Source organism: Solea solea, chromosome 2, assembly GCF_958295425.1.
Source record: "Solea solea chromosome 2, fSolSol10.1, whole genome shotgun sequence".
Lineage (NCBI taxonomy): Eukaryota > Metazoa > Chordata > Actinopteri > Pleuronectiformes > Soleidae > Solea > Solea solea.
The window spans coordinates 24,285,820-24,346,767 of NC_081135.1; the positions used below are offsets into that span (position 1 = coordinate 24,285,820).

General features: G+C 40.6%; 2 protein-coding genes and 1 long non-coding RNA gene across 3 annotated transcripts; all 3 read right to left on the reverse strand.

Moving 5' to 3' along the window:
• Positions 1 to 8,856: 8,856 nt before the first annotated feature.
• On the reverse strand, positions 8,857 to 22,869 carry LOC131455243 (protocadherin-17-like). Its single transcript, XM_058622777.1, has 4 exons — positions 18,860 to 22,869; positions 17,367 to 17,425; positions 17,021 to 17,190; positions 8,857 to 10,145 (listed from the first exon to the last, which is right to left on the reverse strand). The coding sequence occupies exons 1-4, from the start codon at positions 21,326 to 21,328 to the stop codon at positions 9,568 to 9,570; spliced, it is 3,276 nt and encodes a 1,091-aa protein (XP_058478760.1). The 5' UTR covers positions 21,329 to 22,869; the 3' UTR covers positions 8,857 to 9,567.
• Positions 22,870 to 35,768: 12,899 nt separating this feature from the next.
• On the reverse strand, positions 35,769 to 37,728 carry LOC131455244 (uncharacterized). Its single transcript, XR_009239782.1, has 3 exons — positions 37,626 to 37,728; positions 36,474 to 36,530; positions 35,769 to 36,229 (listed from the first exon to the last, which is right to left on the reverse strand). It is a non-coding gene; the product is annotated as an uncharacterized LOC131455244 (long non-coding RNA).
• A 2,785-nt stretch (positions 37,729 to 40,513) lies between these two features.
• pcdh8 (protocadherin 8) lies at positions 40,514 to 44,151 on the reverse strand. Its single transcript, XM_058623135.1, has 4 exons — positions 41,785 to 44,151; positions 41,577 to 41,647; positions 41,209 to 41,342; positions 40,514 to 41,046 (listed from the first exon to the last, which is right to left on the reverse strand). The coding sequence occupies exons 1-4, from the start codon at positions 44,149 to 44,151 to the stop codon at positions 40,697 to 40,699; spliced, it is 2,922 nt and encodes a 973-aa protein (XP_058479118.1). The 3' UTR covers positions 40,514 to 40,696.
• Between the last annotated feature and the right edge of the window lie 16,797 nt (positions 44,152 to 60,948).

Below are 60,948 nucleotides of genomic sequence, written 5' to 3' on the forward strand. Positions count from 1 at the left end.
TGGTGCAAGAACCAAATCCCCAAAGGAAACTCATAAACATTCAATTTGTTCAAGGCTGCTTCAAAATGTTTTTGGTTCCTCATTTATTGTACCTTTGGTGCAGATCCACTGAAGCGCTGTGGTAGCATGACGACCAATCAAATAAGCAGGAAACCGGTTTGCTGCCTCTGCCATTGCTGCAATCATTTCCACCACACTGACAGGCCATCCATTTTAATTCAGTCGAAGTAGATTATACATTAAATTAATTGAATTCTAATTTCAGTTAATTTGGGATTAATCAGTCATGTAATTTGTTTTTCTTTTTTAATTTTTTAGATGAGCAAGGATATTCATGGAGCTGTTGAACTGAACGGTTAAGTTTCATATTCTGTATTAAAGGGAGGGGGGAAAAAAACAGAGGGATCAAGGGAATGTGAATTCTACCTCATCTCATCTGAGCTGAGCGAAACTTCACTTTGGCTGCCGTTCTCCACATATGGAGTTTTCAAGGGAAGGGAAAAGCATTTGGCGTCTCAAAGTGCATGAAATCCTGCCCATGGTTTGATGATAATGGATCAGGGCTTGAGGACACGTACATTTTTGTCAGTGAGGCTTTCGGTAGATGCCACAAAAGCGTGTGTTTTTGTCAGCAGTAAAATGAGCAAGGTTGGACAGGTAATAACCTGATTACCAAGCTTATTTATATATTTATAATAAGGTTAGAAGCAGCATCCTTGTTGCATAGAGAGGTGACATTGTAAATTGAAATGAGAGTGGATTGGAAGGGAGGCATTGCATCAGAGTCCGTTGCCGGTTTGAAATGGGCATGCAGCTCATTTGAGTTGAGCTGCCTATGTTTTTGGCTTTGTCCAGGCTATAGTAAACAGTAAACAGACCTTGAATCATCTGACTTTGGATGTTTGACAAGTTAATTACTTTGCAAAAGGACAATTTGTGAAACGTAATTGATGAACTTCCTGCCTCACTGTGACAAATTCAGGGAGTGGAGTGGCCAGATTGGCAAGAAGCACAACTGTCAAAGCTGGAGCTCACTGTAGTCACGGCTCTGGGGTCAATATTGTAAACAGAGTTTCTCCTCCAACACAAACAATTTTGATCCGAGGGCTCCCACTGATCCAAACATTTACTTATTCAAATGTACTCCCAGTTAGTTCCTAAAAAGACAAAGACGGCCTTTATCTGGCAGAGCGTGGTCGAAATCTGCTCTCACTGATGGATGATTTAGCGTCAGAAATGTTTTGTTTTCTTTGCTTACAGTGCTCCTCGCTACTAATGCGGATTAAGATTCAGGCCAATGTTGGGACCTTTCTAACCTCTAATCAGCATAGCGGTAGCACGATGCAGTTTCCCGACTTTAATTATGGAATATTATTATAATTTCATGACAACACAGAGGTCATTGAATCTTTGCGAACCTGACCTTTACAGTGAATGCTCAGCTCTAACTAATGCACTTAATGTTGACATAGAAGAAGAACCAAGAAGAAAACATTTCAGTATGGTATGATTTAAAACTGTAGGACAGGTAAGCAGATGCTCAATGACATGCGGGAATCCGTTGTATATGAATGAACACTTTCAGGAGTAAGCAGACTTTCACAAGCCTTAACATTTTTGCTCTTGTTTCCAGAAGTTATAGCCAGGATATAAAGAGAGTAGATAAAGATGGACTGAGAAAAGAGATATAATAGTGTCACATGCAATTAGATCCAAACCCAAGCAAGAGCTGAAAATGGATGATTTCCCAGAGGGTTGTACTAATCCACTAAAGTGCTACGGCACCTTGTCATGCGTGTCTTTAAACAAATCATATTTTTATCCTGACGTAAGGTCACGCTGTTTACATGCATTTCTGTTTGAGCCAGAATAATTACATTTAGCAGTGCTCTCTAAAACATTATGAACTAAATGTTCCACGTGTGTGTGTGTGTGTGTGTGTGTGTGTGTAACAACAGCACCATATGTGTCAAGTCTCTGGGTCTCACGATTCAATTGTAACTGATGAATGTGTTTTCCCAAGACCCCTTCATCAAGCAGCTGCGGGTAAAACTGAAAGGACGGGCAACACTCATCAATACTCGTACATAAATTCAAGTATGTGGCGTGTGTCACGACTAAATATGTTACACATAATCACGAGCAGCACAATAATGTATTAGAATGGATGCGTATCTGTGTCGGTGAACTGATGTATGAGGTGTGTCGGTGGCTGTGCATATTTTGCAAGGACAATTTCATTCATAGCCTGAGTTATGCAAGTTATGCCATGAATTTTGTCAATATACGGAGCTACTATAACCTGCCTCGAATAGTTTATATGGACAAATGCTGTCATTATGAGGTTAAGAAGCTTGGATCTCTGTGATATTTATCCAACTCTCACACTGGTGTGTTATGGTTAACCTACTTTTGCTCATTCAAAAGTGTGTGTGGGGGTGGAGATGGTTATGGATATTCTCTTCAATGCTTTATTCATGATGACAGTGCCTCCTATTTAAGAAGGGTCTCAAAGTTACATGAAAATAGCGTAACCTATGCATGTACCCTAACCAGAATAAGGTCAAAGGCCAGATTATCTGTGTGTGAGGTAATCTCGAGACAGTCTACCTTTAACCAGTGAACATTAAAAGCCTGTTGTTGTTGGATTACTTTCCTGATTTCCTACCACACAATGACATGAAAACATCATTCTAGTCACACTGTGACATGTTAAAGGTGTTATTGATTGAGTTGCGTAACGTACTAGGGCTGCCACTTACTCTTCCCCGGCAATTGATGCTGTATAAACATTGTCTTTAGAGCATTATTGTGCACCAACTGTAAAAATCCAGATTTAGCATGTTTAAATAGATTAACAGTAAATCAAACTGCCAATTACCCCCCAAAAAACAAAAGAGTGCACAATAGCAGATGAGTTTTCAAGGAGAGGTGAAAGAAAGTGGAAGAAAAGGCAAGTCAGGGATAATTTAAGTTTCAGTGCAAACTCAGGGGGTTGAAACCAAACTTCATCACATACAGTATGTACAGTATATCACTGAGTTACCCTTTTCTTCCATTTTGCCATACGTTACAGTAGAGACATCAGATGGAACACACCTGAGACAGCTAACCCATGCAAGTAAGAGGTAAATGGTCTGTATTTATATCACGTTTTTATAGTTGATGGCCACTAAAAATGCTTTACAGTTTTGCCATTCACCCTTTCACACCCATCCGCACTCATAAATTCATACGGAGAATCTCCATATGCATTTTCTATCATTCATACACCGCTGGTACCAATGTCAGGGTTATTTTGGTTTCAAAGTCTTGCCCAAGGACTGGTCTTTTGATCGGTGGATAAACCACCCTTAATAATATGCACAAGTGTTTCCTCCTGAGCTGATATATATTAGTGCATATTATGGACATGTGTGCATATCGTCATGTTCTGAAATTGGGTAAACAGTGTTTTCAAATGAGAAACTATAATCATAAAAGTATAAATTGACTCACCCTAACAGGTTTAGTAATGGGGCAGTGAGACGGTTGTCACTTGAACGCACTGTACACACCCACACAGTCCTCAGTCGAATTTTAATCAGTCAAAATACATGGAAACATCTGTGTGGGTGGATCACCAGTGAATAAAGGCTTTAGTGTCAGTTGCTGTTCTGCAAAACATCCACATTTGTGCATGAATAAATAAACAAATACACAAATAACAAAAAACCAAAAACCTCCATGTTTGCTGTTGTGTCCTGAGTGTGATTTTCCACCATTCTGTGCAGAGTTTTTTTTTTTGAGAGAGACTTTCAAGTTGAGGAGAGCTTTGGAGTGCACAAAGGATAGGTTTTGTACTTTGACAAGAGCAACAACACAGTGATGAATAACAAACACAAAACAAACGTAAGCTCAACATTTTCCCTGCGTGTGGATGTATAAAAAAAAAACAACAACAGCACATTAAAATGGATTGAAATCATTAGCTTCTTGTGGAATTAAACAAAAAAAAGAATGTAATTAATCCATGCAAAAAAACAAACAAGTACACTGACACTGAATCCACCTCCAAGCTACTTTATTGTCTGCAGAGAAAACTCTATATTAGACTAATGAGAGGTCGCCACTTGAAGAGTAACAAAAGCCACTGTATATGTGCTGTACTTAGAGGCGTTGTGTCATACTTTTACTGTTACCTTCACTGTGTTTAACGACTGAACAACGAAGAGGCCTCTCTGACAAGTAGTCACGCCTGCATGACACTCAATCGGGCCATCCTGTTCAATGTCTGCCACTTAAATCAGAGAAGACAGGTTTGCACCACAGGAAACTGCACTGAAACTTTGTATTGATTTTTAAAGGCTAGCCATGCAACATCTAACTCTGTTTAGAGCCTCCCTTCTTCTTTCTCACCTTCACATTCATCTCTATCTAATTTGTGACGGCAGACAAAGCACTTAAAGGGTGAAGGATTTAGACTCCGAACTTTGGCGGATATGACAGAGTGCATTTAGCTTTTCCACTTTATGCAGATACTGGCCCACTTTGTCACTAAAAAGGCATATGGAGGACTATTTTTGCCCAATTCAAAGTAAGGAAAGTGTGTCATGACCCAGTAACACAAAGCAAAACCTGTGTGAAGTCCTGCCGGATGGTTCCCTCATGCTATATCCTTTCTTGGCATTAAACATGAATAATGATTGACAGATTGGCATGCATTTGAACTCCTCCCAGAAGAGAAAGCCACCCGTAACACCTTTTAAATGAGCCCTCAAAATGAAAAATGCAAAAGAAAAATCGCTTTGTAGTCAAGATTTTTTGTCAGATGGGGTCAGTAAAAAGTGTTGAATCCTGTGGGTGTGAATGAAAACCAAATGCAGCCAAATGTGCCATTTAAAAATGGGGACAAAACAATAGATGAAGGGCAGTGTCTTGTAACGGCTTCAGAGGCTGCCCTGTCAAGTCTGTCTACACTCACAAAGGGAGAATCAATTGTGAGAGATGACTTGCATTAACACAGGCATAATATTACAACGCCAGTCTGAATCCAAATGAAGGAAATCAGACTGAATAGGGACAATTTGCATTTGCATTTATCTCCACTTCACCGTGCTTCATAGAAACTTAACAACACATTACTCAATTTTCTATTCAATTTTGCCAGAAACCAGCCACCGTGCTGCAACACAACAACAGTGAGTATGTTATATTCCATCCTTACCAAGTTACACGGTGCTCAGCCTTTCTCATCATTGTCTTTGAGAGCAGACTATAGGTTAGATGCTGTGAATAGTATTCTGTTCATTTACTGTCTATAATCTGTTGGTGAACGCATTCATGACAAGACAAGAGTGCAGAGAAAGAGATAACCACTGTCACTGTTATTTGACAAATAAGCCACACACGTTCAAGACGCCTCAAAGTTCCATATTTACTTTCTCCATTCACTGGTGTACAAAGGCTTTTTTTTTTTTCTAATATAACCTTATTGATTTGAGGAACCCTGAACCTCCGGGCCAGATGATACTAGTTTGTATCCATGGTTCAGGTCATGGTTAGGGTCAGAGGCAATGTTCTTAGGCAGTCTCAACATGTCGTTGGAGTAGGATGATTCATAATGTGTTTAAATTGGTTGACCTACAATCTTTGAGCAGATTTTCCTTTCATGATGTAGTTTGGATTTCACAGCAGTGGGCAGACGTGTGTGCCATGTGATATTACAGCACTGCAGAACGCTCCACACCACAGAGGTATAAAACAGGTATGATACAACAACACCACCTAAGGCGTCGGAGGAAATAGATCCTTTGTTTTGTCTTTTTGCAGACAAGCTCAATATGGTCTTCTCATGACGAGCGCTGGCCCATCATGACACCCAAGTATTTATAACATAGATTTCTAAATGACGGACGGTAACGGGAACTTTATGGCAGTCCGATGACGATCCAAACACCATCTCTTCAGCTTTAGCAGTGTTTATTTTGACAGCATTATTCTCGCTCCACTCGCTTCACTCCCATGTTGGTGCAGCACAGGTCTGTCTGAGTCATTAAACAAGGTGAGGAAAAGTGCATCATCAGAGTACTTTAAAATATATTGATTTGGAGTATTCGTACGGCAGTCGTCGGCGTGAAGCGTAAACAGAACAGCTGAGCTCACACATCCCCGGGGGGCCCCAACTTTGGTCGTGACAGCAGAAGACAGAGTGCTGTCGACTTTAACTAACTGGACCCTGTTCGTCAGGAAGGAGGCGTCCCGGTGAATCAGGAAGGGATTTAGTCCCCTTTGAATCATTTTTGTCACCAGACTGTCAGCTTGTATCATGTTAAGTGCTGATGAGCAGTCCAGAAATATCGTTTGGTAATAATAACTGCATCTCCTGTTCCTCGTCCCTGCTTGTATGCAAACTGATACGGAGCGAGTTTATCTTGCGTTGCACTGCTGAGATAGTGAAGCAAAAATCCTCTCATCTGTTGAATGTGTCATAAACGGTGTTTCTTTTAATGAAAGACCCATTAGTGTCGTACCGTAAAGGTTATTTTTTTATTTTAAGGTGTTCTGTCATTTGGTTTGAAAATATGAATTTGTGAAACTGCCTTTCACACTTTTGATTATTGCAATGTGTTAAATAAACACGTGAGAGGGAAAGTGTTTAACTATAATACTTAGAATAATTAAGATAATTCATACCGTGTATTATTAAAGTCATTCGCAAATTACAGCTCCCTTTATGGTAAATTCAGAAGCATCACATTTTAATGACTTTACTGGGTACGGTGTTTTTGATGAGCGAGTTTGTCTTCTTCGTGTAAAACAAACATGCAAAAGCATGCAGCAAACATTTTTGCCCCAAAGGCATTTGTGCTCTTTCCTTCAATGACGTCTCATGGTTAAAAGAGAAAAATACAATCTCACTATTGTTTACGTGTGGTGTTGACTGTTGTTTCCCCACCAACAGGTCTCAGCCAAGTGGAACCGCATCCCATAGCATTTGGTGGAGGTGGAAGACAAGCTCTTAATCGGCTGTGTTATTGAATTATTGAATTAAAAGCTTAAGTACTCAGGGTGAGCATGTCAGTTTTTCCACAACTGAATGGTACACTGCTCGTTCCATTTTCATCTGAATAGACCATTTGTGTATGTAAAATGCCAAAGAAAGGAAGTATTACACAGATCACTTTCATTGTCTGTAATTCCCTTTCAATGTGACGGCAATCATTCTGAGAGACAAGTCATATGCACTGTTACATTCACACAACACTGCATGCTAGTCCTTAATCTGCATTCACCTCCCCTCACCAACATTGCACTTTTTTTTGTCAAGCACCAGTTCTGTAGCTTAGTGTTCATTAAGGAAGGGTTTGTTCCCAAGCAAATTGTGTACAATTATGACAGAAGAGGAAGTTTAACCTGCTTTGCATCACTATAGCGACACAGTGGGAAAGATTGGAGGAGCGAGTGTTGCGGCAAATGGTTCGGCCCCTTTGTACTTGACATTCTGCTCACCTGTCTTCATCCCCCCCCATGTTCCAAAAACCCCGAGAATGATACAGATAAAAATGATGTGATATTTCTGTCTGTATTTCAATGGGATGAGTCGCTGTGACCCACGCAATCTTCCTCTCAAAGAGTATTTCAACTTATGCAGATGAGCTCATCAGAGCTGCCTGCTGAGATGAGACATCTAGGTCTGGAATTGTGTCAATACCAGCACCAAAACAAATGCAAATCAAAATCCAAATGAATGTGTTTTCCCCGAGGAGAAACAGAGTCATACTTATAGTCAGCTCTCAGTGGATGACAGGATTTTGTTATCCACAGCTCATGAAAAACAAGGCCTTCTCAAACTGCTCACTGAGCCCGGGTACAAAAGTCACTATCTCCAGATGGAGCAGGTAAAATGAAACAGAAGTCTTTTGCGTGATTGTCTTACAGATGAAAAACACAAAACACTTTCCAGATTCCTAAGTAGAAATTTGCAAACATGCGTCACTGTTTACTCTATGTTTCCTGATATCTCGAGCAGATGCAGTGAATGCTATGTATCTTTGGTCACAGCAGAATTCAAGGCCTCTCTCCCTCCTCTACTGATAGGAATGAAAAAAGCATAAAAAAACGCCCAATAACCTTGACATCCTTTGCTGGAGTGGTAATGTTGTTTTATTTGGTGACTAATTGCTAACTAATGAATGGATAATTCTTTCAGTTTTGTTGTTATTTACTCGTGATAACCTTCAGTGTACTATTTGTTCAACCTCTGCTATTTCAATGACCCACTTTCTCCCACAGGGATCATAAAAATTAAATTGTATGAAGTCAAAGAGAGAAAAAAGAAAAGTATCCATGGCAAAACAGCTCTGCTCGTAACTGCCATTTGCAGCTGAATGTTGTGTGTGTGTTTTTTGTTTTTTTCATTTCTGCGTTTCAGATTCGCGTCTTGTAATTTGTCACACACATTCATATTTAAATAAAGCTATAATCACAAGTAGACGTCTAACTGACAGCAGCTCTGATGACTTTGAATTTCAGAGTGAGGGAGAAAAGGCAAGAGCAAAATTTCCATCGCCAGCGCATGATGGATGATTATCAGACAATATGAGCATCAAGCAGAGGCAGTCAACTCATCTCCTGGTGAGAGAACTAATACAGTTTTTTTTAAGAAATGAATGGCTGTTTAAAGTGTTATTTCCCTTTGAAGTTCATCATACTGGGATCTTATTAAGAACGTGGTAACTTGGCTCGTATACAGTATTTAGCTATTTAGTTTTTGTTATGAACACATTTAAACACCTTGCAGACATCATTCACCTGGCTCACGTAAACAACAACTTAAGCATTTGTTGTCAGTCAGAAATAATTCCCATCCATGCGCACAGTGTATAGAAATTTAATAAAATACACAACAAGTACAAGTAGCCCACATTCACATGTAAGCTCAGCTTATTTTCACAGAAATTGTGGAGAGGACAACAATAAAATTACAAATACATTCTTAAAAAATTGTTTTTTTACAGGAACCTTAAATGGTTTTATGAAAAGGGACATTCCCTGTTGCACCACCATTAACAGTTCATAAGACACTTCACTTTTTGTATGTAACATCACTGATATGTGTTTCAGTTGTCTGTGATATTCAAAGAGATGTTCCTTAAACACTAAACGGAGACAGAAAGCTTCACTGTACAAAAGCAGACAGGACTCAATACCTTAACAGTAGCAATTTGTTCAATAGCCTCACGAAATTTGAGCTTGAAATGTGTAAAATACAGACATCCAAACTGACAGATACAGAACACCATGAAAACACTTGAAGTCAGGTAAGCACTGATTTTCTCCCCAAACCTCCACAGCAGTCAAGGACACATATTTTCACCGAAACACAACAAGTCACGAACTCAAAAAACATACACAGCAGATGGTTTTTGGTTATACAATGTGTGTGTCTGGACACCTCTGTGGGTCAAAAAAAAGAAAAAAGAAGAAAAAAAGAAAAATCACCTCTTGGTCATTAATCTGTGATTTCATCTGTGATTTAATCAGCTCACCCCTGGCAGGTGTGAGTAAGCAAGATGAGCTGACCTGTCAGTTACCAGAGTCCCGTGGGTCGAGCGGATAATCTGACCCCCCACACTCCTGGCTGATGACAGAGCTGTGAATGAGACTGCTTGACAGGGACTTAGGCTTGAGCTCACAGGTCAGGTAGGACGGCTCCTCCAATTCAGTGTGCAGTGGGGAGCACTGGCCATCTGGAGGGCCATAGGCACTGCTGTCTGAACCCCCCTCCCTATCTTCTTTGGACCCTTGGTTGGCCAAGTCCAGGGGCAAACTACTCTTGGTTGGACTACTGGATGCAGATGGACTCTCCTGTAGCGGTGGGCTCAGTGCACGCTGTGATTTCAAGTAAGGTTTGACATTGGCCACAAGGATTGTACTGTCTCGCTGTTCCTTTCCAAACGTGCTGAGGGTTTTTCTGCTGCCGCGGCTGATGGTGCCATAAATCTCTGTCTCTACCATGGCATCCATTCCCACAGGGATGAAAAGGTTGGTGCGATTATCGGCGCTGTCTGCTTGGCTTCCTACCCGTAACTTTGGCATCCAGCATCTGTCAGAATGTCCCAGTGCACGACATTCATCGGTGCAGTGGACTGATTTGTCTTGCTCTGCAAAAACAGTTAAACATTTGTTATTGGACCCTTCTGGGGTAAGAATAAACAACCTGCAAGAAAATGTGTGAAAAGAATGAGCAACAACAATAAAAAAAACAACAAACCAACGAACACAAATTCCTGTACTTTTCTTGAAATCCCACACTACTAACAATAGCATCGGTCTTCATCTAAGTTATGTAGTGTGCACTAGTGTAGTGTATCACCAGGATTTCTTAGAATAAAATGAGAACAAGAAGCCTGCAGTAACAGCTATTATGTTGTGATGTTGTTTTGATTTACTTAAGACACCAACACTCTCCATTCCAGAAATCACACACAAGGACATAATAATATGACAATCAACCAGGAAATGACGGACATGGATTCAGTATGACACACACAAAAGTTCATTTTGTTTGTTTTCCTCTTGCAATTTCAATGCAGCATCTGATTAAGTCTATACATGAACTGCCATCCCTTCACTATTCTCAATGACTTGTGTAGGTGTTTTCCTCGAAAAATATGATCTGCTGCAGAGGAAGTGATGCATTTTTCAGATACATTTACATTTTCGGCAGCAACGGCAGTTTGTGTGGAATTAACAGGAAAAAAACAACAGCTGTGAAATGTGCAGGAGCCGTGGTATTAACCTTTACTGGTTTATGGATGTGTTCAGAAATACTGTTGGGAGGGTGTTACTTTTTTTTTTTCATGTTTGTACAATTTATGTGTTAATTTTGGATATTTCCCAAAAAATATATATATTAGTCAAATGTGGAATGAAACATAAAAGGGAAAGTGAATTTTGGAAACACCATTAGTATTACAAACATCCATTAGCCTGACCTGTATTAACGTTTCTAACAACTGGGAGAGATTCTGTTGCCCAATTAACAGCTCATTTGCATTTTCTGCCCATTTTCCGTTGAACTCCCCGTTAGTGGACGCACACGGTGACCTGTCCTTGCCACAAGTGATCACCTCAGTGATCAACAGTTTGCCCCTGATGCAAAAATATAACCAGTGTGGGTTGTGTGGAAATTCAAATGAGAATCATCTTAATAGCCCCACAGCAGGACACTCGTGTGACAGTACTAGCAGTAGCATTTGACAAACTGCTAGGTCATCATTTATCTCACATAATGGAATAAACACATGCAGCCTTTTTTGACACGATATTAGTGATTAAGGTGGGTCATGCTGATCATCTAATGAGTGAAGCAGCAGCAGAAGCTTACCGGGCCAAACCCCACGGGATTGTGCAATGTGTACGTGCGACTGTGAATCTTTAGTTAAAAGTTGTAACAATATGAGGCTCTTTTACATTTCACACCACAACAAATCCTGGCAGACATAAAATGAGCACCCGGGAGTGTGACATGTGGAATGAGCCAGTTTTCATGATACTGTGATGCAGAAGGTGTCCCTTTGTTTCCTGTTGCCAATACTTAATGCTAAGAAAATGTGTTTTTTTGATAAAGACACACGGAGGTATTTTATATTCATGGGCATGAAAGTTGTCAAACGTGTCTTTGTTAAGTGCTGAAAAATCGTCGCACACCTTTGGATATTTGTGCGTACCAGGCAGATTTGTCTTTATAAGCATTTGTATAGACCAGAGAGACAATCGGATGCTTCTGACGTGTTGGAGATGAGTTTGTATGGAGTAATTAACAAAGCAGCACAGGGAGGGGAAGTCACATATAAATCGTATCAAACACCGTTTGAGACACTGAGGAACTTTACACATCTATCACACATCTCTTCCACTGCCTTAATGTAGCTTATTGGAAGGTGTGAACACAAATGTGTAAATAAGAGAAGGATTCAGCATTTGAAACAAAAGTGTTTCACTGCATTTATTTCAATGGAACCCCTACATACATCAGCAGCATTCAATAGCCATTAACTCACTGACTTTTTGTTCATCCAGACTAGTTATGTCCACACCGCCTTGCGGTTTTGGATCATATTAATGTGCTTAGCATGCAGACCATAAGTGCCTCTGCGGCTGCTTCTGGTGGGCGCACTACCCACAGAAGTCCGCACCGTGGTGCCTCACATGAGCATAAACACGGCTTAACGCTGTTCATTTAAGTATAATATACATTAAAATGATGAAAATCGAGTTTCCTACTATTAATGTAAGACATGGATTGGACAAGCCTGTGACACAAATAAAAACAGACACAGAAAAACAACACACACACACTCATCTCTACATGTTAACGCAGACAGTATTTCATCTGATGAAAACATTACCTCATTCCATTCACTGGTCTATAAATAAGGCTATCTTGTTCACACACCATTCTATTCTATCAAAAACCTTGAACGAGTGACTGAATGAAAACACTTGTGAACACCGGCTCTGATGAGTGTGAGAATATCAGCCTGGAACAAGAGGAAGCCTCCATATGATGAGGAGGAGGAGGAGGAGGAGGAGGGGGGGGGGAGTGCTCTAGTTCAAAGGCAACAGTGTTTTAAACCAGCCTTGGACAGTTTGCTGGAGGACACACAAACCCAAGGACAAGACAACTAAACCAGTGCTGTGCCGTCGTACCCAAGAGACGTGGAAACCAGCACCATGGGCCACGCCACACATACTGTACAAGCTCATTTGCAAACCACGTGCCGCTGCTATCACATTGATCTGATGCACAAACACCCCCACATATACACTTACACACATACAGTATATGACACAATATAACAGAAAATAAATACGAGACTGAGATTGGGCTAATTGAATTGGGCTGTAACTTTAACACTGGAGCGGTTTGAGAGAATTACCAAAGCGAGTGTACATTAAAAATGTTAATGGCAAGGGCTTTTTTTTTTACATTTACTGCAAAACAGTCCAAACAATTATGACATTCTATATTTCCTGTGCTGTGCTGTGATGTGTATCTCATGTGTGCATGGTCATATTCTGTAATAATGAGTGTTGGTTTGTTTCCTAGCTGCCACATTTTTGTTTTGTATGCAGCTTTTTTATTGTTCACAAAGATGTTTGCCTGACAGGGTTATGTATCAGTGTAATATTTTGGGAGCGTGCAAATTTCATCATGTGGGAAACCTTTTCCTTCCCTTTGTGTGCTGTTTTGTTGTTCTCTGCAGCTGTACCCAGCTGGATGAGCACACACACCCTGCACCTTAAGATGCTTTGCATAAACATTGTTCCAACCAAAACAAATGATCTCTGTCTCTCTCATGAAATCTGTCACGATCAATGCTAATTCTGTGTAAAAATGAAATAATACAATCCTATTGAATGTTTAATAATATGTGCATTATCTTTTATTTATTTAGCTAAAATAGGCATTTTAACAACATTAAATGGTATGGGATCTCAAAAACAATATGCCTAATTGATGAGTTTACAATAATAAATTGGAAATTATGTATTTATGCAGCTAAATGCTGTCTGCTGTACAGCACTAGCGTCATTTTTTCATATATTTGAAATGTTGTATTGTTGTAACAACGTTTTTAAAGCCCTCTTTTGGTCAGGTCTCTCTTGAAAAGGAAATTTTAATATACATGAGACGTCTTTTGGTGAATAAAAGCAACTTAAATTAAATTAATAATCAGAATCCCTCACACACAATTCATTAAATGGTTGTTAAATGGTTTAAAAGAAGTGACAGCAAAAAGAAATTATCATAAAATTCTGTCTTAAAGCCTGTAATAAAGTAGCAGAAGTGAAGCCTTCTTTAATATTTGATTGGCTGTGTGCACAGTTGTTCATCAAACTGTAACTACAATTGCCACATTTTTCCTCTTAGATTTCAGGTTACATTCCCGGTTACATTTTTCCCTTTTGCATAAACCATTCTAATGCTATCTTTGTCAGGACCAAGATCAAGAGAAAGTATGCTGAGTTCAAAATGCATTCCACATCAAAAGGGATAATGGCTTTGATTTGGGAAATCGTAACATAGGTTCTGCATATAAGTGCTACACTTTGAAGTATCTACGCTGCCTTACATTGCATCACATCACAGCCTGTGCCCATGCATTTGTTTTTACGCCATCTTTATTCCAGGTGCATGGGAAAAAAGGCACAAATTGCCTACATGGAGGCCAGGACGATATGCATAAGCAATGGGAAAGCAGGGAGATGCTGCATTCATTACATTGGCCACTTTCACCACTTTCAACACTGAGCAACATATGTGCATTTTAAACGGTGCAGAAAAAGCAGAGTTAAGTATTTTAAATGTAAATAGGTGAAACTTTTAAATGTGTATATTGATTTGGTTTGTAACACACTACAATGTGTGTAAGCAGATAGTCTGTAAAAGCCAATTATGAATCATTATTTTGCATTTGTCATTAATTGTAACTATCATCTTTAATTATAATACTTTATTTTATTACACATTTTTACTATGTTGTTAATTAATATCTTTTTTATTTACCAGCGCCCACTTTTTAATACCCTCAAGAGGAGTTATGGCTGTTAACAAATTAACAAATGAATGAATCAAACTGTATATCTGCTTACATTATAGCATGTTGAATGTTATTATATACTTTATATACTGCTTATGAATAAAGTAAAGGGGACTTCAAGTTAAGTGGTACCATAAATGTTGACAAGGGATGATGTTTTATGTTCTAATCACACCTTATTACGCTTCAATCCACTAACCGGAATAGTAACCAGTTAGTAGACGTATGATCTAAATTATATTGTCTATTTAAAAAAAAAAAAAAAAAGAGGGCGAGGAGGTGGGGATGCTTCCATCGTATTGTGTCTGGGATTGGCATTCAGTTTCAGTTTCACCACTGAATACAGATGGATAATTATTAGCTCTAAAAGGGTTGATTTACATCCTGGCTTTGTTTAGTCCACTGCATTTGCAGAGGCACATAACTGAATCATGACGAGTGACAAAGAAGCCACGATCTTATGGGCTAGTGTGAAAGGAACAATAACATGCTCCAAAACAAAGAAACTGCCTGCCCATTATAAATAGAATCAGAGAAAACCTAGCAACATACCCAGAGTGCATCTGGTGTCTGTGAGAGTGAATAAATATTCAGAGTGCATGATAGGGGAAGCTGCACAGGTGCATACATTACCTGTATCAAAGCAGCTGGGAGACTAGAGGGATGGTAAAGGTAAAGACATAAAAGCAATACTACTTAACCCACAAGCTTTTGTGTTGGTGCATTTGGAACCAAAATCTGTGGTGTCTCCATTTTGGATAATGGCTCTATCTTGTCAAAATCTGCAAAACAGAGGCTTTGTTGTTCCACAAATGTACCTGTGTGTGTGCGAGCATGCAAGTGTGCATGCATGTGTTAGCAAGAGACAGCAGGAGTGTGTGGGTTGGAGGGTGATGTCTCTGTGTGATCAGGTCTAAGGCATAATGCATTATGCAGCTCTTCCATCTTACAGTCAGCAGACAGTGACACCATTTAATGTTTAACTAAGTAACCCCACAAGAGAGAACACCATTTCATCTAATCATTACTTTTGCTTTTCTAAATACATTTTTCACATCGAGGAGAGGCGTTCGCCAAAGCTATTAATATTAAAGCAATAGCTCGCATTTTTCTTTATCTTATAAATGCAGGTCTATAAATTGACTGACGTTCCTGTTCGACAGGTGTCAGCGCTGCACACGGAATTTTTTGTCAGTCTCGCATGTACAAAACATCTATTCCAATATCTTTGCATGTGATTAGCCTGAGAACTTGGGCTGAATCTGATTCTGAAATGTGCTACAAGACGAAATGTGATTGAATTTACACCTCCCACAGAGTCAAGTTTGGTCTACCATAATTCCTCATACACACACACACACACACACATCAGCACAAAGACATAAACACAAAAGTGAGATAGATGGAGAGAGAGAGAGAGAGAGAGAGAGAGAGAGAGAGAGAGAGAGAGAGAGAGAGATTGCAATTCACACGTTTTGTTTTCTGGCATGCACGAGGGTGCTTCCATCTTTGCCCTCCTGAACGAGCTACAAACAAACAGTTCATGGCAATGTAAATGGTGTGGAAAGCACTGCATAGGGACCTGATGACCAGAGCCATTCTCTTCCAAGTCTCACACAAGGAAACAATAAACCTCACCACTTTATTCCCCCATCATCTTTTATCTTACCAGTGAGAGTTGCTCTCATATTTTCAGTCTATATCCACACCCGCTAAATATATCAGTCCCTATCAGGTCAACCAGGTTGCAGCAGATTGACAATCATCTATGATTACACTCCTGGCAGTGTGGATTGTTTCAGGTTTAAGAAATAAAATTCACCATTTCTATTTTCAGTTGTAAAGCAAAGCTCCTTTCAAAGCAGTGTAACCATGGCAGAACTGATAATAACTGAGAAAATCCTTGCAAGCAAAAGGTGGAAACACTCTGTCATGTTGCACCAGAAATACCTGTCATTTCCTGCCGCAAGTGTCTATCGTGCTTTCTTGTCTCCGTCATGCTTTTCAAGACATGTGGCAAAGCGGTGTTCAAATAATGCCATGATCAAAAAGATACAGGCGGAGGTTCACTTTGCGATGCATACAAGTTTGTTTGATGGCTAAATCAAACAGCAGGCGTTTGAGCGTTCTACCTTCAGCCAATGGACTCGTTTATCCCTTTAAACTACCATCTACCTTCCACTCTGGTCCCTTCTTCTCATCTTTGCAACTCAGCTCAGGCTGTCTGCAATGTAAAAGCAATAAAAAAAGTACCTGCAACTAAGAACAGCCTGAATTCATCTCTCCCATGCTCAGCGTTTCGCTGCATTAGCTGAGGCCAGTGGGCCTCTCCTCGAACACCAGCGAGCTGCATGCATGTTTTCAGCACATAAAGTACAAGATTCAGTTAGGCATCTTCAAGATGTCAGGAAGAGAGTGTGTCGGCTCACCCTGCTCAAAAGGCTGGCCATTAACTGCTGTTGCTTTCATCTTGAGGGCCTCTCTGGCAGACGTGTCGCAGTGTGAGCCTTTATTAGTATCCTGGTCACTATCAGCCTGGTCACTATCACCATGGCCACTGTCTCGGAGGCTTGCTCGTTCTGCATCCTTAAATGTTGAGCTGCAGCAGAATGGAAGAGAGAAAGAGAGAGAGAGGGAGGGAGCGAGAGAGAGAACATAACTTACCCACTCACCTCTACATGAGTGCTCCTATTTGATAAGCCATAGTCAGCTGACAAGATACAAAGATGAAGAAGCTAAAAACACAGGCAGGAAGAAATCACATAGACCTCTTACCTTTGGACAAATGGTTGCCTGCTGCCAGCATAGTTGGACTCTGAGGGGAAATTTTCCGTCTAGAAATGGAGAAAAAAAAAAAAAAAAAAAAAATAAAAAGGACAACACTGTGAGTGACTGAGTAAAAGATTTGATGCTGTTCATTTCATCAATCAATATTTTTTTTTCAGATTTCAATGGCACACATAAATGTAAGAAGCAATTCACATCTTTGAGCTCTCCTCCTTGCAGCAGTAGTGTGTAGTAGTTATTAGTACTCTATCCCATGTGGCGACGCGTCATCTTGTTTTAAATCTAACACAATAACACAAAACATATCGACTATTAGACGTTAGCTTTACTTAAAATAAAAAAATTAATATATATATATATATTACAAATCAAATTGCAATCGCTATATCTGTCTGAATTTTGAATTATATATTTTACCAAAATCATTCAGCCCTCATACACGTACACCTGCACGCACACACACACACACACGTTAGGTGTCAATAAAAGCCGCTTATCAGGTGCACTACCAAGCGCACCCGCCAATGATGAAAGAGGAAACAGGACACATCTCCATCATGACCATGTGTGTCTCTTTGGCTGAGCAATAGAATAAAGCATTAGCCACTGTCATCAGCATCCTATCCCCCCCCCCATCTTGAGAATAATGTGTTTGTGTTTATCACACCCACATACACTAGTGGCTGGTGACAGTGCCAGGCCTTGTCATCTGTGTTATCATCTCCAAATGAGACTGTCTGTGAGAGCGCCCTAGATATTTTCATCGTTTACAACAGATAACTCGGGTGTGTTAAACAGCGCTACAAGCCCATGCTGTCAAATTAGCATGTTAGCTGGCTTGTGCATTCAATGCTGCCATCTCTACAAGGCAAGACTGGGCCCTATTAATGGCCTTATTGTGCCAACCGTGGATGCGGGTGGGTAGATCTGGCCCATATTTGTGTGGAGCAAAAAATGCAATTGTGAGGTTATGCTGTGTGCATCTCACTGCCTGGCGCACACTGGTTCAGTAATGTGATCGGACAAGCTGCTCAAACACCTGTCCAATCCCACATTTCAGGCAGGGTTTTGTTTTCACTCTATAGCAGTGGATTTGGCAGGGTCACAGCAGCCTTGTTCAAGACTCACACTGTTTGCATGTCTAACTGAGAGGACTTTCTGATTATGCAGACCACCTGTACCACTTTGCAGGGAGGACTTTTAGAACGGCCTCTAAAACGATTCTGATGCACTGAAAAAAATAGACTGTTTTTAGTGAGAAATACTTTGCGCATTCTGACATTGTTTCTGTAGGATTTATACAGAGAGAATACTTCATAATGTCAGGGACAGAAAACTGATAATAATTATGATATCTGCTCAGGGAGAGTTTCTATTTCAGTCAATTACTTTTCTTTTGTCAGATTTGTGTGGTAAAGCAGCAGTTGCAGATAAGCGAGAATAAAGGGCAGATAAAGAACACAGCGCAGCATCCTCCTTACCTGTATCACTGACATTCTACTTGCTGGAGTGTCTGTGCTTAGCCCGGCAAAGCTGGAGTGGCAACCTGCTCTGGGGACTGTCAGGCTGTTCGGGGTTGTTTTCAGGTACATGACCTCTGACCTGGGCAGTGTGAGTGGCAGAGGGCTCTGGTAGTCAAAACATATTGGAGAAGTGATGAGTGAGGGGCTGCTCACCACATTCATCCTGCTCGCAGAATCTCTCTCCTCCATCTCACTCTGCACCAGCATGATGTCACTCTTGTTGATCCTTTTCTTTTTGCCCTTCCCCACTGGAGGATTGGAGTACTCAGCCATGCGGCAGTTATAATTCCCAGTCTCCTTATCTTGATGCTTGGACTTGACAGCGATGGCAGTCATGACTGCTAAAAGCATGACAGAGATAATGCAGAGGGTAACTATGAGGGGCAGGGAAACGTCCCAGTGCTGCTGTTCCCCGCTCGTGCTGGAACCCCCTCCTGGTGCCGCTTCTGTGTTCGCCCTGATGATCAACTTAGCCACAGCAGATAAGGGGGGCTTGCCATGGTCCGTTACCTTCACCACCAGCTCGACCACTGGGGCAACCTCTTCCCAAAGAGCTTGGGCAGTTCTGACCTCTCCTCCCAACGGATCCATTTCAAACAGGTGGTCGTCATTTCCCTCTGTGATCTCATAGGTAAGATGACCACTTTCTCCATGATCGTGGTCCACCGCCTTCACTGTGGTCACGATGTATCCAATACCAACATTCCTAGGCACTGGGATTTCAGCCGTATCATTCTGCAGGAGGGGCAAAATAATAACTGGAAGATTATCATTGACGTCGAGTACATTGACCCTGACTATAGAAGTGCTCTCCATGTGAGGAGATCCTCCATCTTTAGCCTGAACTTTGAACTCAAAGGATTTTGTTTGTTCATAATTGAAAGAGCGTGAGGCATATATGGCTCCGTTTGTGGGATTAACAGACACATAGGTGTACACGGAAACGTCGCCGATGAGTGACGGCAGAATGGAGTATGACACCGTTCCATTTCGACCTACATCTGGGTCGTGGGCCAGAACCGAGCCCAAATACTCCCCTGGGATGTTGTTTTCAGGCACCTGTAGCACATAAATAGTCTTTGTAAAGCGGGGCGCGTTGTCATTCTCGTCCAAGATTTTCACAGTGAATGACTTGGTGTAGTTCAAAGATGGGATCCCATTATCTCTCGCCACTATTGTTACATTGTATTCATCTTTCATCTCCCTGTCCAAAGGTCTGTCTGTGAGCAGCGTGTAAAAATTATCATTGTTTTCCTGCAGTCTGAAGGGTACGTTTCCCAGCACCCGGCACTGAAGTTGACCGTTTCTGCCGGAATCTTTATCTGTCACTCTGACCAACGCTATGACAGATTCCGGAGGTGCTGCCTCGCTGATGGCTCCTTGACGGACAGAAACAAAACTTATAATGGGCGAGTTGTCATTTTTGTCCTGCACTTTAACCGTAATTTTACAGTGGCCGGGTATCGGGTTGGGCCCCAAATCCTTAGCCTGCACGTCAAACTCGATGATTGGATTTTCCTCATAGTCAATTTCTCCCTGGACCTTGATGATGCCTGTATTGGGGTCAATGGAGAACAAATCTTGCATTCTCTCAGATGCATATCCAGTAAAGGAATAAACCACCTGCCCGTTGCTTCCCTCGTCTTGGTCAGTGGCATTCAAATCTATGAGTACTTTTCCTGGCGGTGAATTTTCTGGGATCTCTATCACATAGGAGGATTTCTCAAAAATGGGGCTATTGTCATTGGAGTCAGTCACTCTGACGTTAATCTGCATGGAGCCTGATCTTGGATACTCCCCACCATCAATTGCAGTGAGGAGAAGGGTGTGATGACTCTGATCCTCTCTATCCAGGGGTCTCTGAACCACCAGCTCTGGATATATAGTCCCATCGCCCCTCACTTTTAAATCCAAAGAAAAGGTGTTGTAATCGTCTCTTGTGACTTGATAGGTCTTTATCCCATTTTCCCCTGAATCTGAGTCATGTGCAATTGTCAGAGGGAAGCGCGTGCCAGCAGCTGCGTTCTCTGAAATATCAATGTTAACGTGATCTGAAGGAAAACTGGGCGAGTTGTCATTTATGTCCTGTATATCAATTTTGATCATGCATATTTCCTTGTCGTTGGCAAACACCTCCATGGAGAGCTGGCACTTGGGGTTGCGCCTGCACAATGTTTCCCTGTCAATCCTTTGTTTGGTGAATATAAGTCCACTCTCCGGGTCAACGTCCACCAGATGTGGTGCAGAATTTTCCAGCACTCTGAAGTTCGATTTTTTCCCTCTCTCCATAGTCCCATATCCGGCATCTTTTGCTATATTACCTATAACTGTACCAGGTCCTTGCTCCTCTGGGACAGAATAATTCAGATTTTTCAATGTCAGGGCTTTAACCCACAGTAAAAAGAAGATGGGTACAGAGAGACGCATCCCTTCAACTCGATATGCGGTAGAGGCAGACAGGAAAAAAAAAATAAAAGAATCCTCGTTGACTTTCAACCTGTTGATTACGGCACAACCTGGAGGATCAAACCCAAACCAGACATGTGTTTGACGCCGATCTCACACTAATTGGATATGAAATCGATTTCGGAATCGTTATCTCCTTTCAATCGGCGTATGAACCTCTTTCACATGCCGTTCCCTCTATGATGAACTCTTTCTGTAAACAAAGATGACCGCCCGACGACACATCATGCATGAATTAAACATCACATTCAACATAGTGCGCGAGGAATGCTTTGTTTTTTCCTCACGGGTGGGACATAATGAATAATCGATGACTATAAAGTATTAATATTCCCTCACTGCTTCCAAGGTTAAAGCGTTTGAATCTCTGTGGTGAAGGTTAGACCGTGGCTCACAAAAGCGCATTGCCCTCATGCGACATCTACACCTAGGCTACAGCGAAATACTGACATACCCGCTCAAAATGCAGCATTGCCCAGTGTAACCAGTCACAATGCATTTACTTTTTTTCTTCTCCTGTGCGGCACACTGTTGCATATGGGTTCTGCTCGCGCAGCATATGCAGCCTGCCCATGCCACAAAGTAAAATAAAAGCAGGATACGGCGCTAATACTCCTCTCCAACCTTTTGTGTTCCCGTCATTCAAGAGCATCTATGGCACGGCTGCGACTTTTTGCCCGACGATTGTCCTATAATCAGTCCAATAATCCCATAATCCAGTCCAATTGGAAGCGGTGCTCTCGCATCCTTCATTCGGACAATGATCGCCTGCACTGGCACTGCTGCTGTGATCCTTGCCGTAGGAGAGAGAGGAAGAGAGGGGGGAGACAAAAAGAAAGAGAAAAAAAAAAGGCGAAAAGGATGCTGGAGGATCTCAGATAATCAAAATTAATCGCGTCTCCTGCGCTCAGTTCTCTCCGCGTCAACTGTTGAAACCTGCTCCCTCCACTGTGAGATCGCACCGGAAACCTCTCGACGCCTTTATAACAGACTCCAGTGTATTCCTTGGCCGCATTTAATACAGTTTCTGATCCTCCTCCAGCAAATGAGTGAACGGTGACAGATCTTGCCTTAGGGGGGGTTTCTCCAATGGGTCTGGCAAGATCGCATGAAGAAGGGCTGTTCTAGTGCTACGTGATTCACTTACTGATGTGCGCGCACTGAGCAGCAGCAGCAGCAGCAGCAGCATCACGGAGGAAACGTGCTGGAGGATGTTGCTCCTAATACATGTGGTTGTGAACCAGGGATTGTGAATAGATCGATGCAACGTGTTTGGCTGGGATGTAGTAAAAGCTGTAAGGACCTGACAAGTGGTCATTCTGGGGAGAAGTAGAGCACACGAGCCACTTGGTATGAAGAATGGAACATTAAAGCTGATAAAGTGTGAAACGAACTGGGTATTTCTCCCCTCAGATTGCCATGTGCATGCTGTCAATGGTCCACTTTGGATATTTAGCCAAAAAAAACATGATAAAATGATCTTATCAATGAGACCCGTGCCTGTCCTCTGTAGTATTGGATCTTGTTGCCACCTGTTTCAACAGACGGTGGGTCTATTTTCAGGATAATCTCTGTACAGAACATATGATGAATGCTTATTCTTTAAAAAAAAGAAAGAAAAAAAAAAGAGGTCACATTTCCCAGCTCAAATATCACAGCTGTAGATGTAAACCTGTCTTCTGTAGCTATCACACTATGGCCTTCAATAGCCCTATTCACATCCATCTCATATATCATATTGAAGAGACATGGACTGACATTTAGTTCACTCACTATTTGAACAATATTTTTTTTGGCATTTGCATTTTTATTCCCACTTGACCGCATCTCAGTGACACACCGGCCTCCTCGGTGGTGCAGACACCCCATTGGAGCACAGCTGAGAGGAGGCTGTGTCAACAGTGCGGGTGAGATCAGTGTTGCCTAGTACCTCATTTAATTCAATGTTGCTCAGGATCTAAATCAACCTTGAGTTGTCCCTGAGTTCATTCCTATTGTCTGAAACATGGCTGCTTTCCTCCTCTGGGGAGCATCAACTTTGCCTGGCCAGGGTACAGCCTGCATAAATTGCCTATTTCTGCAGGTAAGAGATAAGGACAACAAAGGGAAACTAATTATCATTCAGTCTATGTTAAAACCTCAGGAAAGGACTGCTATTGACAATTGAGCCCGCATTGTCACAGTCTTACCATTTAATATTTGAACTCTGAATGAGATATCCATTATACATAGGCTACATCTGAATGTGAGGCTTTCACCACCTTGTTTTAGTGGGAACTAACGACTTTGTTGACTTGATAACTTCCAGTAATGAGACCACTCCACCTGCCCCAGAAAGAACCACAGTCTCTGCTGCTTTATTGGCAATAAAAACACACGGATGTCTCGGTTGTTTTGTGATGGATTGATTTTCCTTTAACCTGAAGTCACATTATTCAGTTGGTGTGAAATCATACCTGTTGTAATTCTACAGATGTTGAAATGACAAACAGTAGCTATGCTCATTTAAGCATACCCACAATATCTTGGCATCTCTTTCAAGAGATTCACTTACCACTCTGCACAAGCATGATTAGAAGCGAGATTAAGTTGTTTATCATTCTGTATTTGAGCCTGTTGCTGGTTGCACCACACCTCAAGCTGCACACCGGAATACTGATGCTGTTGAGCGAGAATGATGATCGTCACACAAGCGCCAGAGTTTTACCGCAGAGCAAATGCATGAAAGGAAACTGTCAGTTTGGGATAAAGTTCAGCAGTGGGCATGGTGCAGACATGAGGCTTCATATGTAAAAAGTACATGGACAGGGGTTTATGAGCATTATCCTTAATAGTAAAATAATTGTAAACATAACAATAGCCAAATGGTCAAATTCTAAATATATTGATTTACTGAATCCCATTAATACACCACTATTATAAACCAGCATGTGTACACAGTGAAGCTTACTATTATGTGTCTTTAATCGCAATAATGATCCACGTTTCTGCATAATCCATGTTTCGTGACCCCGGAGCAGAGTAGCCAACAGGTTAATTCATTCAGTTCACACATACAAAGAAGCCCCATTAAGCCGACAAGAGAGACGACCTATCCTACTTTTATGTGCCAAGGTTGAGATTTTACTGCCGAAACTTCAGCACCACAATGGCAGAAAACTGAATTTCATTTTTTTCTGCCCAGATAATTGAATAAAATCCAGCTGAACTACTCATTGGAAATAATTTCCTTGTTAGTGTGAAACATTTTTTTTTTCCCCCCACAATCCAGAGAACCCATTGTCCACACAGGGGAACATTTTCTCAGTTAAAAGTAGCTCAAATGAAAAATGGACGCAGAGGTCTGTGAATTATTCACAGCGACCGGAACACAGTTTCTAAAAACAACAATGCAGTTGGGGGATGATTTTTTTCCAATCCTATGACCACCGACAAAAAAGATTACATCCAATCTGTCTGGGTGGTGGCAGCATGGGGCATGTATCTGATAATACTGACGCTATCTACATGATGCAACATAGGCAAGTGACTGGTAATATTTTATTTAAGCCAATGTTGTAAATAAAAGGATACTTGTGTTGACATTTCAAATACAGTATTTCCACAAAACAGCAGACACTGAATTACTTTAATGAAGATATATTTATTGCCTCTTCAACACAAGGTATATTTTATTCCTCTGTTGCAAAACACTTGTTGACAATGTCTAATAAGTGTTCCATAAGCCATACTGTCTTGAAATGAAATTTATATACTTCTCAATTTCCCACAGTGACAGGTATAATCACTGCCCTTTCAAAGTGAGTGAAGTTCTGCATTTAAGAACTGCAGTTGCAGTCAGGTAGTTGGCATTATATTTAAACAGCAAAAGTACTTTGGCTAAGGTCCAGAACAAATGCGGTTTTAGTTTAATGCATATAAACACAGTCTGTTACACAGAGTGGCACGTTCCCCTCAATTATACAAACTGTAGTTGCTGTAGTTTGATTTTCTTTTTTGTCACACAGTCGCCATGCAGCCGATATAAAGCACTAAATACTGCACTTATCCACGGCTAAAAATAGTCACCAACAAATGCATCGTTTCAGTAACATTTTCAAAAAGTAAATGACAGCACCCAGCTGGTTAGAGAGAATTATTTAGCTTTTTCCACCACCAAAGCAGCCATGTTTCCTGGTGTCTGGCTCTATGTTTGCAGGATTACTCAAAAACTACTGGACTGATTTCCAGGAATGGGACACGACCCCAGGAAGAACCCATTAAAGTTTGGAGCAGATCCAATAAACGGGGTGGACACAGAGAATGGATTTATTTATTAATTTATTTTCACATTTTTGAACACTGGGCATTTTCAGTGTTGGTGGGGCTGTGTGTTCTTAGAGCACTTCCTGAATGATGTTTTTGTGCATGTGTGTGTGTGTGTATGTGTGTGTGTGTGACATGTACACTCACCACTTAATAAGGTATGCAGGGCACCTAATAAAGTGGCAGGAGTGGCACCAGCTGTGGTCCTCTGCATGCCGAACCCCATCTGCTTCAAGGTTTAACATTTTGTGGGTCTGTAACAAGTGGTTATTTGTGTTATTGCTGCAAGTTGCTGTGGCCTTTCAATCATTGTAACCCAGCCAGGCATTCTCCTGACCTCTGGCATCAATAAAGGCATTTTTACCCAGAGAACTAACACTCACTGGAGATATTTTTTTTCCTTCTCTGTAAACCCTAGAGATGGTTGGGCATGGAAATTCCAGTACATCAGCAGTTTCTTAAATACTCAGATCAGCCCATCTGGCATCAACAACCATGCTACATTCAAAGTCACTTATATCACATTTCTTCCCCATTTTGAACCGCAGTTAGAGGTTCATGTCTACTGAACATGACTAAATGTACTGTGTTGCTGACATGTGATTGGCTGATTGGATATTTACATTAAAAAGCATTTGTCCACCTAATTAAGTGGCCAGTGAGGTCAAATGCATAGTAGGAGGATTTGAAGAAAGTGTTAGGCTTGGTGTTCAGGTTTTTTGTCACAAAAAATTGCCAATCTTGGTTTTGTGTCCCATTATTTTTCTTGCTTTGCAGTTGTGTGCAGACATTTAGCTGATATCTAATTCTGTCTCTTGAATAGACGCAAACTTGTCAAGATTGTCAAGAACACTTTGACCACTCACCAGACAATGGCCTTTTACTACTGGTCCACTCACTACCCACTTCCATTTGTGTTGGTTGACAGTCACCAACAAAAGAAGCCTCCGACATCCCTCAAGCCTTGTCACCGTGTAACATGTTGAGTAAATTAGCTTTGTTGCAGAACAGCTGTAGATTTGCATGTAGATATAAATTCTCAATGTGTCAGTTTCCAAACATTTGAATTGTGAATCTGAACTAAGGACTCAGCCCCTGCTCCTCCTGAGTGTGTGGGTGAAACAGTTGCTGTTTTTGCAGTTTAATTTTTTGGAGCAACATTCTCATTCCCCGTGGAGCTAAAGTAACTTTCTGCCAAATCAAGTCAAGCCTAACATAATATGAAAGCAATTTGGGATTCTTTATAAGATTCGACCGAGTTTCAGTTGGTGGTCAGTAAGATGGGTTTAATAAATTCTGGATTTAATTTTCCTTTGAGGCAAAGGAGTAAGGCTGTGTGGTGAGAATGTGCCTTTTTAAGGGTTTTATGCAAATATGCACCTAAAACCCCCCACAAATTACCTGCTCATCAATCAGTCTGGAAAGCAAATGTGTGATCCACTGCTCTGATCCAAACACAAAACACACTGGGCGTGTAGAGCGGACACGCAATTGCTGGAGTGGATTTCACATTCAGTTCACATCCAAATGTTCGAGACTGCCATCATGAATATAATTACGAGAAACACGGCAACAAACCACATAGCCTGCAGTGAACTTTCTGCAAAGACAATAAGTGAAAGGCGCAGTGTCTCTATAAACAGTGGTGATCAGGGGTCAGACATTTTATGAATTTCTGACACGTTATTAACTGTTTCTACATGAGCTGCGACGTCAGACATTATTGTTAGGATAAAACGTCAGGTCGTGGTTATTCTTTGTTGACAACAAACAAGTAGATCTACATGTCAGACTGATTAGCAAGATATTAAAATGAAATCAATTGCAGTCAGGTATTAGTGTCTGCGTCTTGATGAGTTGTAAATGAGAGAAAGGACATTATTGTGATTGTGACAAAACACAAACGCATAACAAACATTTATTCGACTCTTAACTACTGAGGAATCTGGAATATGAATTACAAATTAGTCATGTAAATGTGAAAAGCTTGGGCTGCAAAAACTTTTAGTATTGCAGCCGTAAGGAAGAATCACACTGTTCCTGGAATTCTATTGATTATTCATCTCCGTAATGACCCTTTTGTCCCAAGCTGTTAGACTTCAGTGCGATGTAGCTTCAGAGATCCGAGAAACAATTACAGCTCACATTAAAGAGCAAGCCGGTTCACAATACTGAGAGTCTTTAGCGATAATAAGATCATAGAAAATGTTGAAATGTGATTTCTTTTCTTTTTTTCTATCAGAGTTTCAACCTTTCAGCTGAAGGCGTTCATTTCTGTCTCAGAAGCCAAGTGAAGCATGCGAATATGCAGCCACTGACCACAAATCATTCAACACCTTAACATCTGTGCTGGTTCACCCTAAAAATAGCAACCGCCCTAGAGTGAAAAACTGGAATGGGGTATGACATTACATGTGACAACTTCGGGGACCATTACATTGATGAAATAGGAAGTACACCGAGCTGAGGACTGAATGAAAACTGAAACTAGACAACAGTGTACACCAGACCAGAATCAGAGACAGCAGCACAGACAGCAAATAGGTCAAAGGACAATAACAAGGAGGCCATGGAAAAAAAAATCACAGAAGCCACTGAATCACTGCACAAGAAAACCCCACAGAGACAGAGACAGGACTGATGATAATTTTATACTAACATCATGTGATGACACCGGATTTGAGAGCGCTCCAAAAAGATGCTCAGCAACAGTGCTACTGATAAATATGCTCAATTGTATTATTTGGGGGAAAGCAACAATTTAAAAACCTCACACAGCCATTTTATGAGTCACCATGCTCTTTCGTTGTCTTAGATTTAATGGAATAGATGACATTTATTTGCTTTCTGTAGTGGAGGCAGAAGAAAAAAGACTGGTAGTACCCTGTCAAGTCAATGCACGGAGGATGAGGTGATAAGCTAAGTGCAAAGAACCTTTAAAGCTCCCCGAGTAAAAACAGTGTATCTCATTTGTTTATTCTCAAAACAAACTGTGATGTGGAAATTACAAACAAATGTATTTTAAGATGGACTTGAAAACATTGTGCAAGGTTTTTTTTTGTATTTGTTTCATCTGTTTGCCCAGTATTTCTGTGTATCACCTGTACTGGTTGCCTGGCAACCTCATTGCCATGTCAAGGTAGGCAAAAAAAAACAACATGCAAATGGCACTGAGTTCACAAAATTACCATTTTGCTTTACATGTATGTCTGCGTACATTGCGAGCTTTAGATTTGCTGGCACGTGTACGTTTTGAAATAATCAAAATCTAACTTAATTTTCACCCGGGGCTGAATGCGGCTCCGCACTTGAAGCACAAGCATAAGTGGTATCATTGCTAACTTTTCAACGAGCAGTAATAAAATCTAAGCATTAGAGTATTTCCCATTAAACTCAAATCCATTATGCATAATGCTGTGGGGGGTATAGGTGGTTAGCAGTGGCGCCTCACAGTGAGGAGGTTTCAGTTTGAATCTCAGTTTGGTTTATCGCCTCAGTTTTCACTCACAGTCCATAAAAAAATCTCAATCCCAGATTGAGGGTATAGGTTAATAGGAGACTCTAAACCAGGGGTCGCCAACCTTTTCGAGACCGAGAGCTACCTTAAGGGTTGAGAATAATATGGAGGGCTACCATATTCACATTTTATGCAATTTACCATTTAAATAATTATGCATTCAATTGCATACACATTAATTCCAGTGCTTACTCCAGACAATTATCAGTTTTTTATAAACTATATCAATGATATTTTACTGAGTGATCATATGGATACATGCAAGTGAGGTGAAGTGAGCCCTTTGTGGGCACCTTGTTGGCGGGGCACCACGTTGGCGACCACTGCTCTAAACTGACTGTAGGTGTGAATATGAGTGATAGACTGATTGTTACTCCACTCCGTGGAGTGGAAGTGAAGTATTGTTGCGTGAATGGGGGGAAGTCTGCCATCTCCGATTGCCTTGTTTCTGTATGTTGGCCCTGTGATAGACTGGTGATCGGTCCTTGTGTACGACATTTAATTTGTTATCTTTTATAGCAAACATGTCCAAAGTCCGGTCCATGAGCCAATCGGGGCCTACAGTAAGATTTTGTACGGTCTGCAGCTTCGGTTTTATAATATATTATTTATTGACATACCAGTCACGTGTCATCCTCATTAGCTCAGCTGGTCAGGAGTTGTGCTTTACCCCCAGTCCAGAATAAACCATGGATTAAAGTGGCCTATGCTAGATTATACCCCGGATATATTATAGCCTATGCCGCTTTAACCCCGGAGTATAAATTAGCCAAGACTATATCCGTCTAGGCCAGAATATACCCCTCTTGTGTAAAGTGGTTTTGACTGTATTTACACAAGAAATTAGCTAATTTCAAGAAAATGTTTCATTTTCGACTTAAATATAGTGTTCCAGGGTAAATTCATGTTCCTGTTGCTGTTTTATAAATATTAGTGAGTGAATACACTGTGTAAATACAATCAAAATCTCTTTGCACAAGAGGAGTATACCGGGTTTGCAACCATTTGTTCACTCATGTGTGGCTTAGATATATGGTTACATTGCCATTTAATAACAACAATTTAAAAATTGTGACAAGGAAAATAAAATTATTATTAAACAGTGCATTTGTAACTTTTACTTTAAAAAAATCTAAAAAAAAAAAAAAAAAAACATTGGCCCTGGGAATCTTCACATTATCAAATCTGGCCCATGGTAAAAAAAAGTTTGGACACCCCTGTTTTATACCCTGTGCTCTGTATTTAAGAATGAGTGTGATCTGTTCCACATAAGAGACAAACAAATTTAACATGTACGGTGTTTTATTTCTGGGGGCCTCCCTCTAAATTCCTTTTGCGTTAAATCTAGTGTACCCTCACAAAGGTTGAGCCAGATGCATCGCCGTGCTCTTACCTCAAGTGTCCCACATACAGTGTGAGAGAATTGCTGGTTATACTGCTCCTAGGACCGGCAGAGAAGCAGCAGGTTAGAAAAAAAACACCTCCCAAGAGAAATGATTTGGGGTATTGGAGAACTGCAGAGGCGAATAAAGTGAATGCAATTTCAAAAGGGAAATAATGGAGGTCATGGCGCTTGATGTTCCTGTGGTGGCCACGAAAATAACTTGGTTGATGATGGAATCAATCACACCTCCATGGTACAGAATGTTAATGAGGTCATTTGTTTCTGGTTTTGCATTTTTTGCATGTTCTTTTTATGTATATTTTAATAACCGTGTTACTATGAAACCCAGCCATCCATTACTAAATGGAATCAAGTGTGGTCGTCTCTCGAATGCCGTTTGATATCAGCTGACTGAGGCCATATTTGAAACGTGACGTGTTTGTTTTTCTCTCGCGTTTTTGTTGTGATGAGTGAACGTGAGATCAAAATGGAGTTTATCCTCTAATATCTGCTGCCACTCAAGACTGGGGGGGGAGGGAGGAAATGCTCACTCAATGTGACATTACTTTGGTGTATGTGCTCAACATGCCACTACTTCTTTCATTTCCTGGGAGCTAAAATTTACAACTTATCCTTTGACAAGAGAAGTAAACACATCTAACATGACCCAGGCTGTGATCTTGCAGGGTAAAAAAAAAAGGAAAACCTGCCACAGCGTCTGATTCTTGACAACCTCAAAGAAAACAATGACCCTTTTTTTCTTCATATATATGTGTGTGTGAGTGTGTGTGTTTGTGTGTTATATTAGACACAAGCCGTAATAATTTAAGGGCATTAATGAAATTGAGTAAAATAGTTTTACATGTATAGATTTGACATTAATGGCGACAAAATGTCTGTCTTTTGTGTTAAATCCACAAGGTGAAGCCACTGAATCGACATGTTCAGATGGAGACAATGACAACAGCAGGGCATGTGGAACGGCTCATGAAATGTCCTTGTGCTTTTTGCAGTGGCACTTCATCTCAGGCTGGGGGGGGGGGGAAGAAAAAAAAGTTATTTGGTATGCAACGGATCTATCATTTTCTTCAAAACGTAATTTAAATTAACTTTTTGTACAGATATGCATCCGGCAAAATGGCCGACAGAGGAACAGGGCAATCAGAGAATTACAAAAGACGTGATTTATTTATTTTTTTCCGATGTGAAATTGAAATTGAGCAAAGCGGAGCAAAAACACCTGCCACGCAAACATTCCGAGATATTCCCCAACATCTTCCCTTTGTCTTCGGACGTTTCTCTTATCCCACATTCAGACCACGTGGAGCCGATTGTTTCTCACGTACAGAACTCATCAGTTTCTCCACTGACAATTCATTCAGCCTTTCTACTGACAACCACACCAGCAGTGCAGCGGTGATAATTGTGTCCTGTTGTTACAACCATGACAGCTACATTTATTTTAAGAGAAACACTGTCCAACTTATTAATACTTAATATAAAGTGAGGGTAAAACCTCTGCACCATGCGCGGCTCAGTCTTTCTTCTTAAATTCAGGGAAGTCCAAAGAGAATGTTTGATTCTCGCTAAATAAAAATAAGCCAGTAGCCATGTCTAATTGCAGATGAAGGCTCAAATTAAAATGTCAGGGAATACATGGAGAGGTAGTGGCGACAGAGCTCGAGAGTTTAAATTTATGTTAGAAATTAAACCATTTTCAAGGAAGATGCAATTTGAGCTGCAGTATTACCCTGGCAACACTGTGTTATTAGTTTCGACAATTCTCAGTCATGTTAATGTTGGGAAGGAAGGAAGGAAGGAAAACAGCATGCCACCTAGTGGGATGCGAATAACCCATATATCTCATCCCCAATTAGTATTAGGCTGTATTGCAAAGTGACAGGAATGTAATTCATAAATACTGTAGCAACATGGAAGAGGAGGGAGTCTGTGAGTCTCACACAGACAGGAAATATCGACCAAACCTTTCCAATTACTTCAAGGTTAACTGTTTCAGCTAATTACATAAGTTATTTAGACGGATTGATGCAACATGCTTTTCTGTGCTCCCTCTCTCCTTCTCCCCCACTCCCCGTCTATGCTGAATTTTATATTCATTATACTAGAGAGCAGCAAAAAGGCTCTGTTTCCTTTGGCAGCATGTCTCCACGACAGACCACACTGACACAATGAGACACTCTCCCTGCTCAGCAGTAAACCACAATCAACTGGTGAACAACTGGCACAGATTTATCATCATCAGCTCAGGACCAAAGCCCTGTGTGTGAGCCGACACACTCTGCAGATAGAGAACTGCAGTCACTACTGCCATTACTGCTCAAGTCAGAGGATTGACCACTCTGTTACAGAGGTGGGGAAAAAGTAGGGTGGAGAGACTCCGTGTGCACATTTACTCAGTGATAAACTAACGAGACAGAGCATTGCGTTTTTCAGCGGGATCTAAATGGATGCCATATTATTACGGCACTTAGAGGAAGTTCACTCATACTTTTGTTTTTGCCTTTTCTGTCACTGTGGTAACATTCAGAGTACTCTGCTCACTCATGCGTGCAGTGACGTTTGTTCTTATATTGATGCATAAGAGCTCATCCTGCTCAAGCCCAATTGTGATGTGAGCATTTGTTGTACAACATAGTGCGTTCCATTGTAAATGTGCTCAATAGAAGTATGAATCAGTGATCCTGAGTGTTTTTATAGTTGTGCAGTAAAAAGAGAAATGTAGAATATCAATTAAATCTCTCTGTGAACATTTTGTGGGTTGGGCTTTTGGTTGAATGCAAGAAAGGAGAGGAGAATGGGATTTGAGTCACAGAATAACTCGTATGTGCGTCAGCTGACAAGGAGAACTCAACGACCCGATTGTCAAAGTCTTTCTGTTCACTACATCTGAATGCATGCCATGCTTAACAAGATATTTAAATATCCTGTAGCTTATCATGAAATTATACAAATGGGATAATAGTACTGTCATGGACCTGTCAGGGAACGCACTACAGCCATACAAAGAGGGTATACAACTGAAATAATAGCAGGGCTGTAAAAAATATGGACACTTACTCCCACATTGCTTGATGTTATTGTTGAGCACAACCTTTTCCTTGACACTGAGCAGAACTCTATTAAAACGGATGATTTGTAATACGTAGCAAGAGCTCATGAAATACACCTGTCCGCTATATCCGAGAAAGATGTTGTAGTTCTAATGAACTAATCCCAGCAGCAACAAATTGAATAGGCTGTTTAATTTGTTGAATCGCATTGTTCCGATCACATCTTATAAATAACTGAGGCCCATATGTGTAAATGATGGTTGGGTAGATTGTAATTTTCAGGGGTTACTTGCATAGCATGATGTTTCCCCCTAGTGGTACAAGATCCAAAATAGAACATTGGTGATAGTGATGCCTTACAGGCTACATGCAGTGCAGTATCTACTCTTTAATCAGGACAATATCTTCAGAGTCTTTGAAGGTCGACTTCAGCTACTTGACAGATTGCAGAACATTCTTTGTAAAACAAACTTAAATTACTCCTTTTCCAAGCAGCACTCTTGACCAGAACCCACACCAAATAATAACAGACAAGTATAATCAGATGAGACAGCAGACTGCTGAGATACAAATAAAATATAAAACCTCATTTATATAATTATCAAAAACCTGCATATATTTGTGTGCTACATGGCTTACAATATGACATTTTTCTTTCATTGTTTTTGCTAAAATCACTTCCACATTTATCATTAAACATACAGACATAACCACAACATGCTCTGCTGTGGAATAGTGAACATTATTTGGATTTTTCCTTTCTTCTCCAACCATAATTATCACTTGGGGTATTAACACAATAGAGTGTGATATTAACACATTATAGTGTTTTTGGTTTTTTTTATTTCCTTGTTTTCAGTGACACCTCTCTCTCAGTTCCCTTAAAAAAACACAACTTAAAAAATTAAGTTAAGACATAATAAGTTAATTATCTGGCCATTGTATTCGCATCCAAGACTCCATGTTTTCAATTGGTTTTGTAGCTTTGTTCTAATGTGTGCTCACTTATGTTAACATGTTGTCCAGACATTTTACTATTATGTATTATGTATACACACACATATATATATATATATATATATACACATATACATATATATATATATATATATATATATATATATATAGATGGATATATATATAGATAGATATATAGATAGATATATACAAGACAAATCCAGGACAAATGTTGTCAATTTTAAGTAAATAGTTGCTTTTTCTTCACACTTTTCTTGAGTTTTAACTTTCCTAATGTATCAAGGCATTAATATGTAAATTAACTTACTTTTATACAGTATGATTCCCAAGGTATGCTCTGCGGCCACCAGTTGGGCTATAAAGACACTGCAAATAAAAATAAACAAATAGAAACTGTTTTAATTTTCAAGTTTTGAAATGAAGCTTCCAACAACCATAAAATATTTGCTACCTAAGTTACTTAAACATGCTAAAGCTGCAACAACTTGAGACATTTGAGTAAACCTAGTTAGTTAAGTTAGTTAAGTTGTACACCGAAAAAAATTTGGGAGTGACGTTTACTTAAGAAAAGCTAGGCAAGTTTTTCCACACAGAAAGTGCTATAATCTTTACTCAGGCTACTTCTAAGTAATATTACTACTTACTAGAACCACTTATTTTTTTATGAAAAGTAGACAAGTAAATTGCACTGGCAATTCTCACCTATAGCTTGTAACTTTCACTCAGATTACCAATGCATCTAATTGCAAAATCCAAGAAAACGTTGCTGATGTTTCTATGCGTTTCTCACTCATCTTTTCTTTGTTAAATTCTACGTAATTAAGTAATATTTATTATGAATGTTTTAGTTATTATTAATTGAATTAAGTAAATATTTTAACTATTCTATTAAATAATTCAATATTTTCCAAAAACAAATATTTGCAGCTTAAGGGATTTTTGAAAGACACTTTTATTTCACATTTGAAATGGCATAGATATTTAAAATATCTACATAACATAACCACAAACACATGGCCCTAGAACTTCTTGCTAACACAAATTTTAAAACAGTGCATATATATATATATATATATATATATATATATATATATACACATATATATATATATATACACAATATATGCACACACACTCTATGGAGTACATACATCAAGGGAGTTCAGAAACCATTATAAAGCTCAAAAGTAAGGAAACTAATAGTGTTACAGTTGACTTTTCCCTTCTAATTCTGTAATTCCATCAATTGGGCTCTATTACAAAATTAAAAAGATTGATGCTTTCACTTCCTCATTGATTTAAGAGGCATAAGTTCATTGAGGAAGAAAAAAATCCTCCACTGTCCACTTTCTTCAACTTTCAGAACAGTAAAGAATACATACATCAACTCTGCCCATTAACAGTTGCAATCACTACCTTCTCAGGATGTTCAGGACATATAAAACTGAGCAACACTTGAAATCACTGTCATAAAACTGACTCAAAATACAAAAAAACTGACTCAAACTTGGTGCTTTCATTTTCTTGTGGCGAGACTGGACATTTGCTGACATTCTCAGGGTGCGTCAGCCATGGAGTCCAAATTAGCAGTCAGAAGGTCCTATGTTCTGATTTAAAAAAAAAAAAAAAGGTTATCTATATGCCTTTCACGTAATTTCTACTAACTCAAGGATGCACGTTGATATTATTTTTTAAAATTTACATATCATATGGCCCTGTGTCGACTGGTGAACTGCCCATGGTGTACCCCATGTCAGCTGAGATTGGCACAGCACTCCCCACGACCCTCAGTGGATAAAGCAGTAGAAGATGGATATTACAAATGATGTGTCCATTATTTTGTAATATTACCTGTATGGCCAGGGGCTTTTGTAGTCCTAAGTAGTTGCTATTGTGGAAAACAGAAAACTGAAATGTAGTGACAAGAAGCAGTGACTCAATTTACATAGTGCTGTGGTGCCAATTCCATCAAACAGTTATACTTTCTATATAATAAAGTAATAAAGTACATAACTAATAACATAACCTGCTAGTGTATGTGATGTGACAGTATTGTTATAATACAGTTTACAAAGGAAAAATCATTGAAAGTAGTTCAATGAATGAAAGAATAAGCTAAAACAGTTCTCTAAATTGATAGTATAGACAGCAGAAATCAATAGATATGCAACATTATGTTTCTGACTCTACCATGCATAAAATGTACCGTTTGAATAAATTAGATTGATTAGATAGATGCATTATTGTTGCAATTTGCAGACGGTCCCTGAACACCTGACTGAGAGCCGGCTACACACGGACAAATGCATTCCTCCAGCACAGTCATGGCTCCCACAGAGGCGGTCGTACTATGAGCGACGCTGACCCGCGCGCACTGTATCGGTGTCGCATTTAATACAGGTCGATGTAAAGACCTGAGTGAAACTGAGTGCGTGTACACGGAGACCGCGCGGTGATCCGCATTGAGTACGCACTTCGTTGTTTTTTTTTTTTTCAAATTACACCTCCCGGCAGCGGTGCGAAAACTTGACACAACTTGAAACATGACAGCTAGACCATGGTCGTTTTAATGTGTTCACAAATACACATATACAATCATAGATTAACTCAAGTCTATTGTATCAGTATCAACAACTGAAAATGTCAAAGGACTTCAACTTCAGTGACTTGTAACGGTCGAATGGTGGGAGGGGGGGGGGTCAACAGAGCTGGCAGCACAACTTTTCCTTATTTCTGTAAAACGCGTATCATATAACAATGACATTCACTCGTTCCAGTCAGCAGCATATTTACCACATCCAGCTTTGATAAAACCACGACCTCGTGTAATGGGGGCGAAAAGGACATACCTCGTGCCAGCAAAGTTTGTTAGCTAGTTAGCTAGCTACCAGGAAAATACATTATTTGCTACCGCTGCAGCCACCACTGCTTTCAGTGCGGAGAAACTGATTTAACTAGATAAGCCAACAGGAAAGTAAACAGTTTGTTTCGCTTAAAATTGACCTTCATGGTTCCATATTCACGTTACGTCTCAGTCAAACTCCGCCAACCTAGTTGAGATGTGGACCATGGCATGTAGTTCGTGTCTACACGTCCATGACCGCTGAAATGCGGGGCGGGGCTTTGACGTCATGCTCCGTATGCAGAGAAGGTTGCCAGATTCACTGATGTCACTCAATTACATTTTACCTGGAAATATCAACTGGTTTAGTGAAAATGACTTGGATGGAAGGATTCAATTTACATACAAAACTGAGGACACATATTTACAAAGAATCACCAAGTAATGCACTACTTTTTTAAAGTTAAAGCACCAAATTTGAATTTTTTTGTAGCATGTATATAGATAATTGAAATAATAATTACATATTTTTTTTCAGAGTAAAGTTATATTAACCTACACTTTTCAAGACAACTAGTTACCTAAATCTTTATTTTAGCTCAGGTTTTTTAGCTCAAAATTAGCTCATTACACTTTTAATACAGACATACAGACCCCAACTCAAGACCCAAGTTCAAATGTTGTTTTCTGCCTGATTATGAGATTAAAAAAAAAACTGCAGAGTTTCCCCCACAATTCAACTTGTCCAAATGTTGACATATTCTTATGGCTGTTGAAACAAAATGAAGATTAGACACAAGTAGCAAAAAACATTGCATTTGTGGGATGAGCCCGGGGCACCGAATGATATCGATTCAAAGATGTTCCATCTTTATATGCAGTTGGATATGATGGACAATCGTGCCCCAAAGTTCAGATTCCGTGATGCCATAAAGCATAATCACAGCAATGCAGTCATACAGCCATTTTTCATAAATAACCCTAACATCGGCAGGTGCAGAGGCTGAAAATGCCATGTGCAGTTGTGACTCATTCGTCAGTGGACTACTGATGAGATGAAAAACCTGCTCTAAAAACGTTCGTTCTCTATTACCTTGGAAGATTTCAAATGTGCTGTGAGAGATTCTGCAGGACGTTAATGTGTGAAGTCCATTTGGATATGAATAAACACAGTGTCTGCCAGCAGTGGCTTTTCTAACAGACACACTAAACTGTGCAAGCGAATGTACCTTGTGGCGCAAATTGCCAGGTCATTGCACAACTATTTGACCTACAAGAAGCATATAAAGCAATGATAAAGGGAATGATATTGTATTGACAGATAAATGCATTTTGCTTCTGTGTACAATCGGCTATCTGTCAGACCAGTGCACATCACTGGGGGCACAAATATGACCTTCTTTTTTATTGCTCGTCTTTTATACTACACAGCATTGAGTCCGGCCTAAATTAAAGTCAATAACTTTGTCTAACAGTAGTGACTTTGGAGAATAAATGTATAAAGTCAAAACGGTGGTGTGGTCAGGTCAGCGCAAATATGGAATTAGTTTTTTTAGACTGTAGTGATAACGTGTGAGAACTCTATTTAGAGCTTTATAGATATGCAAAGGGAATCACATCCACTCTATTCCCTCTTTTATGACAGCTATCAAAAACACAAAGGCAGGTATTTATGCTTATGCAAATCAGAACAGCTCATAGTCATCTTTCTTTGCAGATGAACAGAAAACAGACACACAAAAAAAAAACAATGGCTCATGCTGCTTCCACAGATAGCTTTTCCTTGGCAGCAGATTTGAAAAGTATTCATTTTCTCTTCAGGACTGGCCCCTAGATGACTATTATGTAATGTGTAACAGCCCTTTAATCTTGTCTCATTTACTTTCACACATCACAGGATCATTTAAAGTGACCTTAAAAATAATGAGGACAGAGCACTGTGACAAACTTGAACAAGAGCGCATAAAAAATAAGCAGGGTTCTAATATTGTTAAACATTTATAGTTTCTGTCTGCCTTTCAGTTACTAGAATGAAATTATGAAATGTTGATGAAACACAGCAATAAATCAGGCCTCTGCATTTGAAGTTGTTGATGAAAACCGCTGCACATCCCCATGGACACTGTCCCTTGAATGAGAAATGTATTTGATTGATTTTATTTTTGCATTATTTATTAACAGACTTACTGTTTTGTTGCAGATCTGTGTCCTGGATTTACTATTACAGTATATGATCCTGTTGCTGATCTATTTTGGGACATTGCAGATGTTGTAGTAGTGTCTGTGCCACGGCAACATATAAAATGTGTTGAACTGTTAGCCGGTATTAAGGCTGATGGTTTGTCTGCGCCAGTTACAGTTTCAACACTCATCGTCTCATCAATAAATCATTTCGGACCAAAGACAGTTTGCACTTAACCTACATATTCATGTTTGAATTAAACCTAATAATGCTGACCAGTATGAATATGACAGCAATGCAAGCAAGTTCATTTTTAATGTCAAGAGTATTCCGATGGAACATTGTATTACTATATTTACCTTCTGTTTAGTTTGTCCCATTAAATAAGATAAATGGATTTACATACAGAAGCTGAATATTCAGCTCTAATGGCAACAGATTAGTCAGGCAATGTAATATGTGTTATATTGTGTTGTGCAAAGTGATTTAAATTATGTATAAAACCCAGAGCAGGTGCAAACACCCAGCATGGTTTTGTAAGAAATAAAGATTTATACTAAATTTTAATAGTTTACACACCATTTTCCACTTGAGTATCAGCTCTGCTCTTTCTCATTTGCATGCAAGGAACTCAACGGAGCAACCTAGGAGTGTTCAAAGTCAGTCTCCAGGTAATGGAGCAGCTTGAGATTTTACATCTCATCATCAGCGACGCGAGGTTTGATCATGTAGACTCAAATTGAGTGAAGAGTTCTGCATGTTTACAAATTCAGTGTTGGGATTTCTCATGGCAGGGGAATAATATTTCATCTTCAAAATGCTGCGTTTCTCAGTTTGTGCCGTAGTCACATGAGCAAACTGTTGGATAAATTACCATTTTCATTATTTCAATCACCATTTTATTGAAAAAGGAAATCATAACAAGACACATGAAGTTCTATATTGTATAAATATACATAAATATACACTGTATGTATAACTAGTTTTGACCTTTTTTACAAATATTTACATTTTCAAGGAACATCTTAACCATTTTACAGTTGTTTTTTTTTAAAAGATCGTTGCAACCTCTGTTGCAGTAGCCACGGTGACAAACTTTGGACTGTGCTTGTGTTGTACGTCTCCTCCGGTAACAGTGTCAGGCTGTTGCTGAGGAAAGTAGGAAGGCAGCGTCCCGGTCCTGGAGAAGGTGTGCATGCTGCTCCTAGACTTTGGCACATTTGTACCATAACCAGAGTCCTTCCAAGAGTGTGCATATCCATGATGATTGTTGAACACTGGCACCGCAGAGAAGCCAATTGTGTATGCGTTGTTTCTGGGGGTTTTGAAGCACTGTGATGGTATTGCACAGTACGTGCCTTGGCAATCCCCAGATAAGCTGTTAGCAGCGCTGGATGAACCTGATATAAGAGTGAAATAGATTAAAAATAAGGATGAGAAATTGTTGATGCAGGTATTACATTTCGGCCATTTATCATTTATGTCATTCTGGTGGATATTAAATGTTTCATTTCAGCTGTGTGTTAGTGTATATCAAAACTAAAAAACAAAGGAAATCTCACTTTTCAGCCCCGGTTGGAATGTACTGAAATTCTTCTGTCGTCCATCGCCACTGATATCAGAGTCACTGTCGTTGAAGTCACTGTCCCCTTTGCCACTGTCCTTCACGCTCAGCTGGTCATTGTTGCCGATGCCACTGCAAATACAATCGACAGTTACAGAACATGCCACCACTGTAACACATTAGCTTGATTATTGATTTCACTTATGTGCATACAGCACAAGGCGTGTCTTTGTCATGTCTAACTTGGCTCCACAAAACTGACACGAGCAGCAAATTGCATGCGTGCATGTTAAGCACTCGCTCCGGTAAATGAGATTTAAGTGTGAACTATTATCCTATCTGAGGAAAGATATCTGGTTGTCTTACCTCATTTGCAAGTAGTATTTGTCACCTTGCCACACAGACGTTGGTTGGAAATGCTTGGAGGGCAGGAACATCTAAGAGAACAAACAGAATGACAGCAGAGAGCTTAGTTTCCATTTCTGGCACAAAGATCAAGGTGGCACTTGGGAATGAGAACATCATATGCATATGAAAATGAAAAGATGAAAGAATACTGCAGCAGTTCCCTCACCTTTGTCTCTGAGTCCCCACTCTTCTCCTCATACAGGCAGGAGTCATCATCCAGAGATGAGGCGGCCCTCTCGTGGAAGAAGCCTCTTTGACCTGTGTATATGTTTGGTTCTGTGGAGCCGAGCATCGGCATGGGCCTGCTGTCAAACACGCTGTGACACACTTCTCCCTTGGTGCTGCGGCTTCTTCCCCTTCGGCTCAGTTTGCATGTGACAATAACAACCACTATTGCAATCAGCAACAGTGCACAACCCCCACTGAGCATGATGATGGTAATTAGTGAGGCATCAAGGAGGGAGCCTTCTTCATCACTTGACCGCAACACAATAACGACCTGGTCTTCAGTGGGTTCTGTGTCTGAGACAATGAATCGGAGAGTGGCGCTGGTAGAAAGTGGGGACCTGCCATTGTCAATCACACTGATTTTAATTTCCAGCACATCTCCAATTTCAGTCATCAGCCATTGTTTTAAAGCAATTTCCCCAGTGTCTTTGTTCATTGTAAAAAGCTTTGGGTCACCTTGTACAATTTGGTAGGAGAGGTCACCATTTACTCCCTCATCGCCATCTTCAGCTGACACACGGAGGGCGAGGAAGCCAGCAGGAGCATTGAAAGGCAGAGGAATATCAGCAGAGTCATTCAGGAGGATGGGGAAAGTGAAATATGGATAGTTGTCATTCTGATCCACAACTCTAATCCTGATTGTTGATGTGCTTGAAAGAGAGGGGGAGCCATTGTCTTCTGCTTGGATTACAAGCTCAATCTGCTCAAGGGTTTCATAATCAAAAGACCTTAAAGTAAACAATGATCCCGAAAGTGAATCTATAGAGACATAAGTGGACACTAGGGATCCTCCTTCCACCTCTGAGTCAATGAGTTTGTAGGAGACTTTGGCATTTTTCCCCTCATCAGCATCACGGGCAACAACAGTGGTTACATATGAACCTGGGATATTGTTTTCTAGCACTGAAACTTCATAGATTGACTTACTGAAGAGTGGGGGGTTGTCGTTCTCATCGATTACACGGATGGTGTAGTGTCTAACAGTTTTAAAAGGTGGACTTCCGAGGTCTTCTGCAACCACAGTCAGGTTGTACTCTGGGATCTTCTCTCTGTCTAAAGTCGTGGTGGTGATAATCATGAAACTATCGCCATACGCCTGCTGCAGAGTGAAATGCTCGTGCCCGAGCAGGCTGGGGCGCACGTACCCGTTGGAGCCAGAGTCGCTGTCCGAGGTGCTGATCAGAGCCACGAAACTCTCCGCAGCTGCAGCTTCAGTGATGTAGGCGACTCCGTCACTGCCGGAGGTCATCGGTTTGATGGTGATTTCCGGTGCGTTGTCGTTCACGTCCACGACGTCTATGACAACTTTGCAGATGGACGGCACAGAGTTGGCGCCTAAGTCAGAGGCTTTGATGCTCAGTTCGTATGACTTCCTCTCCTCAAAATCAACCTGTGTCTTCAAGGTGACGTCGCCGGTATATGGGTCAACGTGGAAAAGACGCGCCGCTTCCGGTGACAAACGGTCTGCCAACGCATACATCACCTCACCGTTGATGCCGTCGTCAGGGTCAAAGGCGTGCACTTTGAGAACTCGGTGACCAACCGGAGAGTCTTCATTCAACTCAACTTTCAGGGAACTGTGCGCAAATGTCGGGCTATTGTCATTGAAGTCGAGCACTTTGATGTGCACAGTCATAGACCCGGACTTTGCAGGCACTCCTCCATCAGATGCAGTGACTTGGATGGTGTAGGAGTCCTCCACCTCCCTGTCGAGTTCTCTCACCAGAACCAGTTCCGCAAATTTCACTCCATCATCTCTGTCGCGCACTTCAATGGCAAAATGAGTGGAGGGGGAAATATTGTAGCTCTGAATGTAGTGTTCACCCACGTCCTGGTCGAGGGCGATCTGGAGTGGAAATCTCGAGTCCACTGGAACATTTTCGATTATCTCCAGATGTGTCTCATTGCGTGGGAAATGCGGAGAGTGATCGTTGATGTCTCTCACCTCGATCTCCACGTGGATGAGTTGAAACTTTTCTCGGGAGAAGGCCACAATGTCGAAGGCGACGTGACACCGCGGAGAGCTGCCGCAGAGCTGCTCTCGATCAATCGTTTCTGCAACACTCAGAAGTCCGTCAATCTCCCTCATTTGAATCACAGAGGAGTTGTTTTCCTGCATGAAGCGGAACGACGTGTGTGGGTCGTCAGCTGGATCGATCTTCAAATCCCGGGACAAGTTGCCAATCTCCGTTCCAGGTGCGTCTTCTTCATAGGTGAAATATTTCGTAGTTGTACACCGGACTGTGTGTAAAAATAAAGAAAGCACGACGCACACTCCAGCTGCTGCAAACCTGAGGACTCCCATCTTGAGGGACTAAAAAGTTAAGAGAATCATAAATGGTCCAAACACTTGTGGAGCGAGTGAAACAAACGTGTGTGTCGAGCTCTCTCTTTGCCGTGGACTATAAGGCCCAGTATATGCAAATGAGCAGCCACAACGACCAATGCCCTTTGAGTATAGGACACCAAATGGAAAACGTCTGTCTCCCGCAGCAAACTGCGAACTGTTTTTATTTGTTGTTTTTTTAAAAATGCAAATGGTTGAGTAGATACACTGATTGTGAAGCTTTAATCAGGCTTATAACATTGTTGCTTGAATCAATCTGCACATGGCAATTAATTAACTAAACAGTGAGAGCACTGTATTATCCACGAGTCAAAGTCTGTCTGGAGAAAACTTGGGGGAGCAACTGAGTTTAGTCACCTGGTAAAAGGTAAAGTACTTTAAAAAAAAAAATGCATATGACCACGTCAAAGTTGTAATTACTGCAAATCACAACAAAGGCCCACGTGTCAGAAACCATTAAGGACAGTTTTTCTCAAACTTGTACACACTTCATTAAAATGACATGTGCATAGTATGATGTCTCGGACCATTTACTACCATTTCTGTTACACCTTTCATTATTTTGAGTAGGAAAACCAATCATGTCTAAGATATGAGAGTAAATCTGAAATAAAATGTATTTATAAAAAAACAACAACTGGTGGGTCCTGGAATAACTAACCTGATGTAGTTTTACTTTTCCAATCAGAGCAGAAGTCATCATCGGTGCCGAGATTCTGCACTAAACCTTTTTAAGCAAATAAAAGAACAGAGGCAGAGATAACGGCTAAAGAAACAAGAGACTTGATCATTTAGCAAGGCATCATATATCAATATTAGTAATATATAGTAATCAATATTACAATATTTATTCATCATTGAGTTCGTTCCATAACTTTACCTCCAAAACTGACACACATATTTATTTAATATTTGTTCTCTCTTTGATCATTTCAAACATAAATGATCCTCGTAAATTATAATTCCCTTTGCTTAGTTTAAAGAATGTCTGCATGCAAATAGGAATAGTTTTATTCACCACACAAAACATTATCTCTAGTGTTTTAGAAAATGCAAATATATACATACAAGGAAAGAATGTGGTACTTTAATGCTTATGTCAGTAGTAGCAAGGGGAATAGGAAATACAATAAAAACATTTAGGCTTTTACAATAGAATGCAATTTATTGACAAATAATGTGTAGAGTATTTCAATAATGCATTCTGCTATGGTCATATTCATTCATTATCTCCACAAGGAAAAGCAGAAGGCTTTCTTTCTGTTGACCAGTCAGTGGAAGTCTCGTTTCACATTACATTTCTATGTAAGATAAGAGGTAATATTGGAAAAGTGTTGTGTCGGACACACTCAACGGTTGTTTATATATATAAATACAATTCTGTTCTCAAGTGGAAGACGACAACAATGACCACACACACACAATTTTGTGCTGCTATTGTTCTTTGGACATGGCACTGACCGCAATTCATTTGGGCAGCCTTAACAAGCATAATCCTTAATCTTTAACATACCCATTTAATGACTAATCCTAACCTTAACAAATCCACAATACTTAGCCCTAAATTTGACCAGTTCCCCAGAACTGAGGTTCTGGCTCATTAGGAACTGTCTGTGACAAAATCAGTGCTTATGCCAGAAAAGAGCATAATACTCAGCAAATACAAGTACACACACACACACAAACACACATAGTCAAGGCTCCCATAGCGACAACATAAGAGCATGACTCAACCAGACCTTTGTCAACCATATGGATGATTATCTTCTGCTGATTAAAAGGTGTCTGCAGCCCTTCAAAGGGCTCCTGACACCTCACCACAGTTTGGGTTAAATTTATCTCAGACCCCCAAAGGGCACATACAGGAAGGTGTTAAAAATCACACAATAAAGAGGCACATCAGGGTGTGATTCTGTGCAGTGAGAGGTTATAGGAGGCTCTTTTCTGCCATGGAGTGTTTATATAAGCTTGATTTTGCTTATATGCCAAATATGAAAATTGATTTCCTCTGTCAAATAATGGTGCCCGCTGTTTTTTTTTTTTTTAAGAACACAAGGCAGTGTTAACAAACAGAAGCTGCAGTACTTACACACACTATACTCAGGGCTTGCATTATTTAGATTAGTTTGTTCTTAAAACTGCAAAGTCAACAAGGAGTTTTACTATGATGAAGCCTGCGATATAGAATGTTTAAGTGTGTTAAAGGCTAAAGCTGTGAGTGAGTAAAAAATCTTTATTTGAACCCTTTTGTGAAAAACAAGGTCATGCTGAACATATGAACACCGAGCCAGACGCGGATCAAACACAATACTTTTCTGCCACAACCAGACACACAACGCCTGCAGCATAACAATCCCATGCTGGCAGGGTGTTGAAATCCAGGATTTTATCGTGTGAGGAGTCAGGAGGTAATGCAGAATTATTAGCCAAATTAGTTGTTTGCCACTAAGAGGATTATGCCTTAATCTTATCAAATGTCTCACGCACTTACCGCTTTGTGCTGCAATGGTTTCAGTGGAACAACAAGTGCAGATAGAAACATTTCACTCTGAAATGAAAGCACCGACAGCATTGTTAAAGCTGCCGCTGTACAGGGAGTAATACGTTATTTGTTTACTGTGATATGTATGGGGTGTACATAGTGCCTCAATAACAAAAAAATAAAAAATAAACATCACCCAATCATCTCCTGAGTATTTTTGCAATCAGCGCATCACTACAAGGTCACCAGAGGTCTGAACATGAACAAACCCCAGCTCACACGAGAGTGATACTTGTTTGTCATTTAAGTGAGGTGATTAATGCAGCTCACAGCTTGATTAAGACGTGTGTGGTGACAGTAAGAGCATTACACACGATTAATGGGTTTGGCCATCTGTTTTCTCGCACTGAGATGATTTTTAATTAATGGTAAGAATATTGTGAAGAATGTCTTGGCAGTCGACAGCACAGTAATCACAATGATGGTCAGGAATCAGTCGGACGTGGGCCAGTGTCTGACATTGTCTGACATTGTCTGACATCGTCTGAAGACCATTTGAAGATTGTTTCCTCCACTTCACACGTCACCAGGTAAGAAGGCAGGAAAAAGCATTTGGTGACAGTGGGAGCAGTAATCCTGGCATATGTGACTGGGAACAAATGTCTCAGAGGCCCACCTTTTGGATAACAGCCACCATGCCACCCACCACTAGAAAACTGCATTGTGGTTTATGTATTTATTATCTTTCTTTCTTTTTCATAGTTTCCAGAGAACATTGTTTAGTAATATTTCTGGTGTCATAATGCTCATTGTTTTACAGTCATGCTGACTGAAGTGACCATGGACAGTTACTCTGTTATTCCTTTTTAGCATTTTCAAAATATACAGCAACAATTAACAGGTGGAGTGAGAACAGTGGGGCTTTAATTATGAGTTGTGATTTTGACTGGTCATAAAATATTAACACCACATGCCAAACAAAAAAATAACATGAACAAAAACATAGACGCCAAGGGGAACCATGAAAAAAAAATACAGTTATTTATATTGATAAAGTACAAAATGGACGACGGAGACATGACATATAATGTCATTCATTTGTATTAATTAATTTGTATTTGTTGTAGCTGTTACGCCAAGTAGCATTTTGTTGTTGTGTCTTTAACCACCTGTGAATATTGTCACGCCCAAACATTCCAATATTTATCCTGTTGCCAAACACCAGAGCTGGTTCTATTCAACCTTAAAGGGAGATAGACTTGTATTTATGACACAAAATGGGAATGTATTACTTTTATATATAGGCACAGACCTTTTGCTTAAGACTGTGAACTGAGGCAGGCATTTTCAGGCCAACCCCTTATCAGTTTCCTCATCTCACTTTAACCTTAGGTGCTCTAATAAACTGGCGGTATACATGTCAGTGCTCTGGCCGTGAGGGTCATGTGGAGGGTTTAATCTTCAGCCATTTAGGCTGTCTGAAAGGCAGATAAAACAAGATTATCCTGTGCTTGGTACTAACCCTCGCCGAGACGAAAGGTTGGAAGCATGTGAGCAGCAGCTGTGGAGGTGCCAGTCAGAGTGGCCACTGGTCTCTGTTGCTTTTGGCACCTCCTGCAGCATCACAGACATAGATAACATTCCCCACCCCCCACCACCCCCAACCACAGCTCATTGTCATTGCTGTCCAAATGATTACAATTGGCCAAATGTTTAACATATTGTCCCTAATCACACTTAACATTTTGTCACGAAATGCCCCTGAACAGATTTTAGGGCCATATAAATCACACCGGCACTTGTTGCCTTGATGTTATTAGGTCTCGTCTTCGCTTCCTGTTGCTTCTTCTGTGCCTCAGTTCTGTAAGTAATGCAGTCAGATCATTTAAGGAAGGATTAAATCCCCTTTTTGTTCATCGCAAAGATGATGAATATATAGGGGGCATGTGAGGGGCAACTTAAAAGTAAATCAAAAAATCAATTATGGAAACAAATCTATAACATGAGAACGTCATATAACATCTAACTATTTTATGATAGATTCATTAGTGTTAAGCATGAATAATACAGGATCTCCCTGTAATTAGATCTCAGTGGACTTCACATTTTAAACAAATCCAGAACATTAATATGAATGCCATGTTAACACATTCCAGGGTTTCGTCATGTTGGCAACAAAAGGCTGAGTCTATTAAGAAATTTGGGAAGACAGATTTTGTTGTTTAAATCTCTTAAAAGCCGAGGCAGATCAAAAGAGGCATTAGTATTCAGAGACAAATCATGTTTGGCTGAGATTCCTCTACCCCCACTCAACTCCTACCATTCCCCACTGTGTAACTAATACTCGCTGCCTGAGAACGATTGGAACAGTTGCTAACTGCACCTCATCATGCATACACATCTCTGAATAAGCTTTGACCATATGTGCAAACAGGTATATCAGTGTTGCATCAAATATTTCTCATTATAATCTAACTGAGTTCAAAATCTTCGAGATCTTATCTCACTGCCATTAGCAAAAAAAAAAAAAAAAAATGCCTGCCACAGAATCACAACACCAAACAAAGCAAAACAGGTTTCGGGGAAAGAGTCCAGTCATTTCAAAATGGGGAGTCCACCCTACAGGTTGTGATGGAAAACAGGTATGAGAGTGCCATCTGCAGGCTGAAGCTTTGTCATGGTAACATGGTGAACACAATTCTCTCTCCATACAACACAGATCCTCAGCTCTCACAAAAATAATATCATTTCACAAACTGCAGGGGGGGAAAAAAAAGGTTTAATAGGCTATTTAGAGCAGAGCATAAATCTCAAATAAAACCAAAGAATTGGTTTCTATTTGAAATCTGCTCTCCTCCCTGCACACACGCACACAGTGTGGACTTGGTGAGTGCTTTAGTGTTTCTGATGGTGAAGGAACCACTATAGGTTTCAATCCAATTATGATGACGACTCCAAATTTCATGCTTCATATTGAATTTTGTCGCCTTAAGCGACATGGATGAGGGCCACAAAAGATCAGCAGGCCTGCACATTAACCTCCGGGCGCTATTCTGTCTGTGATGATTGCAGGCACATATTTGACTTGACATATCCCTATCCAACTTTCACTTTGATTTCCATTCTCCACGTCACCGCTGAGCTGGTCACAGTAGATACAACACCTCTGAAAATATCCTTGTTTTAGTGCATGTGTGGTGAGGACGGACACTCTTGCTCCCCGTATTCCCGTGGCCTGTTGGCTGCTACTATATCAGGTGAGATAAATACAAATTTGCCTGTTAGTCCAGGCTGTGAATAAATTTGATCCTCTCCAGGTTGGTTATGGTACTCAAAGCAGGGAAGATTAAGTATAGCCTTTTTGCTTGTGTGTGTACGTGTGTGTACGTGTGTGTGTGTGTGTGTCAATGCTAATGCGTGCCTTTTCAAGGACCAGGTCCCTCTCCTCCTCCTCCTCCTCCTCCTCCTTGAATATATTTCACATCTCCATATTGCCATCCTAGAATGTCGCCTCCTTGAAGCAATTTCCTCTCAGCCATTATCTGATGGGTAAGAACTGTTTCCCATTGGCAGGTGCAGATGACACTTGGGCTGGGCAGGATCTGGCTGTTAAACATAGGACTGGCTCCTTACCAAGCTCCAGTCTGCCTAGTCCTGACAGCCCCCACAGGGCTGGCCACTGGGGGCGGACTGTTGGTCCAACTGGCCACTGAGGGGTGTAATCACTCCCTCTGACATATTTGGCACAAGCTACCCATTTGCTCCACAACAGAAAGGCCTGTGTAAATGACTTGCTTAATCCTGTTACGCCAGGAGATGGCAACATTGAGATGGGAGAATGGAATTTGAAACACTTCAACACTATAATTGTTTGTATGATATAAGAGGCAGAGGAAAGTAAATAAAGATTTAAGAGCCATGACCATTTTTTAAAAAAAACACTGCAATCTAACACAGTGGCAGAGTATTTCAATTTAATGGCTCTCTGTTGTTTTGTATTAAACGCTTCGCAGGGAGAGCAAAAGGAGGTACAATATAAAATATGACAAGAAGCCAGACTGTACAGTGGAAATATTACAGCAATAAGTAAACACGGCCTACATAAGCTTCAGAAATATAGCCATTAAGCAGCTGGGTATATCATTTAACTGCATTATGTTTGACAGTGGGTGAACACAAGCAGCAAATAGTGTACACTGTGTATTAAAGGTTCAAAGATTCTGTTGCGAGAAAACAGTTTATTTTCCACCTTTACTTAGAAAGAATTTGCAAATAAGAATTGCAACAAAGGCTCTTAAGAGGATGTGTGCAGTTTGTGTATTGTGTGCGCGTGTGTGCACGCACATGTGCACGGAAGGAACAGAGAGATAGATTTATGTTGAGGGGCATCAGCTTAGAGGATGTTTTGTTTCCCCACTGTGTGCCGAGTGCAGAGGGGAGTTAAGGGATTCCAATCTGGTCGTCAAGTCCTGCAGTGCAAAGAATGCTAGGAGTGTGCTTGGTGATAGCGGACTCCATTACTGGGCTGAGTCTCAGGGTAGTCTGCCATTGTGCTGGCAAGCAAGGAGGTTAATCAGATCCTAGCTCCATTATGAATGCTTGCTATTTCTAAAGGGCTCTATGAATAGAATACTGTAAGCTCTCATAAAAAAAAAAAAGTGAATCTGGGCTCTGTGCTTTTACTGAACAAGGCCTGATAAAGAATAGTGTTGGTGTATATTTGAAGAGGTTCACATCCTCCAGAGAAAAACCAAATTAGTGTTTTATGGGAGCCTAGTTATTAATTATCAGAGATTAAGAAACTCTCATTCCAGCTCTGCAGCGATGTTCCCCATGTCTGCTTTGTTTGCTTTAAAGGGCAGATTAGCTTAATTGATTTTTCTAAGTCGTAAATTAATTTCATATTGTGAGTCAATGACGTGCGCTTGGACAAACTGATTAGTATTTTATCAGCCTCTCCTCATTTAAGTTACTAAACATTCTATTTAGCCAGTCTTTTGTTTAAGCCAAGGACTTTAATTCATTTATGAGTTATCAAATGCTTCTTCTTTTTTTTTTTTTTTTTACATCTTGTAGTAGTTGATAACTTAGGATGGCAGTTGAAGCCTAACAGGGATTCATGTTAACCCTTCACACACACACACACACACACACGCACACATGACCAGTGGAGGTTTGTGGAGGGTCATTAGACATGGTTGAGTAGAAGGTGGCACCGACTTGATAACAACACAGACATGCCTCTTCTCACACTTGCGGCCATAAATCTCCCAGATTAGGAGTTTGTTGAATGGTGCTGCTTGTCTGATGGTTCTGCAGATTTATGTTGATTTACCCAATGCCCTACATGCATTATATTTCATGGTTTAAAACACAGATGATCATAATGAACAATGACAACATATATATAATACTGCTTTGAAAAGTTTAACAAATGTGTTTTTGTCATATTCACTCTTGTTTTTCTGACGCTCTTAAAATACAATTTGAAATGTACCCTATGAATAAAGGAGTATTGTAGGAGCCAGTATTGAGTTAATTTAGTTTAGAGTTAGTTTAAACGATTAATGCAGGATTACAGGTTACAGTTAAAGTAGTTAACCGTTGGCCTTAAGCCTTTGGAGTAAATACACTAATGGAAAGGGTGGCTTTGTGGACCTTTGATGTTATTAAACTTTTTGGACCATTGTGTTACTGTTAAATCTATAAATCGTCATTCACAACTTGGAATATCGAGGAAATAGTTCTATGTGTTGGAAATGTAACCTGAGGGTACGGCAAGTGTAAATAAATGTGCACACCATTTACATGTCTCTTCCTTGTCTTGGCGATTGAGGAATTGAAACAGTACCAATGAGTCAACAACTTCAGGTGGCGTTGGAATTAAGTTTATGCTTGCCACTACAAGAATTGCATGGCTACAATCGCAAAGGCTCTTGTTTTTCATTTGGGAGGGGGATTGAAAAATATTCGCCATGAATCATAATCCTGCTCGTAATGTAGCATGTCTGAGTAGGAAAGTAATCGAGGAGGACAATATGAGACCCCGCTTTGGGAGTTAGACAAACCACAGTTTGCCACCAAGACCATAGCGCTAACTGTGATTTACAGAGTAATAAAAGTACACCTAATAGGACAGTTCACATTTCAGGCAATTTGTACAGAATCAGATTTCTTTGTGGAGCCTCAGAGGCTAAAATTCGATGTAGCTTTGCAGAACAACAGAGCACTTATCTGGGGGAAAGGTGTTAGCGGCCTAGACTGTCCTATTCTCCGGGGAAAAAAAAGGTACTGAAGATGAAGTGAGATGGAAAATCAAATTTCCATAACTGGGAAAACAGTCTGTCTGAAGTTTTTGTGTGTGTGCGTCTGTGCGAATTGTCAGAGCAATCACAGTTGAGCCACAGCAAGGGCAGGGAGGGGGGGGGGGGGGGGGTGTTAGCAGGGCTGAGCACTCTCTCCTAAAATATGTGGAGATGAACTTCAACAATATTATAATACACACACGCGCGCAGTAGACACACATAGATACAGGGATGCACAAACAGTGCTTAGTCTCAGAGGAGCAGACAGTGAGCACATTATGCAAACAGAGGCTTTGTGTGTATGCTACTGAATGTGTGTGTGTGTGTGTGTGTGTGTGTGTGTGTGTGTGCAGCGGAGAGAAATTAAACTGATTAAAAATCAGGGGAAAAAAAAAAAAAATCACAAACTGTTGATGGATCTCCTAGGGGCTAATTAGCATGTTGAATTGTGAGCCAAATCAGGAAATGTAGGTACGCTCAGATTTCTCTGTTTTCCCCGAATCCATTTAAATGTTGGACATGTTTACGTTTGAAATTCAAACCACTGCTGCACAGGAGCAACAGAAATGTGATCTGCATTTGTGTAAGTTTTTTTTTTTTTTTTGTCTGCATGATTTATTTTCCTGCTGTAGAGAAGCTGAATAATGTAATGCAAGGCTCCTGTGTTATGAGTTATAGAACTTGCAATCGCGTGAAGTAAATATATGTAGAATGAGCATCAGTGGTAAGTCAGTCTGTAAGAATTAGATCAACTATCACGTTGAATCCCAGTTGAAAGCAGAACATTTTGCTACTGAAGGAGCAGGAAATTAACTATTGTTAGTTGTTTTTTTCCCCTTGTAAGTTACACAATAGAAGGAGTAAAAGAGACCACAGCAGCAAAATGAAATGACCCTTCTCACAAAATGGAATAAACATTTAATTTCAGTCAAAGATTAGACTATCGCAGGATGTTTTGTCCTTGACTATAACCCGAGCCCTGAGGATATTAGTTCAAGGGAGAGAATAATAATATGCACAACAGCAAAATTTGTTCACCGTATAACAGGAAAATCAAAACACTTTCCCTACTTTTCAATCTATCTTTCATAAACTTAATTTTTTATGCTCCTGCTATCAGCACCAACAGCCAGACGCCAGCCTATATGAATATATTCAACCACACTCAAAGGCAGGTAACAGAAGGAGATCTGTTTTATGTTTTGAGCACATGGCAGATTTCTAGTTTAATATTCATACCATCTTTCTACACTGTAAAAGCTTTCAGTACACAACAGCGGGACTTGTTGATTCCCCCTGCAATCACTCATGTTAACCGAGCGATTGTGCTCATAGGTTGGAGAGCCGTGAATCAATTGCAGACATTTATTGCCCAGTCGTGTAAGTGCTGATGAGGAAGATTAGCAACTTTCATACGTAAGCCAAATTCATTTTTATGATACACAAACTGAGCCCCGGTTGGAACATGGGTCTTTCTGCATGGAGTGTGCATGTTCTCCCTCTGTGTGTGTGTGTGCGTGTGTGTTTTCTCCGGGTTCTCCGGCTTCCTCCCACAGTCCAAAAACATGCAATATGGGGATTAGGTAAATTGGACACTCTGAATTGACCATAGGTGGCGAACTGTCCAGGGTGTGACCCCACCTTTTGGCACAGCGCCCCAATGTGGAGGATAAAGCAATAGAAAATGGATGGATGGATATACATGAATTATGTTTATACAGATTATTATGTTTTATCCAATGGCCTCAGCAATAGATTTGCCAATACAGCAGCATATAAGAAAGAGTGAAAAGCAAACTACACCCAGCATTTTAAAACACTAAGCTCTGGTGCTGCAGCATGTGGTTTGGTTGCTATTTCCAGAAAAAAAAAAAATCAGATCATTTCAAAAAGTGATTTCATTGGCTGCCTCGGTCCTTGCTGCGAGCTGGTGTCTCTGGTTTAAGCTGAATGGCCAGCAGGGCACACATGCACCGGGTCAGCAAAGCACACCTGTGCCTAATTAACCTTTGTGTGTCTGCGTCTGCACGTGTTGGAGCGAAGAGAAAGCTCAGGCTCAAACCAGGGACAGAGAACAAGGCTGCTGCTAATGGAAACACTTAACCCCATGAGAGTGACTTTGAGCTGAAATCAACTCGACGAGGAGCAAAGATTTAAACATTATTAGCTTGTGCACAGCAACCATTGTGCAGCCTGCACTTAATATCCCCCAACCCTATACATTTCTTTGTAAATGAACACACAGACACTCAAATGATCAGGTGAAAAGACGCCATCTTCAAGAAAAGAGGGTGAAAAGAAAAAAGGAGACAAAGACAGCGAGAGGAGGCTTTTTCGAGTCAAAAGTGTGACCCAAATTTATCACCACACGTCCTTTCCGCCTGCTGAACTGTCGAGTGCCACACCTAAATGGAAACTGTCCTCAGTGTAGCCACACTCTCCCACCAGCAAACCCCAACAGAAGAGCTACTCTTAAAATATTTAAGACCCAGTGCGAACAAAACAAACAAATAAATAAATAAATAATTAAAACGTTTAAAAAAAAAAAAAAAAAAAATCTCATAGATAATAATTTGTGCTTGGCTGGGGAAAAACAAGACACTGACAGTTAGATAGGAGTACAGCATGAAAGTAAATTATTTCGCATGCCCTCTGGCTTGTATATACTGACTGTTTCACAGAGTTTCAGCGTGCTCAGGCAGCCACAGGTCTGCACGTCCTTAGGGCGCAGGATCCAGTCTCAATGAATTACGCAAAAACCAAAGCAAATAGCCAACTAAAAACACAACACATCCAATATAATCCGTGGCTGAGCTCTACATCTGCTCGTCTTTAAAGTGTTAGGTTCCTCTTAACAAAAAAAAATATTCATGTTAAATAATCGTAAATAATCTTTGACAAGGTGCCACAGTAAACAAGTGCTTAAGCTGTTGCCATGTACGTATACTGGGTGATTTGTGGAAAACTGACTTCCTTCATTTTCAGATTCATGTAACATCCCGCAGCATTTACTCTCACACAGTGAGCGTTGTTCACCTTTACTTCAAAACTGCTGGCAAATGAAGCCAAATGTGTCTGCACAATGCTGAAAACGCTAGAAGTTCAAAGGAAAGTTTGTTTGTCACATATTTTTAATCCCCAGACTGAACATTGACACTGTAAATTAGGTCGGTGAGGTACCTTGTGCCGCAAATGCTTAAAACTGCACTGCAAAAATGGCCTTGTCTTAAATGAAAATGTAACTATACATGTGCTGATGATTGACTTGAAATGAAAGTATTAGCGCTATGAGCAGGTTTCATAAATGGAGGGCTGGACCTCTCAAAGGCACCATGCAGTCACTCCAGTTTGGCTTTGTGAAATGCCATTTTGTTGAAATACTTGTTTTTCCTACCTGTATACACTCAGATAAGTGTCACAGCCTGACAAATCAAGCAGAGAACTCTCTTGTCAGCCTAAATCACTTCCTCTGACGCTCCCTCATGTTCAGAGCCTTGGTCTTGGCTTCGTGTTTCCATACAAACTGCTGCACACAGTTAGACTTTGTGTGCAATCTGTGTGGTTTGCCGAGGCTATGCGGACACACTCAGACATCCAAAATCGATCGTACACAACACATAGTTGGTGCAAATGTTGATAGAGTAGTCAAACCAATCTGGAGAAACTCATGTCTGCTTGCCCTCCGATGTTTTCCCTCGTAGCTTTTTTTTTTTTGAAGAGCACGCAAATCTTCTCAACACCGAAAGACATTTCAAATAAATTCTTCATAGGCCTGTCAAAGCGCCTTTCGTCTTCCTTCAACACCAGCAAGAGACTACCGTGATCTACTATGAAATGGCCTCATTGTGCAGGGCATCAAAGATTCTCCCGCTCCATCGCCGGGTGTGCTCTGAACTGTGAATTTCAGATTCAGACAGCCCCAAAGCCCAAGGCCATGAGCCGCGAGCACTGCTGAAGCACTCTGTTGCTTTACACATCTGAAATTGGCTGACATGTTTAAGTTTACCGTACCTTTGCTCCAGCTTTCATGATTGCACCGTGGAAACCACGCAAAGCCAAGCGAACGCAGGACCTACATGTGTCAGGGCAATGACTTCTCGCCTCTTCTTTAATCGAAGTCTGTTTTTTTTCCCCCCAGAATTATACCTCATTTTTATGAGGTTTATAGTGTACTCAGAAAGGATGTTCGACACATCAGCATGTAATGTGGTAATCTGAGAGAGGATATGTGACGGATAGTTTTCCATTTGGTCTCAAATGGCACTGTAATCCCTTAATATCTTACCAATAACTATTAAGGATTTAATGTCACTTGCACTCTGTTGGTGTTTGAGCTGATCCTTTCATGGTTATCCTGAACCAGGACACAGCTGAGACTGACTGAGCCCATGAAATCTTTAAAGTCTCCTCTCAGGAGTCACAGAATCGGCCAAGCAGAGGCAGAATGTTGAGAGTGTTCAGAGTTCAGAGGGTTGTACGACGTGGTGACCATTTTTGACCTTAGTCTGCAAGTGTATCCACGTCAACTTATCCTCCACCGACCTTTGCTTGTAAAATATGAGAACAAGTCACGAGGTAACACTCAAGTGTAACACTGCAAATAAAATGAGGTGTTTAAAAAGTCTTGCATCTGGCTTCTTAAATTCACTTCATTGCTGTTGCGGCGGATGAAGCGTTCTCAGCCAAGTTGAAGATTAACGTCAGAAACAGTGTGAAAAACATCAAACCATCTGAGAGATGTGGGGGGGGGGGAGGGGGAGGGGGGGTTGCTCCACATTGTAAGTCTCCTCAAAAATACCCCAGTTAATTTTTCATGGTTGTACCTTTTAAGAGACTTGTCAGTTTGATTTAATGTTCGCCTGACAGTTATTGGTTTTTGGTGTTTACCTCTTATCACTTCAGAAAACTGGAGAAGCCAATTTATACTCTGGATGCACATAACACCGCATCAAAAATTAAGATCTTGACGCCCTAGAAAGATTATAAAAGCTTTCTATAATGCCGCTCTGTGTGTAATTGGCGAAGCGCTTTGTGTGTGTGAGTGTGCGTTTCGAGGAGACGGCACGGGCTTTTAAGATTTATCAGTATTTTCTCTATTCCGTGAGTGACACACCGTCACACAGCACAGAGTCATTTCTAATGCCCCCGTTTTTCTTCCTTCAGCCTCATCTGCAGCTCCGCTCACTCACTCACTGAACCGCAGACAGTTTGCATCTGGATGATGAAAGTGCAGCCTGCCTGTTGGTTTTAAACTCCCATTACTGATGCCAACAGTTCCCTTTTGTCAAGTAAGAATTTTACATAACAAAAACAATCAAGTTGCAGCATTGTGCACAAGTGCTCATTGACACGAACGCCGGCACATGCAGCACATTTTTCAAAGGACACATTACAGTGGTGAAATTGTCTCAAGTGGTTCTTAGGATTTGAAGTGGAAGAAGAGAGGATTGATGTTTGTGCTGCAAGCTCCTGAGTAGAACTGGCCGAGGGTCTAATCAGAGACCAACAACACACAAACCCCTCCGTGGCTCCCGCCCCTCCCTCCACACAACCATAGGATTTTCTCTCACTATTCAGCACGTCTGATAGATGAGCCTCTCTTTGTATTTCAACCATGTACTTTCTTAAATCTGAAAAGCCAATTCATCTTGGGCAAACGCACGAGGAGGAGGGCAGAGAAGGGAAAACTTCAAAAGTCATTTTTCTCCTCACTCCTTCCCAGCGCTCAAGTGTCATTCACGAGTTTTTCGAGGCACCCTGTTTGCCTCTCTTTCATTAATTGTGGTTAACTCACACCACATCACGTACTTTGACCACAACTCCAGCTGGAGGCATTGTACACCACACCACTCCACCCCCCCATTGTCTCCATGTTCACAGACGAGGAACAATCTGCACAAAAAAGGTTCGTCGGGCAAAGATATCACACAAAAAAAGGGGCGGAAACGTTGTTGGAATGTATTAAACTTTTGCTTTTCAGGTACAGTGCTTATCTTATCAATGCTTGCTGTCAAATAGAATTTCAGCATTTAGCCAGCCAGACAAATAGCCAGCGTAATAAATCATCCATTTGTTTTGTGTGTAGAGGTGCATGAGAGCGGCTGCTGTGTGGACAGGCTGTTTGAAGTTAAGGCACTTCCATTACACATGTGTCAACATCCTGTACAAAGTTTAATGGTCCTGTAGAAAACTCTGTAGCATTTCATTTTTTTTACACTTCCAGCAGTCAAACGAAAGCATCTCCCCCCCAAAAAAAAGCCAGAAATACATTATACACCAGAACATCTTTTTTGTGTAAATCACATAGTGTCTCACTGAGCCCATGTGTTGAGAGAGAAAAAAACGGTGTCATGTTTAATTAGCAAATTCTCACAGTGAACGTGGACACCTTGTTGACACATCCATTCCACATGAGCTATCGCTGATTCCTTTGAATGCAATTTACATAATTATTCCTCATCCAGTCTCGTGAACTGCACGCCTCAAACATCATGTTGCTCGCAGCAAAACAGCATGAGGAGAAACAGCCATATTAATGCTTGCGGCAAGAAAGTGCTAAATGTTGGAGAGGCTTCTTCCATCCACATTGTATGAGACATGAAGGTCTCACTGCATGACAGATACCCCCAACCCCCTCATATGAACACACACACACACACACACACACAACATAACACTGCCTGCTCTTAAAACATACACACAAAGAGAGAAAATCTCACCGCCTGGGAAAGATGACCCAAATTTCTACAATACTTAGCACTTACTGTACATATTTAAGTTGATCCACATTTAGTATGCAAAACCTACAATGTATCACCTCATACCGAACCATAAATTCTCATTTAAATGCATAATATTACAAAAACCCCACCACCTATGAATATATATTCTCTGTGGCAACATTCTAAGACAAACAACGCCTACCGTCGCTATAGAACAATGATGCATGACAATGTGAATTACGGGAATGTACAGTCAGAGGGTTCTTCCACAGCTCGCAGCACTGAATTTCCCTTCGAATCTCGTCTCGCTCATCTAATAACTTTGTTTATGTCTACTGTGGGACGTGTCTGGTGAGACACAATGAACACTGGGATACAGCGCTCGGTCCAAACATAAAGAGAGAAATGAAATATTCACTTATTGTCTCCAAACTCCAGGAGCAGAATCAATAAAACATAACATTGGCTTCTCTCTGAGTTTAAGGCTTCCGCTGAGGTTTCAGAACCCCCATGTGACGTCTGAGGCTTTACGCTCGCATATGAAAACACCAGAGTTTTATTTTGATGTTTGAATTAATCAGCGGAGAGCATCTTCAGAACAAAAAGATCTGATGCTGCCTGTGGGATCTGCGGTCAGCTGAGATTTCACAGCCTGTATTTAAAAGCATGTTTTGAAGAACGTATTTCAACAGCCTATAATAAGCTAGGACGATCCAAAGTGCTTCTCATAGCTGGTCCATAAAACACAGCCGATCTTTTTTCTCCCCCCTTATAAACCATGGATTTTTTTTTTGATGTCCGGATCCATCCCTTTGGTGGGTAAAATTGACTTCAAAGACTTGTTGAAAATAGCAGCACACAGAGGCTTGTTTAAACACAACATTCATGTGAAGGTTAAACCCCTGTGAAGGGTGTCACTTCTGACAACACAATTGGGGCAATTATGCAGACCAGGTCAACATATGTAGATAGTGGAGGACAAAGGACACAGCTAAAAAGGAAGAGGCCCTGACCCCATTACCATGTTATCTATCTCAGATGAAAAAGAAATCCTCTCAGCACTGGCTCTAAATACCAATTTGAAAAAGTGAGAAACCAACTAGTCTGACTACGCTTCCCTCCGTTTCTAGGCTTCTTGTGATAAGCCGATCCAACCGTCTGTGGGCAGTAGATCGTATTTACTCACAGAAACAAACTGGTGTCTTCTGCTCAGTCTCTTGGCACGAGAGTGAGGTGGGTGTATTTC

What these genes read in the sequence shown, in the direction of transcription:
- pcdh8 (XM_058623135.1), bottom strand. Translation starts at nt 44,151, where the DNA reads ATGGGAGTCCTCAGGTTTGCAGCAGCTGGAGTGTGCGTCGTGCTTTCT. An exon ending in AAATACTACTTGCAAATGAG is followed by an intron (nt 41,343 to 41,576) that starts GTAAGACAACCA and finishes TTGTATTTGCAG; the next exon opens with TGGCATCGGCAACAATGACC. An exon ending in ATTCCAACCGGGGCTGAAAA is followed by an intron (nt 41,047 to 41,208) that starts GTGAGATTTCCT and finishes CTCTTATATCAG; the next exon opens with GTTCATCCAGCGCTGCTAAC.
- LOC131455243 (XM_058622777.1), bottom strand. Translation starts at nt 21,328, where the DNA reads ATGCGTCTCTCTGTACCCATCTTCTTTTTACTGTGGGTTAAAGCCCTG. An exon ending in GTAGAATGTCAGTGATACAG is followed by an intron (nt 17,426 to 18,859) that starts GTAAGGAGGATG and finishes CTCCATTTCTAG; the next exon opens with ACGGAAAATTTCCCCTCAGA. An exon ending in AGGCAACCATTTGTCCAAAG is followed by an intron (nt 17,191 to 17,366) that starts GTAAGAGGTCTA and finishes ATTCTGCTGCAG; the next exon opens with CTCAACATTTAAGGATGCAG.